The sequence below is a fragment of the Rutidosis leptorrhynchoides genome, chromosome 4, assembly GCF_046630445.1.
Source record: "Rutidosis leptorrhynchoides isolate AG116_Rl617_1_P2 chromosome 4, CSIRO_AGI_Rlap_v1, whole genome shotgun sequence".
Classification (NCBI taxonomy): Eukaryota; Viridiplantae; Streptophyta; class Magnoliopsida; order Asterales; family Asteraceae; genus Rutidosis; species Rutidosis leptorrhynchoides.
In genome coordinates, this window is record NC_092336.1 from 269727660 (window position 1) to 269799748 (window position 72089).

The following is a 72089-nucleotide window of genomic DNA, read 5'->3' on the forward strand; positions in this document are numbered from 1 at the left end:
TTGTTCATAACCTTATTCGATTCATATATATATAGCTATCTTATTTTATGGTATAAAATTTTAACAACAAGAACATAGTTTGAATGTTTTCAAACTTGTTTGCAAACTAAATAGATCCTTCTAACTTAACTTTTAAAATACTTCAAGACCTGTAATATATCATAAGGATATGCTAACTTAACAAGGTAAAACTTGGTTTTTCAAAGAACACCTTAAAAACTGAATTTACGTCGTCGGAGTACAACCGGGGGCTGTTTTGGGTTGGATAATTAAAAACTATCTTGAACCTTGAATTGGAGGTTTATTTTCTGGAAAAATGATATTTACTATGAATATGATAACACATAAAAATTTCATGATTTAACTCAAAGTATAAGTATTTTTAGAAAAATAATCATTTAAGGTTGTTTACATGATGGAAAATGATTAACTTCATAAGTTTCACCAAAGTTTGACCTATGACCTGTGATTTCGAATACAAACTAAGGTATTTACAGTTCATATTCTTAAAGAAGGACTCGATCCAAGGAAGTGGCAAGTTGAACCAACGAAAACGGAGTTGTAACGAAGAAACTATGACCAAAACAAAATCGGATATCCAAGACTAGTTTAGCCACGAAAATAATTGGAGAAAAATTAAATAAATCATATCTTTTTAAAATAACATGATATTTTATATATATGTACTCATAATTTAATTTTATATATTTCAGGACCACCCGTAAACAATACGAGAAGATTAATCATAAGATCCCATGATTGTACGCAACACGTCATTTGACAACACCGGTACTTTATGTACGAAACACGTCATTTGACAACACCGGTACCGTGGGTCAAGATTAATCCCGACCAATACAAATACGATGGGGTTTTATTTATTTCGATGGGGGTTTTATTTATTAAACACCTAAATATGAACCATTAAAATTGAATTACTAACATCGGACTGCTAACTACGGACTAAGAAATTATTAAAACTATTAAAAGTATAATAAGTATATATATGTGACGATTGTTTAAAATGGAAATATATTGATAAACTATATATGGATAGGTTCGTGATATCAACCGGAGACCAAGTCAAAATATATATATCTTCAAGGCAAAAGTGAGTATATAGTCCACTTTTAAACTCTAAATATTTCGGGATGAGAATACATGTATTTTATGTTTTACGATATGGACACAAGTAACTGAAAAATATATTCTACGTTGAGTTGTACCACTGGAATACTTCCCTGTAGCTTGGTAACTATTATTTACAGCGGTATTGTAAACACGAATCCTGTTGATAGATCTATCGGGCCTGACAACCCCAACCGGACTGGACGACCAGTATTCAACGGTTGCACAGTACTTCGTTTCGTGACTACACTTGGTACGGTGTAGTAAGATTTCATAATAAAGGGAATATGCGACGTGATTAAATGTTAAGTATGGTTACCAAGTGCTCAACCACTTAGAATATTTTTATTAAAATGTTTACATATGAAATCTTGTGGTCTATATTTATATCGCTGCCGGCATTAAACATATATCTCACCAACTTTATGTTGACGTTTTAAGCATGTTCATTCTCAGGTGATAATTAGAAGCTTCCGCTGCAACATGTTGAATTTAAGCAAGATCTTGAGTATGCATATTTGTGTCAAAAATAAAACTGCATATCCGAGGAATTGTAATGTAAAATATGCTAGAAATCGTATTGTTATCATCACATGTAAATTTTGTAAGTCTAAGATTATCGCTAAACGATAATCATCTTTATATTGTCTAAAGCTTGTATTAACATAAGAGTTATTGTTTGTAATGTAAAATAAATGCAGTTGTTCTTTTAAAAATGTCGCATATAGAGGTCAATACCTCGCAATGAAATCATACGTTATCTAACTCGTTCTTATGGTTAAGGACGGGTTATGACATGTGGTATCAGAGCAGTGGTCTTAGCGAACCAGGTTTGCATTAGTGTTTCTAACTGATAAGTCGTTAGGATACATTAGTAAGTCTGGACTTTGACCGGATCTGATTTAACAACCATTGCTTATCATTGTTGGTTAAAATTTATATGTAAATATTATGTAGTACTAATGGGTTAGTTGTTGTGTGATAGATGTCGGGCTCAAAACTTATTATCACATTCAGCGACTCCGAATCAGAATCTTTAGATGGTGTTTCAGTCATTAACCTATCCGATGACGAAAATAATATCTTTGGGGAAGACTCACAAATTCCGGATGAACCAACAATAAAGAACCCGGAAAGTGAACCCGAGGAGGAAAGTGAACCCGAGGAGGAAAGTGAAACCGAGGAAGAAATACAAGAAATTACGAAAGACAAGTTCGAACTAGGAAAGAAACGAAAGGCTAATGAATTAGAAAATTCAAATCCTGAGTTTAGTAAGGATGATGTGGCACCAACTCCACTAGACACTACCACCCCTATTCCCGCTATTCCTATTCGTTCTATCCCGGCATCTAGTTCTTCAGCCCCACAGCCAAAATATAGGCAGACAGCTAGGATAAGCGTTAGGCCATTCCTTGAACCTAAACGTCCTAGAAAATAGACCAAACGATGCGCTGCCGTATTAAACCATGGGATCATATAATGTTTTGTATAATATTATTAGTGTGGTTTGCTTAATGTTCGATGTAAGATAAGCATATGTAAAATAGTGAAGTATGAAATGCAATAATTTTCCATGGTTAAGTATTATTTAGATTGTAGTAATTGGTTCTGTACTAAGCTATTAAGTATGAACATTAACGGGTAGGTACTACCCTAGATATAATTATAAAATGCTAATAAGAAGAAAAGGCTTTTATAATAATACCTGGTTCATATTGTTAACAAGCTATAATGTACTATAAATACACACTACATCTATAATATTCCATGTGAATAATTATTTTCTTTCATTAGGAAATGGCGCGATTGAATCGAATGATGGAACAAGAAGTCGAGGAATTCATCAACCAACGAGTGAACGACAGAATGTTATGGGTGGAAGCTGCAAGAGCTGCTGCAGTTAACCCAAATCCTCGTGTAGGATGTACCTACAAGACTTTTCAAGCTTGCAAGCCCTCATCATTCAGTGGAACGGAAGGACCGATCGGTTTAACCCGGTGGATAGAAAAGATGGAGACTGTGTTTAAAATCAGTGGTTGTGTTGAAAAGGACATGACCAAGTATGCATCGTGCACTTTACAAGATAGTGCACTCACGTGGTGGAAAAATTATGTGAAGGCTGTAGGAGGAGATGTAGCTTGTGATACCCCATGGGAAGAATTCAAAATAATGTTAATCAACGAGTATTGTCCAAGGAACGAGGTTAGGAAGTTGGAAGATGAATTACGAAGCCTGAAGGTTGTTGGTACTGAAATCACCAACTACAATCAACGATTCATGGAATTAGTTTTGCTATGTCCTGAATTGGTTCCAACCGAAGAACGGAAGATTGAAATGTACAAAGATGGTTTGCCCAAAAAGGTCAAGGCAAATGTTACAGCATCGAAACCTAAGACAATTCATGAAGCTATAACCATGGCAAATGAGCTAATGGATCAGGTCATCATGGATAAGAAAGTATCCAATACTGATGTGAAGGTATCAGGTAACAAAAGAAAGTGGAATGGAAATTATGATCGAGGTAACCAACAACAATCTTTTAAGAAACAAGAAATCACGCAAGGTGCGGGTAGTGGTTTAAGCTTTGGTTACAAAGGACAAAATCCTTTATGTAACCGATGCCACAAACATCACTCTGGCTACTGTAATGTGGTATGCAACAAATGTAATCGAAAGGGTCATCTTGCTGAAGATTGTAGGGCTCTCGTTACAAATACAAATGGTACCAAGACTCCTGCCACCAATGCAAATAGAACTGCTTTGGCTACCATTACTTGTTATGGGTGTGGAAAACAAGATCACTATAAGAGCCAGTGTCCGAATCCAGAGAAGAATAATGGATCTGCACGTGGAAGAGCATTTGTTATTAATGCTAGAGAGGCGTGTGAAGACCCGGAGCTTGTTACGGGTACGTTTACCATTAATAACTTATCCGCATCTATTATATTTGATACTGGTGCCGATAGAAGTTACGTGAGTAGAGGCTTTTATGCTAAATTGAATTGTTCATCATTACCTCTAGATGCTAAGTACATGATTGAGTTAGCTAATGGTAAACTAATTAAAGCCGATAAAATTTGCCGTGATTGTAAAATAAATTTAGCCGGAGAAACATTTAAAATTGACTTAATACCCGTAGAATTAGGAAGTTTTGATGTAATAGTCGGCATGGACTGGATGTCCAAAGTAGGAGCTGAAGTTGTGTGTGCCAAGAAGGCAATTCGCATTCCTTGTAAGGATAAAATGCCGGTGATGATTTATGGAGAGAAGGGTAACTCAAAGCTAAAACTCATTAGCTGTTTGAAAGCCAAGAAGTGTTTAGAAAAGGGATGTTATGCTATTCTAGCACATGTTAATGAAGTCGAAAAGAAATAAAAAGAGAAGTGCATCAACGACGTGCCTGTGGCAAGAGATTTTCCTGAAGTTTTTCCGGAAGAGTTGCCGGGATTACCTCCATTTAGATCTGTAGAATTTCAAATAGATTTAGTACTAGGAGCTGCACCAGTTGCCCGTGCTCCATATAGACTTGCACCGTCCGAGTTAAAAGAACTTCAGAGTCAGTTAAAAGAATTACTGGATCGTGGATTCATACGACCAAGTACTTCACCGTGGGGAGCTCCGATTCTATTTGTTAAAAAGAAAGATGGATCTTTTAGGATGTGTATAGATTATCGTGAATTAAATAAGTTAACTATCAAGAATCGGTATCCACTATCGAGAATTGACGACTTATTTGATCAACTCCAAGGATCATGTGTGTACTCGAAAATTGACCTAAGATCGGGCTATCATCAATTACGCGTCAAAGAAGAAGATATACCGAAAACTGCTTTTCGGACACGTTATGGTCATTACGAATTTTTGGTCATGCCGTTTGGGTTGACAAATGCGCCAGCTGTATTCATGGACCTCATGAATCGAGTTTGTAGTCCATATTTAGATAAGTTTGTTATCGTTTTCATTGATGATATTCTTATCTATTCCAAGAGTGAGCAAGAGCAAGAGCAGCATTTAAGGTTGATATTAGAGTTGTTAAGAAAAGAACAGCTATATGCTAAATTTTCTAAATGTGCTTTCTGGTTGAAAGAAGTGCAATTTCTTGGCCACGTTGTTAGTAGCAAAGGAATTCAGGTTGATCCAGCAAAAATTGAAGCCATTGAAAAATGGGAGACTCCTAGGACACCAACGCAGATACGCCAATTTTTGGGTTTAGCCGGTTATTATAGAAGGTTTATTCAAGATTTTTCCCGAATAGCTAAGCCGTTGACAGCATTAACGCAAAAAGGGAAGAAATACGAATGGGCCTCGGAGCAGGAGAACGCATTTCAATTACTGAGGAAGAAGTTAACTACAGCGCCTATTTTATCGTTACCAGAAGGGAACGATGATTTTGAAATATATTGTGACGCTTCGCGACAAGGTTTTGGTTGCGTTCTTATGCAACGGAAGAAAGTTATTGCATACGCATCCCGACAATTGAAGATTCACGAGCGGAATTATACGACGCATGATCTAGAATTAGGAGCAGTCGTGTTTGCATTGAAGATATGGAGACACTACTTGTATGGGGTTAAATGCACTGTGTTCACTGATCATAAAAGTCTTCAACATATTTTTGATCAGAAACAGCTGAACATGAGGCAACGTAGGTGGGTCGAGCTGATAAACGACTATGATTGTGAAATTCGTTATCATCCCGGGAAGGCGAACGTGGTGGCCGATGCTCTAAGCAGAAAGGAACGAGAACCAATTCGAGTACGAGCAATGAACATAAAAATTCGCATGAATCTCAACTCACAAATCAAAGAAGTTCAACGAGAAGCACTTACTAAAGAAAACATAAGAAATGAAATAATGAAGAAGTATGAGAAGCAACTCGTTATACGGGAAGACGGAATTCGATATTTTGCAAACCGTATTTGGGTACCGAAGTTGGGTGGATTAAGGAAGTTGATATTGAATGAGGCACATAAGACAAGATACTCGATACATCCTGGAGTTGGAAAGATGTACCAAGATCTTAAGACACATTATTGGTGGCCTAATTTAAAGACAGACGTTGCAACATATGTTGGGGAGTGTTTAACTTGTTCCAAAGTCAAAGCAGAACACCAGAAGCCGTCAGGGTTACTTCAACAACCAGAAATCCCAGAATGGAAATGGGATGGTATTACCATGGATTTCATCACGAAGTTACCAAAGACTGCCTGGGGATACGACACCATTTGGGTGATTGTTGATCGTCTCACCAAATCTGCACATTTCTTGCCTATAAAGGAAACGGATAGAATGGAGAAACTATTACGATTGTATATAAAGGAAATTGTTTCAAGGCATGGAATACCTATTTCCATTATATCCGATCGTGATAGTAGATTTACATCAAAGTTCTGGCAATCGCTACAAGAGGCCCTAGGAACTCGTTTGGATATGAGCACCGCATATCATCCGCAAACCGACGGGCAGAGTGAAAGAACGATTCAAACTCTTGAAGACATGCTCAGGGCATGTGTAATCGATTTTGGAAACGGATGGGATAAATATCTACCATTAGCAGAATTCTCGTATAATAACAGTTATCATGCGAGCATTAGAGCTGCGCCATTCGAAGCACTGTATGGAAGGAAGTGTAGATCTCCTATCTGTTTTAATGAAGTAGAAGATCGACAATTAACTGGTCCCGAGATCATACATGAAACTACAGAAAATATAGTACAAATTAAGGAAAGATTGAAAACAGCCCGTAGTCGCCAAAAGAGCTACGCCGATGTTCGAAGGAAACCATTAGAGTTTCAGATCGGTGACATGGTTATGTTAAAGGTGTCACCATGGAAAGGTGTAATATGTTTCGGAAAAAGGGGTAAACTGAACCCAAGGTACGTAGGCCCGTTCAAGATTATCGAACGCATTGGACCGGTAGCTTATCGACTCGAGTTACCACAACAACTCGCTGGAGTACATAATACATTTCACGTCTCAAACCTTAAGAAGTGTCTTGCAAAGGAAGATCTCACCATTCCTCTTGAAGAAATCCATGTCGACGAGAAACTACAATTCATCGAAGAACCAATCGAAATCATGGATCGTGAAGTTAAATGGCTCAAGCAGAGCAACATACCGATCGTTAAGGTTCGTTGGAATGCTCGAAGAGGTCCTGAGTTTACTTGGGAACGAGAGGATCAGATGAAACAAAAGTATCCACACTTGTTTCTCGATGACGCAAAATAGGTACAATTTTAAAATTTCGGGACGAAATTTATTTAACGGGTAGGTACTGTAATGACCCGGACTTTTTCGATCAATCTATACTTATAAGATTAATATTTACATAAATTAAACCTTACCAACATGATAAGCAATCCAAATTGTTGAAACTTATGTTTTCGAAAAGAGTTTTACACAACGTTTGACCGTCTAGTTTGACCGATGATATCACGAACTATATAATATATGATAATTATACATTTGTGTATATATATGTATATATACATATTTAACATGATTTATGGATGTTTTAATATCTTATTTTGTATTAATAACAATAAGTTATAAGTATATTTTGAAACTACTAACTTAAGTTTTCAAAACGATAACCATACGTAACGTTATTTGACATAAATACTTATGACCTATAATGTTTATACATATATCGTATATATAATGTATTTAATCACTTTTTAAGGACTTAAATACATAAAACCATATAAGTATATTCACAAAAGATAGCTATATTTGAATCCTCGTTCCATTTTCACAAGAATTCTATACGTATATCTAGAGTATATGTACTCGTATCATACCTAGCTTCTATACGTATTTACTATTGGTATATACACATCAAATCACCACCTAATCAGCTCCTATTGTTGCCCTCACCAAGAGGTAAACTCATTTTAACCTCTAGCATCAATAATTACACAAGATTACAAGCTAGAACTTTGTTTTTGTCTACCATAGGTCACGCCATTTATAGCTATAAAGATGACCATTTTTGATTCAATTACTACTTCAATCTCCTAGGTAAAACACACACACTTAGAAGCCTTAAACTCTTTATCATCTCAGCTCACAATCATGAAGATCTAGCTTCAAAAACATCACTTAATCACCATAAGAAAACCCTTACAAAAACACTTCAAGAATCCTTCCAAGAACACAAGTTTACTTCCAATTTTTCATTCAACTCCATCACTCTTTTGGTTCTAGGTTTTTACTCCTCTTTTACAGAAATCTTGTCCAAGTAACTTGAGGTAGTAACTTTGTTCATAACCTTATTCGATTCATATATATAGCTATCTTATTTTATGGTATAAAATTTTAACAACAAGAACATAGTTTGAATGTTTTCAAACTTGTTTGCAAACTAAATAGATCCTTCTAACTTAACTTTTAAAATACTTCAAAACCTGTAATATATCATAAGGATATGCTAACTTAACAAGGTAAAACTTGGTTTTTCAAAGAACACCTTAAAAACTGAATTTACGTCGTCGGAGTACAACCGGGGGCTGTTTTGGGTTGGATAATTAAAAACTATCTTGAACCTTGAATTGGAGGTTTATTTTCTGGAAAAATTATATTTACTATGAATATGATAACACATAAAAATTTCATGATTTAACTCAAAGTATAAGTATTTTTAGAAAAACAATCATTTAAGGTTGTTTACATGATGGAAAATGATTAACTTCATAAGTTTCACCAAAGTTTGACCTATGACCTGTGATTTCGAATACAAACTAAGGTATTTACAGTTCATATTCTTAAAGAAGGACTCGATCCAAGGAAGTGGCAAGTTGAACCAACGAAAACGGAGTTGTAACGAAGAAACTATGACCAAAACAAAATCGGATATCCAAGACTAGTTTAGCCACGAAAATAATTGGAGAAAAATTAAATAAATCACATCTTTTTAAAATAACATGATATTTTATATATATGTACTCATAATTTAATTTTATATATTTCAGGACCACCCGTAAACAATACGAGAAGATTAATCATAAGATCCCATGATTGTACGCAACACGTCATTTGACAACACCGGTACTTTATGTACGCAACACGTCATTTGACAACACCGGTACCGTGGGTCAAGATTAATCCCGACCAATACAAATACGATGGGGTTTTATTTATTTCGATGGGGGTTTTATTTATTAAACACCTAAATATGAACCATTAAAATTGAATTACTAACATCGGACTGCTAACTACGGACTAAGAAATTATTAAAACTATTAAAAGTATAATAAGTATATATATGTGACGATTGTTTAAAATGGAAATATATTGATAAACTATATATGGATAGGTTCGTGATATCAACCGGAGACCAAGTCAAAATATATATATCTTCAAGGCAAAAGTGAGTATATAGTCCCACTTTTAAACTCTAAATATTTCGGGATGAGAATACATGTATTTTATGTTTTACGATATGGACACAAGTAACTGAAAAATATATTCTACGTTGAGTTGTACCACTGGCATACTTCCCTGTAGCTTGGTAACTATTATTTACAGCGGTATTGTAAACGCGAATCCTGTTGATAGATCTATCGGGCCTGACAACCCCAACCGGACTGGACGACCAGTATTCAACGGTTGCACAGTACTTCGTTTCGTGACTACACTTGGTACGGTGTAGTAAGATTTCATAATAAAGGGAATATGCGACGTGATTAAATGTTAAGTATGGTTACCAAGTGCTCAACCACTTAGAATATTTTTATTAAAATGCTTACATATGAAATCTTGTGGTCTATATTTATATCGCTGCCGGCATTAAACCTATATCTCACCAACTTTATGTTGACGTTTTAAGCATGTTCATTCTCAGGTGATAATTAGAAGCTTCCGCTGCAACATGTTGAATTTAAGCAAGATCTTGAGTATGCATATTTGTGTCAAAAATAAAACTGCATATCCGAGGAATTGTAATGTAAAATATGCTAGAAATCGTATTGTTATCATCACATGTAAAGTTTGTAAGTCTAAGATTATCGCTAAACGATAATCATCTTTATATTGTCTAAAGCTTGTATTAACATAAGAGTTATGGTTTGTAATGTAAAATAAATGCAGTTGTTCTTTTAAAAATGTCGCATATAGAGGTCAATACCTCGCAATGAAATCATACGTTATCTAACTCGTTCTTATGGTTAAGGACGGGTTATGACAATAGTGCTTGATATTCCTTAGATCTGTTGGGACTTATTTTTGGGATCTTGTGTTTAGGGGGAGTAGATACTTTCTAGGGGGAGCAACTAAGTTTCAGTGCTTTAGATAATTTTTCTTTAAGGGACTCCTTTAGATTAATGATAACTTCCTAGGTACATTTGTTCAATGGTTACGCAAGGGGGAGGTAACTCATTGATATCATATTTCAAGGGGGAGTTGATTCATTTTCTTGGGAACATAATCAAAATGTTGATTTACTTTCTTGTATATCACATTTTGAGGGGGAGAAAAAGGGAGAAAATGAGAAAATTATTCAAAAATATTATTTTTCAAAAGTGAATTCAAAATTTCTTTGTTTTTATCTGAAATAATTCACTATGGCTTGTATACATCTCAGTATGCAACCCGTGTCAACAATTGGTATCACTGGAGATTTGTACTTTGTATAAAATTTAAAGTTCTTTTAAGTACAAATCTTATTTTGAAAAAATTCATAAAAATTGGAAAAGATAAAATCCAAAAATATTTAAATTTTACTGAATAAATGCTATTTTTAGTATTTTACCGAGTCTGACAACCAACTGTACAGATTCGGTAAGTTCAAAGTTTTCAAAAAAAATTGTCTCGGAATTGTTTTTCATGAAAAGATTGAAATGGATTTCAAGAGGAAAAATCAATTTGTCAAGATTTGGAGTTAAATTGTTTATGTTTTAAAAAATTGGACTGAATTCGGTATATTAGGCCCATTCTGTAAAGCCCATTCGGTATTTTACCTTCGGTATCTATAAAAGGAGAGTCAAAGTCAAACATTACTCTTACTATTTTTAATTACCTACCGAGTATGTTGATTATACCGAATCTGCCTAATCCTACCGAGTCCGTCATTCTGTTTCTTCAAATTCTTGGTAATTGTTCATTTTAATCAATGTTTAAGATATATTATTGTAGATCTGAGATAATTATGTTTTTATCAACCAGAAAAGTTCAAAATAACTGGATTATGATCTTTAATTTTTGAAATCGTGTTGATTATACCGAGTCTGGGTCGATTTCAATTAATCTTTGATTAAACTCAATTGATTTGGAAAAACAACATGAAATCTTGTCTAATCTGAGTTAAATTGACTGATCTATCATTTGACCGAGCCTGATTACATGTTTAATTGCTTATTTGATGGATTCTATATCTACCGAATGTGTTCTTATCTTGATACCGAATTTGTTCATACAATTAACATGTTAATATGCTTGTAATTGAATGGTTGTTTGATCATGGTTGTGAAATTACATGATATGTGATAGAATATGCATGTTTGAGTGACTTTCTGTTAATTGTTGAAGATACCGAATCTGGTTTTTCTTCTTGATACCGAGTCTGAAATTTGGTACCTTGAAATTTTCTGATTTTTATCTTCAAACACTTAACATGTTTATTCTATATTTTTATGATATGAAAACTCAAGCTTATTTGGTTACAGAATCTAAAGTTTTCATAACTACCGAATCTGCTTGAATTGTGCTGAAATTTACTAAGTGTTGTTTTGATTCCTTGTGTTATATAATTGACTTTGCATGATGATTTTGTAGTAAGATGAATATCATATGAATGTCATGGTTGTCAATTATTTGTTCATATTTGAGAATAAAAGACTTTTATATTTGAAAAACCATAAAAATCTTAAAATTTAAAAATATAAAAAGGATTTCAAAGGCAAATAAGAATAGAGATATATACTTTTTGTTAAATATCTTGTGGTCTTCTATTTCTTTTTTATACAGCTAAATGGCGAAGAATCACTTTATCAACTCTGAAACCAATATTCCCTGCAAATATTGGACTGCAATTCTAGAGAGGCATACTTTATGGCCTGCTCTAAGCTCCACAGTTAGTGTGCCAGAAACAGACTTGGATATTCTTAACAGATCAATCAGATTTGTGGAGGCCACACAACCAAATGCTACTAATCCACCGGGCGAACCAGCCATATTTGAATTTAGGCTGAGAGGAGTACAAGGATTCAGGAGTATCACAAAAGCAGACTTCAGGAGGATATTCAGACTTCCTCTTGTACAGAATGCTCCTGCTTTTCCTGCTACTCAGCAAATGATGACTTCTGTCTTTGATCTTGGTTATGTGGGAGCTACCAATGTTCCACCAGCTAAGTTTCAGAAGAAATATCTGCACTCAAGGTGGTATGTGATCTTCTCAATCATCAACAGATGCTTGTTGATGACAAGAAGTGGATCTGATAGCTTAATTGTGCCGATGCTCAAACTTTTCTACTCATTCACAAGAGTAGAGAATTCTGATTATGCAGAACTTATATGGGATTTGGTTCAGGCACAGGTTGAAAAGCCAAGGGGTTCATACATCCCTTGCGAAAGGTTTTTCTGTATCTTTATCCATGATGCTATCAATGCTTGCAGAAATGCAAATATCTTTGTACCAGGTACACATGGATTACAGATGAAAAGGTTTGGAGAGCTGAAGATGAACACCCCTATGGTGTCTGATAATCAATTCACTGTGCCAATTCCAAATTGGCTAGTGAGGCTATCTGAACCCTAAGACGCTCATATGCGTTCTTATTTTCAGGCTGTAGGAATACCTCTTCCGAACCCGGTACAATAAGAACAAGTTGAACCTGCCGTGGTTCCAGCCCCAGAGGTTGTAGAGGAACCTGTAGTTCAACCACCCGGGCTAGCTAATCCTCCACTTAGGGTGAACCTCAAACGATCTAGGGTAGCACACCAAGCTCAACCCGTAAGGATCAGGGAACCTAGTCCAACTAGGATTGAACCAACCCTTTCCACAACACCCGAAGTAAGCAGTGACACTTCAGCAACAGCATCTGCATCATCTCCTGAACATTCTCCTAAGAGAACTCGATACATGCCTGATGAGATGATTTAGACTCCGCCAACCCAACGAGTAACTAGATCTAGGACTTCGACACCCATCGTCTGCTAAACAGTTACTCCAACCAGTGGTGATACGGACTAAGACCTAGAGCCAATTAGGTCACCCTCACCCATCTCCGTATCACATTCAAGAATAACAGTAAGCCCTACGCTAAATGAAGCGCAAGCTTCGGTAGGCAAGAGATCTAAATGCACGGATGGTAAAACGACCACTAAGCCCATCCAATCTAAACAGGACTTAATAATAAATCCAACAAAGCAAGGTGCTTCGGCATCTAAGGAAGTAAAGTCTTCCTCTGCAGTAAAGTCTGCGTTGACTCAATCGATTAAGGAAACTCAATCATTGAAGTCCAGAATGGCCGAAGGGGAGCCGAAAAATCTTGAAAAGGCACCCTGCGTATCGGCTGGAAATCCTCCTGTACTTCAACGTACAACAGGGTCTCGAGATCCGGCTTATCTTGATGAGGAAGATCTACCGCGTCCCATGAAAATGAGTCAACATGACAATCCTTCGAGATATTTATCAGACTTCCAGCAGACTGTTCCCTTGGTTCATGAAAGTGATCCATTGGTTCAAACCACTTCTCTTCCGGATTCTGAATCTCAGGGTCTGGAGGAAGAGTCTTTAACTGAAAGAGATGTGCCACCTCATGGTATATCAATGATTTCAGGAGTCGGGGATAGCAATATCTCTGCGAGAACTAAACATACGGGTAGTTCTACTACTCTGTCAGAGTCCCATGAGACCAAAGTCATGGAGGCGGATGCTTCGAAAGAAACTTCGCCGGTGATAACTCCGGTTGTTACCCAACCTCCATCAGAAGGGGATATCACGAATCTGACTAGTAGTATGTACAGCCCTACATATAAGAATAATACCGCACAATCCTCCTTACCTGCCCTCACGGCAACTCAAACACTTCCACCGACATCGCCTTCAACAGTTGCTGCTGATGCTGCTTTTGTTCATGGTTACACTGTTGTTTCACCAACTGGGTCACCTTATCGAAGTTCAAATAGATATGGATTACAGTATCTCTCTAACAATGAGGTGGAGGAGCTCTATCTTGCTGAGTTTGCTAAACGAACTGATCTTGATGAAGTTCGCGAAACTATGATGATTTATCTTGAGCAAGCAAGGATAGTGTATCCTTTATCTCCATGCAAGTCACCTGGACCAATTCACATGCCTGATCATGATGATTTCGATCCCGACAATCTTCATGAGGGGGAGAATAGACAAGGTGGTTATCGGTCCAGTGTTTTTCAAAGATCAACTTATGAAGCTTGTACATCTAGTCAACAGAAGGATAAAGATGTTGTTGATATATCTGATTCCAGTGATGAAATTGAAGAAATTCAGTGTGAAAGTTTTCTAGATGAATCAGAAAGTCAGAGAGAGGGTGACTCAGGAATGTTAATGATTATGGATTCAGCTGATATATCAGAGAAAAAATTAACTCAAGAGGACAATCAAAACTTTGACAACATTGAAGATATTTTGAAGGGGTCATCGAGTGTCACCAATGAATTCAATGATCATCAATTTGTTAATTTGACATCTCCAACTGACGAATTTGGAATACACTTCGAAAAGGAGATTTTCTCTAATGGCAAAGAAAATACCACGACTCCTCCCGATTTGAATGTTCCTTTTCAAATTGCAAAGATTGTTCTTGAACGTGATGCAAATTAACAACTGAGTGAGGATGAAGAGAAAAATATTCTTCGTTTACCATTCATTGAACAATAAGCATATAGAATTTATGGTGATTCTGATTTCGTCCTTTCTGCATCAATGAGTGTTCTGGGTGCATGGAAATATCATAAGAAACCAGAATTTCTCAAAGCTTATCTGAGTGTTCGTGACAAATTCAAATTGAAGAATGAAGAGAAACTTCAAATTCAGCGGAGTTCAGAGATTAAAAGCATAAATAAGATTTTGATGATTAATAAGGATGGAGTGAAGATGCCATTGTTTCAAGTTACAAGAATGGATGATGAGGATTATCAATTCTCAGAAGCGGATTTTGATAAACTGAAGATGGATGACATTATTTTCATTTACAACTATCTGATTAACTTGAATGAATCTGCAACAATTTATCATGCTACTGCAATGAAGGCAGTCTACAGGTTTATTCTTGATTCGATGAAATGGATGTCAGTTCATGATTTTCAGTTGGGATTGGAATCTGGACACAAAAGCTCAGAATCAAACCACCAAATCAAGTGATTGAAGAGCTAAGATACATGTCCTTACTTGAAGTGAGCGACTGTCCATATGGGTTTGTATTTGTCAATTCTCACTATACAAAGATCTTCATCAGAGTCTCAGATTTCAGAAGATACTCAGACGGAACGTTGATGTATGCTTTCAAGTACATGAGATGGAGATTGATCAATAACTGCTATTCAACTGAAGATATTGAGATTGAAAAATACATTCTCACAAGATTAAAAAGTCGTCTCAAAACAAGAGTGAATATACGAAGATATGAGAATCTCAAGGGATTCAAATCTAAAGTTCACTTCAGAGGAACAAAGTTCCTTTAGATGTTTCAAAATAGGATTATGTTGTAAAGTTCACACTTAACACTAAGGGGGAGATTGTTAGGACCCCGAAGTTGTATAGTGTTAATGTGAAAATAAGCTTAAATGAAGGTTCCTTAGAAGAGGGCTATATAAGGAACCTAAGTAGTCCTAATTAGATAGCCATTGCATTGTAACCGAGTTCTAGAAGCTGTGGAATATAATTGTACCGATTCTCTCTAATACCGAGTCTCATGCTTACATACCGAATCTCTCTTTATCTTATCATTTCTCTCAATCTCAACATGATCTGACCTATCAATTATTATTATTATTATTAAAAGTATCATTAATATTAAAACTATCATTTTTATTAAAATTATCATTTTAATAGAAATATCATTGTTATTATAAAATATCATTATTATTATCATTTTAGTATTATTATTATTAAAAGTTATCATTTTGAATAGAATTATTATTTTTATAAAATATTATTATTATTAAAGTTAATAATAAAAAGTATCATTATTATTAAAATTATCATGGTTATAATTATCATTTTATCATAATTAATATCATCATTAATAAATATAAATATTGTTATTATTAGTAGAATAATAATAATAATTATTATTAAAAAATAATAGAACTTTTATTTATTATTATTATTATCAATATTATTTTACCAAATAAAAATGTGATACAAAGATATTTTTACCATACGTAATATAATTACATTAATAACACAATACTACCATATTTTTATGATATTAAGTGAACTTTATAAATCTTATTATCTGAGATATATAAAAATATATTTTTATTATATATAAAGTTTAATATAAATTTTAATTATTAATAATTGACTTGTATTATTTACTCTATTAAAAATATGATAAATATATTTAAATATATATAATGACTATATTTATGTATATAATAAACATGTATAGATTTTGGAAGTCATTTTGGGTCAAATTGACTTTTTGTTGACTTTTGCATGATAATTTCGAGCATTAGAATTGTGATACACTACGAATTGACCTAAATTGTTAGACATATATTGACCAACATATAAATATATATACTTAATTTAGGTTCGTGAATCTGAGGCCAACCCTGCACTTGTTCAGTGCCGTCATATGCATAATTGCTACGAAATACAGTATTGTGAGTTTCATTTGCTCCTTTTTAAATGCTTCTGCAATATATATTTTTGGGACTGAGAATACATGCGCTGTTTTTGTAGTGACCCGAACTTTTCCATGTTTATATATATTAATTGAGATTGATATTTACATGATTAAATGTTTCCAACATGTTAAGCAATCAAACTTGTTAAGACTTGATTAATTGAAATATGTTTCATATAGACAATTGACCACCCAAGTTGATCGGTGATTCACGAACGTTAAAACTTGTAAAAACTATATGATGACATATATATGGATATATATATATATAGTTAACATGATACTATGATAAGAAAACATATCATAAAGTATATTAACAATGAACTACATATGTAAAAACAAGACTACTAACTTAATGATTTTTAAACGAGACATATATGTAACGATTATCGTTGTAAAGACATTTAATGTATATATATCATATTAAGAGATATTCATACATGATAATATCATGGTAATATAATAATTTAAAATCTCATTTGATATTATAAACATTGGGTTAACAACATTTAACAAGATCGTTAACCTAAAGGTTTCAAAACAACACTTACATGTAACGACTAACGATGACTTAACGACTCAGTTAAAATGTATATACATGTAGTGTTTTAATATGTATTTATACACTTTTGAAAGACTTCAATACACTTATCAAAATACTTCTACTTAACAAAAATGCTTACAACTACATCCTCGTTCAGTTTCATCAACAATTCTACTCGTATGCACCCGTATTCGTACTCGTACAATACACAGCTTTTAGATGTATGTACTATTGGTATATACACTCCAATGATCAGCTCTTAGCAGCCCATGTGAGTCACCTAACACATGTGGGAACCATCATTTGGCAACTAGCATGAAATATCTCATAAAATTACAAAAATATGAGTAATCATTCATGACTTATTTACATGAAAACAAAATTACATATCCTTTATATCTAATCCATACACCAACGACCAAAAACACCTACAAACACTTTCATTCTTCAATTTTCTTCATCTAATTGATCTCTCTCAAGTTCTATCTTCAAGTTCTAAGTGTTCTTCATAAATTCCAAAAGTTCTAGTTTCATAAAATCAAGAATACTTTCAAGTTTGCTAGCTCACTTCCAATCTTGTAAGGTGATCATCCAACCTCAAGAAATCTTTGTTTCTTACAGTAGGTTATCATTCTAATACAAGTTAATAATCATATTCAAACTTTGGTTCAATTTCTATAACTATAACAATCTTATTTCAAGTGATGATCTTACTTGAACTTGTTTTCGTGTCATGATTCTGCTTCAAGAACTTCGAGCCATCCAAGGATCCATTGAAGCTAGATCCATTTTTCTCTTTTCCAGTAGGTTTATCCAAGGAAATTAAGGTAGTAATGATGTTCATAACATCATTCGATTCATACATATAAAGCTATCTTATTCGAAGGTTTAAACTTGTAATCACTAGAACATAGTTTAGTTAATTCTAAACTTGTTCGCAAACAAAAGTTAATCCTTCTAACTTGACTTTTAAAATCAACTAAACACATGTTCTATATCTATATGATATGCTAACTTAATGATTTAAAACCTGGAAACACGAAAAACACCGTAAAACCGGATTTACGCCGTCGTAGTAACACCGCGGGCTGTTTTGGGTTAGTTAATTAAAAACTATGATAAACTTTGATTTAAAAGTTGTTATTCTGAGAAAATGATTTTTATTATGAACATGAAACTATATCCAAAAATTATGGTTAAACTCAAAGTGGAAGTATGTTTTCTAAAATGGTCATCTAGACGTCGTTCTTTCGACTGAAATGACTACCTTTACAAAAACGACTTGTAACTTATTTTTCCGACTATAAACCTATACTTTTTCTGTTTAGATTCATAAAATAGAGTTCAATATGAAATCATAGCAATTTGATTCACTCAAAACGGATTTAAAATGAAGAAGTTATGGGTAAAACAAGATTGGATAATTTTTCTCATTTTAGCTACGTGAAAATTGGTAACAAATCTATTCCAACCATAACTTAATCAACTTGTATTGTATATTATGTAATCTTGAGATACCATAGACACGTATACAATGTTTCGACCTATCATGTCGACACATCTATATATATTTCGGAACAACCATAGACACTCTATATGTGAATGTTGGAGTTAGCTATACAGGGTTGAGGTTGATTCCAAAATATATATAGTTTGAGTTGTGATCAATACTGAGATACGTATACACTGGGTCGTGGATTGATTCAAGATAATATTTATCGATTTATTTCTGTACATCTAACTGTGGACAACTAGTTATAGGTTACTAACGAGGACAGCTGACTTAATAAACTTAAAACATCAAAATATATTAAAAGTGTTGTAAATATATTTTGAACATACTTTAATATATATGTATATATTGTTATAGGTTCGTGAATCAACAGTGGCCAAGTCTTACTTCCCGACGAAGTAAAAATCTGTGAAAGTGAGTTATAGTCCCACTTTTAAAATCTAATATTTTTGGGATGAGAATACATGCAGGTTTTATAAATGATTTACAAAATAGACACAAGTACGTGAAACTACATTCTATGGTTGAATTATCGAAATCGAATATGCCCCTTTTTATTAAGTCTGGTAATCTAAGAATTAGGGAACAGACACCCTAATTGACGCGAATCCTAAAGATAGATCTATTGGGCCTAACAAACCCCATCCAAAGTACCGGATGCTTTAGTACTTCGAAATTTATATCATATCCGAAGGGTGTCCCGGAATGATGGGGATATTCTTATATATGCATCTTGTTATTGTCGGTTACCAGGTGTTCACCATATGAATGATTTTTATCTCTATGTATGGGATGTGTATTGAAATATGAAATCTTGTGGTCTATTGTTACGATTTGATATATATAGGTTAAACCTATAACTCACCAACATTTTTGTTGACGTTTAAAGCATGTTTATTCTCAGGTGAATATTAAGAGCTTCCGCTGTTGCATACTAAAATAAGGACAAGATTTGGAGTCCATGTTTGTATGATATTGTGTAAAAACTGCATTCAAGAAACTGATTTCGATGTAACATATTTGTATTGTAAACCATTATGTAATGGTCGTGTGTAAACAGGATATTTTAGATTATCATTATTTGATAATCTACGTAAAGCTTTTTAAACCTTTATTTATGAAATAAAGGTTATGGTTTGTTTTAAAAATGAATGCAGTCTTTGAAAAACGTCTCATATAGAGGTCAAAACCTCGCAACGAAATCAATTAATATGGAACGTTTTTAATCAATAAGAACGGGACATTTCAGTTGGTATCCGAGCGTTGGTCTTAGAGAACCAGAAAATTTGCATTAGTGTGTCTTATCGAGTTTGTTAGGATGCATTAGTGAGTCTGGACTTCGACCGTGTTTTCTTTAAAAATGATTGCTTAACATTTTTGTTGGAAACTATATATTTTTAACATATGAATATTATGTGATATATTAATCTCTTAACGTGTTTGATATTATGTGATAGATGTCTACCTCTAGAACAAGTCCCATTGACTCACCTAATAATAATGAAGAGTCAAATGTAAATTGGAATGATTTGTGGACTGATTCACAAGTTCCCGAAGAGGAACCGGAAGAAGAGTCGGAACCGGAAGAAGAATCGGAACCGGAAGAAGAATCGGAACCGGATGAAGAAATAGAACCAGTGGGGGAAATAATAAAACGGTTAAGTAAAAGAAAATCCTCAACCAACCGACCAAAGTTAATTATGGTCAATGGTGTTTCCGCCAAGGAAGCAAAATATTGGGAGGATTACCAATTCTCCGATGAATCGGATTCCGACGAGAATTCCGATGATGTTATAGAAATTACCCCAACTGAATTTAAAAAGGCAAAAGAAAATAATAAGGGAAAGGGCATAAAAATAGAGAAATCTAATTCCAACCCCGATGAACTTTATATGTATCGTCTACCCCCGAAGTCCTTAAGTTGTAACAATGACCCGGGAACCTCTAAACCACCAGGTTTTTCTAAACCAATGTGGACAACGACGGCTCGTATTAGGGGAACATCATATATCCCTAGAAACTTGGCAAAACGAACCAAAACCGAAGAAGAAGAAACGAGCGAGTCGGAATAAGATAGTTGTATTCGTGTGGTGTAATATATGTAATATAGTGTTCTTATGCTTTATGATATATGTAAAAATTGCTTGTATTAATAAGTATTTTTTTATGAAACTAACTCTTGTCTATTTTACAGTTTAAAAACACAAAATGGATAGACAACCCAATATTTTAAGAGACCTACCCGGAGACATGATTGATGAAATCTTGTCTAGAGTCGGCCAGAATTCTTCGGCACAACTATTTAAGGCGAGATCAGTTTGTAAGACATTCGAAGAACGTTCCAAGAATGTCTTGGTTTATAAGAGACTTTCGTTTGAAAGATGGGGGATATCACATTGGGAAACCCATAAGTTACGATGTGTTTACTTTGACGCATATATTGCGGGGAACCCAAATGCTATTTTACGCAACGGGTTAAGAAATTATTTTGACTCAATATATCCGAATATTGGACTTCGTGATTTAGAAAAAGCGGCTAACATGCAACATAAAGAAGCATGTTATGCTTACGGATTAGTAATGTTCGCTTCTCACCAAAGTGAGAACAAGAACATCGGGCTACAACTATTAAACAAAACGTTTCCACAAGTGACGGAGTCGGTAATTGGGGTAAGAAATGAGGTTTTTAGATTATTACGGGACTGTTGGACATTACGTAACCCTCGTCCCTTTGATGACGTTACAACACGCTGTCTTATCAACGACCATAACGGTTATGTTGCACAAGACCAAGGATGGGAAGTAGTCCTAGTAAAACCAGAATGCATGACTTGTTTCTGGACGTATGAATTACGTGTCTTTATTGCCTTTGCTGAACGACTTGTGTACTAGCTAGAATTGTCTTCACAACTATCTTGTATCAAAGTTATTGTGTGCTATATTTCATGCTTTATGTAAAATAAGCGGTATTGTAAGTTTGTAAAATATTGTATAAAAGTTTGAACGCGAAATATTATTACAATCAGTTTTTCATATAGAATTGTAGTAGTTGAATTGTATATTAGCTACTAAGTATGAACTTAACGGGTAGGTACTACCCGAATTTAAACTTATAAAACGCTAATATGAAGAAAAAGCTTTTATAAATGAGTTCATATTATGCTACAAAATACTATTAACTACTCTTAATATTCTGTATGATTAACTTGTTCCATTTAACTATTTTGAAGGAAATGGCACCGACTACTCGACACACCGTGAATATGAATGAAGAGGAATTCCGTACTTTTCTAGCTTCAAACATAGCCGCAGTACAGGCTGCGCTACATACCAACAATAACCTTGGATCTAGCAGTACAGGAAATCGTGTAGGATGCACCTACAAAGAATTCACTGCCTGCAAACCTTTGGAATTTGATGGAACCGAAGGACCGATCGGATTGAAACGGTGGACCGAGAAGGTTGAATCGGTGTTTGCCATAAGTAAGTGTACTGAAGAGGACAAAGTGAAGTACGCTACGCATACCTTCACAGGTTCTGCGTTAACATGGTGGAATACCTATCTAGAGCAAGTGGGACAAGATGATGCGTACGCACTACCGTGGTCAGCATTCAAGCACTTGATGAACGAGAAGTACCGTCCCAGAACCGAGGTCAATAAGCTCAAGACAGAACTTAGAGGGTTACGAACCCAAGGATTTGATATTACCACGTACGAAAGACGATTCACAGAATTGTGCCTATTGTGTCCGGGAGCATTCGAAGATGAGGAAGAGAAGATCGACGCGTTTGTGAAAGGATTACCGGAAAGAATCCAAGAAGATATAAGTTCACACGAGCCCGCCTCCATACAACAGGCATGTAGAATGGCTCACAAACTAGTGAACCAGATTGAAGAAAGAATTAAAGAACAGACTGCTGAAGAGGCCAATGTGAAGCAAGTCAAAAGAAAGTGGGAGGAAAACGGTGATAAGAATCACCAATACAACAACAACAGCAATTACAACAATAATCGCAACAATTATCCCAACAATCGCAACATCAATCGCAACTACAACAAACGGCCCAACAACAACAACAACAACAACAACAGCAACTACAACAATCATCCCAACAACAATAATAACCGCAACAACAACAACAATCAGAAGCAACTATTCCAAAGGTGTGAAAAGAATCACTCGGGGTTCTGCACCAAATTTTGCAACAAGTGTAAAAGAAATGGTCATAGCGCGGCGAAGTGTGAGGTCTACGGACCAGGGGTTAATAGAACGAAAGGAACAAATGGTGTCGGAACGAGTAATGGCGGAGCAAGTAGTGTCGGAGCAAGTTATGCCAATGTAGTTTGTTATAAATGTGGAAAACCAGGCCACATTATTAGAAATTGCCCGAACCAGGAGAACACGAATGGACAAGGCCGTGGAAGAGTTTTCAATATTAATGCGGTAGAGGCACAGGAAGACCCGGAGCTTGTTACGGGTACGTTTCTTATTGACAATAAATCTGCTTACGTTTTATTTGATTCGGGTGCGGATAGAAGCTATATGAGTAGAGATTTTTGTGCTAAATTAAGTTGTCCATTGACGCCTTTGGATAGTAAATTTTTACTCGAATTAGCAAATGGTAAATTAATTTCAGCAGATAATATATGTCGGAATCGAGAAATTAAACTGGTTAGCGAAACATTTAAGATTGATTTGATACCAGTAGAGTTAGGGAGTTTTGATGTGATAATCGGTATGGACTGGTTGAAAGAACAAAAATGCAATTCGCATTATACGAGAAAAAGGAAAACCCTTAATGGTGTACGGAGAAAAGGGCAACACGAAGCTACATCTTATTAGTAATTTGAAGGCACAAAAACTAATAAGAAAAGGTTGCTATGCTGTTCTAGCACACGTCGAGAAAGTACAAACTGAAGAAAAGAGCATCAATGATGTTCCCATTGCAAAAGAATTTCCCGATGTATTTCCGAAAGAATTACCGGGATTACCCCCACATCGATCCGTTGAATTTCAAATAGATCTTGTACCAGGAGCTGCACCAATAGCTCGTGCTCCTTACAGACTCGCACCCAGCGAGATGAAAGAACTGCAAAGCCAATTACAAGAACTTTTAGAGCGTGGTTTCATTCGACCAAGCACATCACCGTGGGGAGCTCCTGTTTTGTTTGTCAAGAAGAAAGATGGTACATTCAGGTTGTGTATCGACTACCGAGAGTTGAACAAACTTACCATCAAGAACCGCTACCCACTACCGAGAATCGACGACTTATTTGATCAACTACAAGGCTCGTCTGTTTATTCAAAGATTGACTTACGTTCCGGGTATCATCAAATGCGGGTGAAAGAAGATGATATTCCAAAGACTGCTTTCAGAACACGTTACGGTCATTACGAGTTTATGGTCATGCCGTTTGGTTTAACTAATGCACCAGCTGTGTTCATGGACCTTATGAACCGAGTGTGTGGACCATACCTTGACAAGTTTGTCATTGTTTTCATTGATGACATACTTATTTACTCAAAGAATGACCAAGAACACGGTGAACATTTGAGAAAGGTGTTAGAAGTATTGAGGAAGGAAGAATTGTACGCTAAGTTTTCAAAGTGTGCATTTTGGTTGGAAGAAGTTCAATTCCTCGGTCACATAGTGAACAAAGAAGGTATTAAGGTGGATCCGGCAAAGATAGAAACTGTTGAAAAGTGGGAAACCCCGAAAACTCCGAAACACATACGCCAGTTTTTAGGACTAGCTGGTTACTACAGAAGGTTCATCCAAGACTTTTCCAGAATAGCAAAACCCTTGACTGCATTAACGCATAAAGGGAAGAAATTTGAATGGAATGATGAACAAGAGAAAGCGTTTCAGTTATTGAAGAAAAAGCTAACTACGGCACCTATATTGTCATTGCCTGAAGGGAATGATGATTTTGTGATTTATTGTGATGCATCAAAGCAAGGTCTCGGTTGTGTATTAATGCAACGAACGAAGGTGATTGCTTATGCGTCTAGACAATTGAAGATTCACGAACAAAATTATACGACGCATGATTTGGAATTAGGCGCGGTTGTTTTTGCATTAAAGACTTGGAGGCACTACTTATATGGGGTCAAAAGTATTATATATACCGACCACAAAAGTCTTCAACACATATTTAATCAGAAACAACTGAATATGAGGCAGCGTAGGTGGATTGAATTATTGAATGATTACGACTTTGAGATTCGTTACCACCCGGGGAAGGCAAATGTGGTAGCCGATGCCTTGAGCAGGAAGGACAGAGAACCCATTCGAGTAAAATCTATGAATATAATGATTCATAATAACATTACTACTCAAATAAAGGAGGCGCAACAAGGAGTTTTAAAAGAGGGAAATTTAAAGGATGAAATACCCAAAGGATCGGAGAAGCATCTTAATATTCGGGAAGACGGAACCCGGTATAGGGCTGAAAGGATTTGGGTATCAAAATTTGGAGATATGAGAGAAATGGTACTTAGAGAAGCTCATAAAACCAGATACTCAATACATCCTGGAACGGGGAAGATGTACAAGGATCTCAAGAAACATTTTTGGTGGCCGGGTATGAAAGCCGATGTTGCTAAATACGTAGGAGAATGTTTGACGTGTTCTAAGGTCAAAGCTGAGCATCAGAAACCATCAGGTCTACTTCAACAACCCGAAATCCCGGAATGGAAATGGGAAAACATTACCATGGATTTCATCACTAAATTGCCAAGGACTGCAAGTGGTTTTGATACTATTTGGGTAATAGTTGATCGTCTCACCAAATCAGCACACTTCCTACCAATAAGAGAAGATGACAAGATGGAGAAGTTAGCACGACTGTATTTGAAGGAAGTCGTCTCCAGACATGGAATACCAATCTCTATTATCTCTGATAGGGATGGCAGATTTATTTCAAGATTCTGGCAGACATTACAGCAAGCATTAGGAACTCGTCTAGACATGAGTACTGCCTATCATCCACAAACTGATGGGCAGAGCGAAAGGACGATACAAACGCTTGAAGACATGCTACGAGCATGTGTTATTGATTTCGGAAACAGTTGGGATCGACATCTACCGTTAGCAGAATTTTCCTACAACAACAGCTACCATTCAAGCATTGAGATGGCGCCGTTTGAAGCACTTTATGGTAGAAAGTGCAGGTCTCTGATTTGTTGGAGTGAAGTGGGGGATAGACAGATTACGGGTCCGGAGATTATACAAGAAACTACCGAGAAGATCATCCAAATTCAACAACGGTTGAAAACCGCCCAAAGTCGACAAAAGAGCTACGCTGACATTAAAAGAAAAGATATAGAATTTGAAATTGGAGAGATGGTCATGCTTAAAGTTGCACCTTGGAAAGGCGTTGTTCGATTTGGTAAACGAGGGAAATTAAATCCAAGGTATATTGGACCATTCAAGATTATTGATCGTGTCGGACCAGTAGCTTACCGACTAGAGTTACCTCAACAACTCGCGGCTGTACATAACACTTTCCACGTCTCAAATTTAAAGAAATGTTTTGCTAAAGAAGATCTCACTATTCCGTTAGATGAAATCCAAATCAACGAAAAACTTCAATTCATCGAAGAACCCGTCGAAATAATGGATCGTGAGGTTAAAAGACTTAAGCAAAACAAGATACCAATTGTTAAGGTTCGATGGAATGCTCGTAGAGGACCCGAGTTCACCTGGGAGCGTGAAGATCAGATGAAGAAGAAATACCCGCATCTATTTCCAGAAGATTCGTCAACACCTTCAACAGCTTAAAATTTCGGGACGAAATTTATTTAACGGGTAGGTACTGTAGTGACCCGAACTTTTCCATGTTTATATATATTAATTGAGATTGATATTTACATGATTAAATGTTTCCAACATGTTAAGCAATCAAACTTGTTAAGACTTGATTAATTGAAATATGTTTCATATAGACAATTGACCACCCAAGTTGATCGGTGATTCACGAACGTTAAAACTTGTAAAAACTATATGATGACATATATATGGATATATATATATATAGTTAACATGATACTATGATAAGAAAACATATCATAAAGTATATTAACAATGAACTACATATGTAAAAACAAGACTACTAACTTAATGATTTTTAAACGAGACATATATGTAACGATTATCGTTGTAAAGACATTTAATGTATATATATCATATTAAGAGATATTCATACATGATAATATCATGGTAATATAATAATTTAAAATCTCATTTGATATTATAAACATTGGGTTAACAACATTTAACAAGATCGTTAACCTAAAGGTTTCAAAACAACACTTACATGTAACGACTAACGATGACTTAACGACTCAGTTAAAATGTATATACATGTAGTGTTTTAATATGTATTTATACACTTTTGAAAGACTTCAATACACTTATCAAAATACTTCTACTTAACAAAAATGCTTACAACTACATCCTCGTTCAGTTTCATCAACAATTCTACTCGTATGCACCCGTATTCGTACTCGTACAATACACAGCTTTTAGATGTATGTACTATTGGTATATACACTCCAATGATCAGCTCTTAGCAGCCTATGTGAGTCACCTAACACATGTGGGAACCATCATTTGGCAACTAGCATGAAATATCTCATAAAATTACAAAAATATGAGTAATCATTCATGACTTATTTACATGAAAACAAAATTACATATCCTTTATATCTAATCCATACACCAACGACCAAAAACACCTACAAACACTTTCATTCTTCAATTTTCTTCATCTAATTGATCTCTCTCAAGTTCTATCTTCAAGTTCTAAGTGTTCTTCATAAATTCCAAAAGTTCTAGTTTCATAAAATCAAGAATACTTTCAAGTTTGCTAGCTCACTTCCAATCTTGTAAGGTGATCATCCAACCTCAAGAAATCTTTGTTTCTTACAGTAGGTTATCATTCTAATACAAGGTAATAATCATATTCAAACTTTGGTTCAATTTCTATAACTATAACAATCTTATTTCAAGTGATGATCTTACTTGAACTTGTTTTCGTGTCATGATTCTGCTTCAAGAACTTCGAGCCATCCAAGGATCCATTGAAGCTAGATCCATTTTTCTCTTTTCCAGTAGGTTTATCCAAGGAAATTAAGGTAGTAATGATGTTCATAACATCATTCGATTCATACATATAAAGCTATCTTATTCGAAGGTTTAAACTTGTAATCACTAGAACATAGTTTAGTTAATTCTAAACTTGTTCGCAAACAAAAGTTAATCCTTCTAACTTGACTTTTAAAATCAACTAAACACATGTTCTATATCTATATGATATGCTAACTTAATGATTTAAAACCTGGAAACACGAAAAACACCGTAAAACCGGATTTACGCCGTCGTAGTAACACCGCGGGCTGTTTTGGGTTAGTTAATTAAAAACTATGATAAACTTTGATTTAAAAGTTGTTATTCTGAGAAAATGATTTTTATTATGAACATGAAACTATATCCAAAAATTATGGTTAAACTCAAAGTGGAAGTATGTTTTCTAAAATGGTCATCTAGACGTCGTTCTTTCGACTGAAATGACTACCTTTACAAAAACGACTTGTAACTTATTTTTCCGACTATAAACCTATACTTTTTCTGTTTAGATTCATAAAATAGAGTTCAATATGAAATCATAGCAATTTGATTCACTCAAAACGGATTTAAAATGAAGAAGTTATGGGTAAAACAAGATTGGATAATTTTTCTCATTTTAGCTACGTGAAAATTGGTAACAAATCTATTCCAACCATAACTTAATCAACTTGTATTGTATATTATGTAATCTTGAGATACCATAGACACGTATACAATGTTTCGACCTATCATGTCGACACATCTATATATATTTCGGAACAACCATAGACACTCTATATGTGAATGTTGGAGTTAGCTATACAGGGTTGAGGTTGATTCCAAAATATATATAGTTTGAGTTGTGATCAATACTGAGATACGTATACACTGGGTCGTGGATTGATTCAAGATAATATTTATCGATTTATTTCTGTACATCTAACTGTGGACAACTAGTTATAGGTTACTAACGAGGACAGCTGACTTAATAAACTTAAAACATCAAAATATATTAAAAGTGTTGTAAATATATTTTGAACATACTTTAATATATATGTATATATTGTTATAGGTTCGTGAATCAACAGTGGCCAAGTCTTACTTCCCGACGAAGTAAAAATCTGTGAAAGTGAGTTATAGTCCCACTTTTAAAATCTAATATTTTTGGGATGAGAATACATGCAGGTTTTATAAATGATTTACAAAATAGACACAAGTACGTGAAACTACATTCTATGGTTGAATTATCGAAATCGAATATGCCCCTTTTTATTAAGTCTGGTAATCTAAGAATTAGGGAACAGACACCCTAATTGACGCGAATCCTAAAGATAGATCTATTGGGCCTAACAAACCCCATCCAAAGTACCGGATGCTTTAGTACTTCGAAATTTATATCATATCCGAAGGGTGTCCCGGAATGATGGGGATATTCTTATATATGCATCTTGTTATTGTCGGTTACCAGGTGTTCACCATATGAATGATTTTTATCTCTATGTATGGGATGTGTATTGAAATATGAAATCTTGTGGTCTATTGTTACGATTTGATATATATAGGTTAAACCTATAACTCACCAACATTTTTGTTGACGTTTAAAGCATGTTTATTCTCAGGTGAATATTAAGAGCTTCCGCTGTTGCATACTAAAATAAGGACAAGATTTGGAGTCCATGTTTGTATGATATTGTGTAAAAACTGCATTCAAGAAACTGATTTCGATGTAACATATTTGTATTGTAAACCATTATGTAATGGTCGTGTGTAAACAGGATATTTTAGATTATCATTATTTGATAATCTACGTAAAGCTTTTTAAACCTTTATTTATGAAATAAAGGTTATGGTTTGTTTTAAAAATGAATGCAGTCTTTGAAAAACGTCTCATATAGAGGTCAAAACCTCGCAACGAAATCAATTAATATGGAACGTTTTTAATCAATAAGAACGGGACATTTCAGTTTTTACAACTGTTTTATGAAATAGATATAAGTACTTGAAATTACATTCTATGGTTGAATTATTATACCGGATATCACCCTTTTTAGCTTGGAAGCCTAAGAATTTGGGAACAGACCCCCAAATTGACGCGAATCCTGAAGATAGATATATGGACTTTGACACGTCCCATCCAGGTTATGGATGCTTTAGTACTTTAATTTTTATATACAGACGAGTGTACTTGTATATTTGGGGATATTCTAGATGCATTTTGTTAATGTCAGTTACCAGGTGTTTAGCATATGAATGATTTTTGCAGATGAGTGTTCCTGTAGTAAACTACGAAAATGAAATCTTGTGGTCTATTAAAACTATGGAATGATTGATTACGATAAACTAATGAACTCACCAACCTTTTGGTTGACACTTTTAAGCATGTTTATTCTCAGGTATTAAAGAAACCTTCCGCAGTGCATTTGCTCATTTTAAAGATATTACTTGAAGTCATTCATGGCATATTTCAAGAGATGTTGCATTCGAGTCGTTGAAGTCATCAAGATTATTATTAAGTCATTTATAGTTTGGATATATTGGGAAATGGTATGCATATTGTCAACTATCGTTGTAATGAAAGTTATCTTTTAAAAACGAATGCAATGTTTGTAAAATTTATCATATAGAGGTCAAATACCTCGCAATGTACCATATGTTATTGTATTCGTCCTTATGGATTAGGACGGGTTGCTTCAATCCTGACCGGTGACGCCAGCCAGCAACTGCCTTCTCTGCCGGGGTGTGCCGGCGGGGAGAGGAAGGTTAGCCTCTTGAGAACAGATACACGTTTTTCCTCCATAATGTGTGGGGTCCTCCATGATTCGGCATATTGCCTATCTCGAGTGCCTTCATTCTCGGGAAAAGGGTGTCGGGTAGATTGAACCGTTACCACGCCTTGCCGGGTTTGTAGCTTGAGTATACCATGAGAGGTAGACGCTATTGCACCGAACTTCCTGAAGAATTTTCTTCCTAGTATTATGTTTATAGCAGTCACAGATTTAATGACATAAATGTCAATGATTTCACTACGGAGGTAGGTTGAGTACCCACCGTGACCGTTGCCTTGAGCCTACCTATGGGTTCTTCAGTGAAACCCGTGAATCCAGAAATGACGGCATTAGATTGTCTCATCTTCCTTCCGACACACATTGGGAGCTGATATTGCTCCATTTAGATATGTTTATTACGCAATATCGACCTTTTGTTCAGTGTTGATGATCGTTGGGGCTTAAAAGTTATTTTCCTACACCAAAGTGTCAACTCAAGGCAAAATGCCTAACTTGGTGTAAAGTTAACCAAGAAATGCTCAAAAAGTACAAAGAAAATGACAAGTGTAGGAAACAGCTCTAAAAGCGCCACTCCAGACAAAGGAGCGTCGCTCCTCACAGCCCAACAGCACCGCACCTCAACTAAAAGCGGCACAATCACCCACGTTTTGTCTCCATTTCTTCTCAGTGAGCAGAAGCGCCGTTCTTCAAGACCAAAAGCGCCGCCCCTATCAGGCTAAAAGCGACGCACCTGCAGTTAAAGTGCCATTCCAGATTGAAGCCAAAAGCTACGCTCTTGAAGGAGAAACGGCGCTCCTGATGCTGTTTCAGCCCAATTTCTCACCACTATTAATAGAAAGTGATAGGTCATTTTTCAAGAGAGCTGCAGTTTTTACTCCGAACTTCACACACTAAACCCTAATTTCATCATCCATTAGAGTTCTAAGGTGATTTGGAGGAAGCAAGCTCAAGTTTCATCTTCATTATTGCTAGATCTTTCTATTGTTATCATTTTTTGGTTGTAATCTTTACTTTACTTTTACATATTTTGCATCAATGAGTTGTAATCTTCACTTTATCTTAATCTAGTTTGAATATTTGCTTGTAATCTTTTTTTATCTTCATTTATCTTTGAATCTTAGCTTGCAATCACTCAAGATGATGTTTATTGATGCTTTTATGATTATTGCTAGTGTAATCTTTGCTATGAGTAGCTAAATCACTTGTGTTTGCTTATCTATGAATCTTTAATGCATAAGTTGTGCCCTTAATCTATTGAATGAGGTTGTTTTGAATGAAAATACATGAGCTAGTGTTATTGAGTTAGCCATGAGGTCCATTGCTATGTTTGTTATTAGTTTTACTTTGATTACATAGGTTGAGTAGCTCTCTAAGTGATTTGATAAGTGAATCAATTTGTGCTTCAACACCTTTGGTGATCTAGACAACTAGAATAGGAATTTCAAGTGATTATGTTTCTAGGCTAAGTTGTTTTTCAATTTACCTTTGTTCATCATAGTGGTGTTTGACTATCTTAGGTGACTTTGATGGTTAAAGGGTTTTAAGTGATTTTAACCAGGGCATAATCTCAATAATCAACTCATACATTGCTTGATTTTGTGATACTAAGCTTATGTGAATTTGCAAGGTAAAATTAGATTAAGAACATTTACTAGTTCAAACAACTTAAGTGATAACAACTTGTGTAAAACAAGAGCCATCTAAGCATAAAGAGGATTAGATAAGTGAACACTCTCTATCATATTGATTGATTCTCATTTCTTAATTACTTGCTATTTGTTGCTAGTTAAGTTTTAGTTTGTTTATTGCAAAGTTTAGTTGTTAGTTGAGATCTCTCGCAAAACCCCGCCCAATCAAACAAACCCCCTAGGGTAACTATTGGTTTATAATACATAAACTTACACCGCTCTCACGGGACGAACTTGATAAGAATACTTACATTAAGTTCCATAATAACCGGGTTTTAAGTGCTCGATAGATTGTGCGTGCTTTTTGTAATATTTGCATCTTGTATAAATTTAGAGAGTTATGTTTGGTATATCCACGCCTCATCACACTTTCTTGGCACCGCTGCCGGGGAGCGTTTTGCTAAGTTAAGTTGTGTATTTGGTTCAAGCTTTTAGTTATTCGATCCTTTTGTAAGGATTCATCCTTACAAAAGTTACTTTTATTGTCTTTTATTTATTTTTTGTATTGGATAATCACTTGTGTTTGTGTTGTCTTTGAAGGTTAGGTCTTTTGGTGTATGAGAAGAAGATCCCAAAAGGATCAAGATTTCACACAACCATTTTCTGATCCTGAAAAACACGTACACGGGGTTTATAAGCGTAGAGAAGAACGGGATTTAAGGAAGAATTTTGAGGTTTTGCCATTTTGTTTGATAGAAATGGCGGAGAAGAAGAGGGTAATCCTCCAACGGTGGTTAATGAAGTAGTTGCAAACGATACAAATGACACTTTGATGTGGAATGTTAGAATGGTGGCACAAACGGTTGTGCCTCCGGCTATCACAAAACCAGCAATTGAAGCGGATAATTGGAAGATCGAGGGTAACTTTTTCACAATGTTCAAGGATAGACTCTTTCGCGGGTTAATAGATGAAAACCCTTTCGATCACATTCAATACTTTAATGATATTTGTGACATCTACAAGAACAAAGATGTCACCGAAGACGCTTTTAAGCTAAGGGCATTCCCCTTCGCTCTTGATGGAGAAGCTAAAGCTTGGTTAAGGAACTTGCCATCGGATTCTATTAGGTCTTTTCAAGATTTAAATGAGGCATTTATCAATCACTTTTTCCCACCTTCAAAGGTGGAACGTTTGAGAATGGAAATTAACGGGTTCACGCAAAGGGGAGATGAGTCTTTGTATGATGTGTGGGTGCGTTTCAAGAAGTTATTAAGAGCTTGCCCACCGCATGGTCTAAATAAGAAGGAGTACATCAATACGTTCTACCGGGGTACAAATTTTCCAATTAAGCAATATCTTGATTCATCTTCGGGTGGAGTGTTTATGTACAACTCACCCAATGTGGCCAAAAAGTTACTAGAAGACATCTCGATTAATACATATGAATGGACACCTTCACCAAGAGAATTGACGAGGAAGAATGTAGCTCAAGTGGAGAGTAAAAATGGGCAAGTTACCTTGGCAAGCTTGAATAATCAATTTCAATTATATGGAAAAGAGTTGAAGAAGCTACAACAAACGATCGTGGCGATGTAAGTCGGTTGTCAAAGGTGTGAAGGACCGCACCTCACCAAAAATTGTCCCCAAGTTAATCAATGTAATCACATTGACTTGGATGACATTCCTATTAATTCGGATGCTCACGTGAACTTTGTGAGTAACCAAAACTTTTAAAGAGGAGGAATTTCAACCCAAGACAACAATTCTTTCCAATCGAACAATAGCTACTACAACTCTAACCAAAAACAAGTGTCATTTAACACTCAAACCAACACACCTCCCGGATTCTCCGACCAAAACCGAAACCAAGGCTATAACTCCAACTATAACAAAAACCGACAAAACAACTTCTAATCCCACAATCAACAAAGTTACAACAATCAATCTTACAACAACCATTCCAACCCAAATTACCAAGGAAATCAAAGTTACCAAAACCAAGGTTATAGTCAACTACAAAATAACCAAGGTTACATTCAACAAAACCAACAAAGTCAACAAAATAACCAACCTTCCCAACCTTCTAAAAGCCTAGAGGAGATGATGCACACTTATATCAAGAAGGTGGAATCGACCGAAGCGTTATTGTTAAAGGAAAACGAGTTCTTGAAGCAACAAATTCGACACAACCAAGCCTCATTCCAAAACCTTGAGAGCAATGTTGGGAGACTTTCAAGTCAAGTTGCCGAAAGACCTCAAGGAACTTTTCCATCTAACACTCAAGTTAACCCATGCACCAACTACAATAATAACCGTAACAACCAACAAAACCAAAAAAACAACACCACTAGAGTTATTCTAATAGAGAGCAACAATACCAATCAAAACACCAACCAAGCAAGTTCATCAAATCCTAACAACAACTATGCTCAAGTGAATTCAATTTCTTTAATGGAAGAGGAGGATCGAACCGAGTCCCCTTAAGTTTTTGCATTTGATCTTGATGAGGGAGAGTTTGATTTAGACGAAGCTTTGGATATGGATATAATGAACTTCGAAGTGTTTAAGTTCTCGTATGATTCGGAAGAAGCAGAGTTTATTCCATATCAAATAAAAAGTGTTATGACGATGGAAGGTACCGAGTTGACATGCAAGGATCTAGAGGTTGAGTTGAAGAAGGTTGAATTGGGTGACTTGGAGAAGGAAGTAAAGGTAGAAAGCATCTTGGATACAAAAGAACGAAGCAAGGAAGTTAAGGAATCTACTATATCAATCGAAGGAAACAAGGAGACACCGGTCTCACAACCTCAACCATTGCCTCCTACACATCCAAAGGATGTGGATTGTAAGTTGACCCAAGTTGAAAATAACAATGTTTATGTTAAACTCCCCTTGGTGAAAGTGCTTGAAAACATGCCCAATTATGGGAAATTCTTGAAAGCACTTATGGCCAAGAAGGGAGAGGTTGAACAAGCATCCACCACTTTCTTACTTAAGGAGTGTGATGGAATTTTGAGAAAACGAAACTTATCAACTAAAATGGGCGATCCTGGACCTTTCCTAATACCATCCAAAGTAAACGGGTCGGAACCATTTACGTCTTTAGCCTAATCGGTGGCTAGCATAAATTTCATGCCCTTATCCATTTATAAAAAAACTCAGCCTAGGAGACCTTTCACCTACGAAAATGGGAGTGAAATTAATTGACCAATCAATTAACCCTAGCGTGGGGATCGTCGAGGACCTAATTGTCAAGGTAGGGGACATGGAATTTCCAACCAATTTTGTAATTGTTGATATAAAGGAAGACTCGGTTGTACCCCTAGTGTTGGGAAGGCCATTTTTGGCAACCACGGGTTCTTTCTTTGACTTTAGAACAGGGAAGTTGACCCTTAGAAACAAAGGAAAATGCGTAAGCATTAAGAGCAAAAGTGTTAAATTACCACCAAAACCTTCAACTACACCACAAGTTGTTGCTAGTGTGTAATGCACTACAAGCCCAAAACGAGTTGGTTCACCAACTAGATGTGGTGGTGGTTTGACCCGAAAAGTCCCAAGTAAGCTTAATCATAAAAATGATGTTCTTGATAAGTCAATGAGAAAGTTATATGGCCAAATTCATCATGTCTCATCCCAAAAGGATGAGAAGGTGAGAAAATGTTTAATGTCAAACTTGTCAAAACATGAAAAATACAAACTTAGGGAGTTAATCAAGGAGACCAAGGCGATTAATGATTGGGTAATGTAGGTAATGAATGAAAGTGGTCAAGGAAATGGTTCCCTTAGTTCAAGGGGAGGGGAGGTCTACCACCCTGGTGTTAGCTAAGACCCAAGTGGAAATTGAGTCGGGTGATAGACTCGTTAAACAATTTTCACAATACTGTTTATGCTTTTCTTTAATTGCATTGCATGTAGGATTGTATGATATTCTCTTTATTTAGTTGTTTTTGCATCTAGTTAACTTTTTTGCACTTTGTTAAATTGAAAAATCCAAAAATAGTTTGTTAATTGGTTAAACTGCACTTAAAAATGAGAAAAACTGCAATCAGGTGCAAAAGCGGCGCTTTTACTTGACAAGAGCGACGCTCTTGTTTCAAGAGCGACACTTTAACGTGTGTTTTGGAACCAATTTTGATCAGTAACCAAGAACGACGCTTTTGTATCTAGGAGCAACGCTTTTGGGTGTCTAAGAGCGACGCTTTTTCCTTAAAAGTGGCGCTTTTGCTCTCGCCAGGAGCGGCTCGCCTGGGTTAAAAGTGGCGCTTTTGTATCAGTTACTTAAACAATTCTGCACGAACCAAACCTCACTTTTTCACACCCAACTCCACTTTTCTCTCTAATAGCGGCGCATCCATAACCCTAATCTTCATAAATCGACCCATAACTTCAAATTACATCAATTTTCTTGCAAATCTTCATCATTTAATATGGGAAAAGTAAGAATCTATCATTTTAATTCGTTCTTTAACATGATTTGGGTGATTTTTACAATTTTTCTCTTTATGCTAAATTAGTAGATTGTGCTTGAATTATGATGTTAATGTTCAATTTGTTAATGAATCTAGACTACATTATTGTTGATTAACATGTTTTACATGCTTAGTTACACAGATTTCAACTTTGAAATTCTAGGGTTCATCCAATTTGGGGGTTTTTGATTTCGAGCCAAATTAGAGTGTTAAGTGTTGTTGTTGATGCTTAATTGTTAGTCTACCGTGATTATCTTGCTTTGAATCCATCATTCGTGCTTGTATGATTTGAAACTAAAAATTAGGGTTTATAAGCTAGGGTTTTGACTTGGTTTGACTAATTTGAGTATGTGATTAGTGATAATGTGCTTGTTTGCGGTATATTAATGTCATAACATGTAAAGTTGATATGATTTGATGAATACTCTTGTCATAGTCGAATTTTGAACTAATTAGGCTTTGACTAGGGTTGACTTTTTGCAACTTATTCATGTTGACCATGTTTGACCAAGAGAAGCTTGATAGTTGAATATATTACATGTTTAGCTTATGATACTACATGTTGTTAGACAATTTATTGCATGAGCTAAATGTGCAACTTTTTGTAAGAGTTTGAAATTTCACTAAGTTATTGGTCTTGTTTGATTTCACTTATTGCCATGTCTAAATGCAATTGTTTCATTCATGTTTGATATACACGTACATGCTTTACATGATGAATCCAATTGTGATTTTTTTTTTAAATTAACTTGGAAATTATGATTGGAATTTGAAAGTAAATTGTTGTGTGCTAACTTTTATCTCTCCACAATGTTTTTCTTTATTATCTTGCTGTGCAGACTAATGATCCACCAAGGTCACATAGTTCACAGGGTGGCTCAGGTAGTGGGAAACGTCAGAAAAGTATCGGTGTTAATTGAAGGGGTAAATGCCCAGTTCAGGAGACTGAGGATGAGGAAATGCCACAAGTCCCAGAGGATATCCAAAGGCTTTCCACAGACCATTGGCTACAACAAATTTTGCTTTACCTACATTTTTGGGATGGCTTGGAGATTAGGCTCAAGGAGACTTTCTATCCTGGGAAAACCATTGATTGGTCCTTTTTGGACGAGGGCGGTTTTACAAATGAGACTGAGCGTCTTTTCGATGCTCCATATGCGAATTTATCAATCAACCCCTGGGTCCCATTCTTCAGGTATAATGAGCCCATTTATGCCATCCTAACCCTAGAGTTCACCTCCACCTTGATAGTAAACTTTAAGGTAGCAACCATCACTGACTCAGATTACATGACCTTTCAATTGGTCGGGAAAGAAAGAAAGATGCTTCAATTTATCAGAGCCCTAAGAATCTATACTGAATTTAGAGACACCGATGCCCTTAGGGATTACCTTTTGAATTGCCACATTCCGGTCATCCACCCCCAAAATTTTAATTACCCTGCGTCTTGGCATGAAATTAGTGATGGAGTTTTTAGCCCGGGTAAAACTGTAACCAACACCCTTAAAACCCATGACCTTCGGACAATAGCTCGTTTCATTGCAAATACGGTTAACTACCGTTACCACAACAATGAGAGAATGTCTTATCTAGACATTTGGCTTACTCACCAAATTACCAATAGGACACATATCCATGTTCCCCATGTGATTGCTGACTATCTTTTCAATTAGATTGGAACAAAAGGTAAAAAGGGTACTGTGGGTGGTGTGTTTGTTACAAGGATTGCAAAGTATCTGAGGGTCAATCTCTCGAGGTTCACGACTGGTGAAATGGCTACATTTGGGTATGTGGATTTTAAAGGAGGTAGAATTCTAAAGAGGGACATGACAAAAACATGCAAAAGTGGTTTGATTATGGGAGAGCTGAGGAAGAAGCAGAGGAAAGGGCGAGACGTGAAAGTAGTAGAGCTCGAGGTCAAGGGAGTAGTGTTCCAAGCGAGTATGACCCAACTTGGATAGCAAACCAATTCAACCAAATCAACATTAACCAAGAAAACCAAGCATACGAGGCGAGTTATAACTTCTCGGGGCTTCGCGCGGTCTCACAATGGCAAGTCCAATGTAATCAACTAAGCCATGCGGACCCGAATGCTCCACAACCTTTTGCTCCTACATACGACCCATATGATTAACAATACCCTAGGACCCAATCTTTCATTGATTATGAACCGAATGAAGGGTATAGGAGAGCTGAGGAGTTTGCTTACTTTGAAAGTTTAAGGATTCAACAACCACAAGATCCAAACCAGCAGACTATGCCACCGAACTATTACGACTACCCGAATCCAGACCAATCCGTAAGCTCTTACTCCAGAGGGTACAATTGGTGGTAACTTTTATGGTTGTGCTCTCGCTATCTTTACTCTTGCTTTGGTTAAAACATTTGATGTTTGTTTGTGAAACTTTTTAATTTGAATCATTGGCATGTAATAATTATGGGTGGATGGTTTGGGAAGTTGTTTGAACAATTGCTTGGTGATCGTGATGTGTTTGAAAACAATTTAATTTGTGTCTTGGATGTTGGTATTTGTATCCGGAGGGCATGTGCGCGGATAAAACAATTTGAATTCGATCATGGCCTGTAATAACTCAATACTTTGTAGGATTATGATGTTTTTATCTATGGTTGTTTGTGTGTTTGATGTCGATTTGTTATGATGTTTGATTCTTTGAATTATGCATGTGTGATATTGGTTATCATTATTGTTATATCGTGCTTGTTTGTTGAAGCGTTGAGATTATCGTTTGCATGTGATATTGATGAAGTAGGTTGTTTGGTTGAGTGTATCATTATGATGATAGATGTTGATATAACTTGGTTGATATCTTTGAATCGTTGTGGCTTTATTGTGGGCGCTCATACTCACCCGAGTATGGCCCCGCACATTCTTGGCTCCTCCTTTTGGCTCAACAAGTGGTGCAACAACATGCAAGCAATTATTTGGTAATTAAGTTTCTCGAATGGTGACAACAAAGATGAATTGATCTACTCCGGTTTTTATTTTCTCTTCTCTTCTCTATTCTAATTAAAAATGTCCCTCAATTTTTTGAAAATTTTTCGTTTAATACAATGAGGGCATTGCATCAAACTAAATGTAGGGTGAGAGTAAATCTCGGGTCATTTTGAACTTTTTCGGGTTAAACTTATCACATATTCTCTATAAAGGTTAAAACTTGCATTGTTGATCAATTTTTGGAACAAGTTTTTAACCATTGCATTAACTTACATCATAAACACTTAAAATGGTTAAAACTTGTGAAATTTTCAAAATTTTTGGGAAGTAAATCTTTTCTTGTGTTGGCAATTGTAATACCAAGTGAAAGTAAAGTCTTTCACTTTTCATATGATTTTGTGCTCCAAATGATAAACTCAAAGAGACATCAAAACTTGTGCTTGAAAGTTAAAGTCTTTCATGCACATTAGTGTTTAAAGCTTCATGCTTTAGCACTTCCGGATGACTCAAATCCATCCATTGAAGGGAGTCAAGTCTCCTGAATTTTGTACTACTTGGTGTGGGACACTTCCTAATCCACACCATTTCATATTGACATTGGTTGTCTCATCATTTCAAGATGGTTCAACCGGTGTATTATACCATGGGAAGAGGAGCCACCGAGCTTCAACGTGTGCTATCTTCTTGATGAAGAGCAATGACTTCGTGCTAGTGTTGATAGACAACAGAACCCATTGACAAAAACTATGGCACCCCGTTGATCTTTCAACTAACGGAAAGGTAGTAACTACTTCCTACCTTTTCTTAAAATAAGCATAAAAGCTTGTTATGTGGGAAGTAGAACAACAAACACTTGGAAGTAGAGTCTTCCAAGTATTCTCGGGTACCAAACTTGAAACTAAAGTCTTTCAAGTCAAGTTTTTGTTCCAAGCTTGTGAGTAAAGTCTCCCAAGTTAAGTTTGTCTCACTTAGGGAGTAAAATCTCCCTAGCCGGGTGTTAAAGTTTTCATCTTTATCACTCCTGAGTGGTTCACACCCGCTCGCCAAGGAATTCAAATTTCGCCCAAAAATTTGGAATTGATGGATCTCTTATCTTAGCCACGTGGGGCCCTAATTCCACGAACTTCCGTCAATGATTTCGCCCTACTTTGAGAGACATCATAGAGTTGTGATAGAAAGCTTGAAGAGTGCCGGTTGACCTTAGCCCGGGTTGACCAATAAAGATAGGGGTACCTAGTCCCCTAGCTTTGGCGCACCCACCTTTACTCTAAACTTGGAATTGATGATATTATACTTGGAATTAACGATATCATATTTGGAATTGACGAAAAATAGGTGTTTTGGGGGCATGGAGGTGGAAGAGTGATAGCCATCGCGGGGTTGACTAATGGATCATACTTTTTAGGGCATATGCTTACTACATGAAGGAATTCTTGGTGAACAATAATTTTGACGATTTTCATGACCCATTCTCAATTTGGGTACATTTTGTGAGCTTTATGGTGATTTGATCTTCTTGCCTATATTTTGTGTTACCTTGTTTGTATTGTGGTGAATTTGATTATATTGTGAATAGCGTTGGTATTTGATTTGATTGATGGCTCCCGCGAATCCTACATAATTGGTCAAGGTCGAGGAGGTCAAGGTTTTGATTGTGAAAAGTCTTAGGCTTAATGATTTGGTGTTTGATGCCCTCTTAGGTGATGTAGTTGACTTTGACCGAGGAATGATCGTTTCGGGTAGACCTAGGTTTGAATTGTAGTTGATTTGGTGGTGATTGAATATTATGAAAGCGTTGATTTATGTTCATGCCACTAGTAGAAGAAGGAGAGTAGAAGAATGCTTGGTCCTCGGCAATTTTAAAAGGGTTATGGAGTCATTATAGCCAACAAAGTGCTCAATCTCAAAAGGTATAAATTGTTGCCTAATCATTGCACTTTGGCTTTAATCATTAAACGTTAATCTTCTCCAAGCCTTGTTCTATTGATTTTCTTGCTTGAGGACAAGCAAGGTTCAAATGTAGGGGATTTGATATTACTCCATTTAGATATGTTTATTATGCAATATCGACCTCATTTTATTTGGTTTTGATGAACGTTGGGCCTTAAAAGTTGTTTTCCTGCACCAAAGTGTCGACTCAAGGCAAATTTCCTAACGTGGTGTAAAATTGACCAAGAAATGCTCAAAAAGTGCAAAGAAAATGACAAGTGTAGGAAACAGCTCCAAAAGCGCCTCTCCAGACAAAGGAGCGTCGCTCCTCACAGCCCAACAGTGCCGCACCTCAACTAAAAGTGGCGCAATCACCCACGTTTTGTCTCCATTTATTCTCAATGAGCAGAAGCGCCGTTCTTCAAGACCAAAAGTGTCGCTCCTATCAGGCCAACAGCGACGCACCTGCAGTTAAAGCACCGTTCCAGATTGAAGCTAAAAGCGCCGCTCCTGAAGGAGAAGCGGCGCTCCTGACGCTGTTTCAGCCCAATTTCTCAGCACTATTAATAGAAAGTGATAGGTCATTTTTCAAGAGAGCTGCAGTTTTTACTCCGAATTTCACACACTAAACCCTAATTTCATCATCCATTAGAGTTCTAAGGTGATTTGGAGGAAGCAAGCTCAAGTTTCATCTTCATTATTGCTAGATCTTTCTATTGTTATCATTTTTGGGTTGTAATCTTTACTTTACTTTTACATATTTTGCATCAATTAGTTGTAATCCTACTTTATCTTCATCTAGTTTGAATCTTTGCTTATAATTTTTGTTTATCTTCATTTATCTTTGAATCTTAGCTTGTAATCACTTAAGATGATGTTTATTGATGCTTTTATGATTATTTCTAGTGTAATCTTTGCTATGAGTAGCTAAATCACTTATGTTTGCTTATCTATGAATCTTTAATGCATAAGATGTGCCCTTAATCTATTGAATGAGATTGTTTTGAATGAAAATACATGAGCTAGTGTTATTGAGTTAGCCATGAGGTCCATTGCTATGTTTGTTATTGGTTTTACTTTGATTACATAGGTTGAGTAGCTCTCTAAGTGATTTGAGAAGTGAATCAATTTGTGCTTCAACACCTTTGGTGATCTAGACAACTAGAATAGGAATTTCAAGTGATTGTGTTTCTATACTAAGTTGGTTTTCAATTGACCTTTCATAGTGGTGTTTGACTATCTTAGGCGACTTTGATGGTTAAAGGGTTTTAAGTGATTTTAACCCGGGCATAATCTCAATAATCAACTCATACATTGCTTGATCTTGTGATACTAAGCATATGTAAATTTGCAAGGTAAAATTGGATTAAGAACATTTACTAGTTCAAACAACTTAAGTGATAACAATTTGTGTAAAACAAGGGCCATCTAAGCATAAAGAGGATTAGATAAGTGAACACTCTCTATCATATTGATTTATTCTCATTTCTTAATTACTTTCTATTTGTTGCTAGTTAAGTTTTAGTTTGTTTATTGTAAAGTTTAGTTGTTAGTTGGGATCTCTTGCAACCCCCCCCCCCTTCCCCCCCTCCCAATTCAAACAAACCCCCAAGGATAACTATTAGTTTCAAATACATAAACTTACACCGCTATCACGGGACGAACTTGATAAGAATACTTACATTAAGTGCTATAATAACCGGGTTTTAAGTGCTCGATAGATTGTGCGTGCTTTTTGTAATATTTGCATTTTGTATAAATTTAGAGAGTTATGTTTGGTATATCCACGCCTCATCAGGAGCTGGGATAGGCAATGAGCATATAAGACCTCAGCTTCACTTCCCGTGTCGGTGCACATTTCGCTGACTGGGAACCCATCTATCAGGCCGGTAATGAGTACCGGTTCATCCCAAGAGTATTGTGGCGGTAGTCCCAGGAATGTGATGGCAGCATCTTTCCAGGAGCTCTGCAGGACAAACTTGTCCTTCTCGATATTGATCATGTTAATGACAACTTTATCTTTCGCCTTCTCACGTTTCTTACCGTCTTCCTTTTGCCAACTGAATGTTTTGTTGGGATCAGCGTTTTTGAACTTTCGTCATGACAACAAGTGATTAAGTTCGTCTGCCTTGATTTTAGCGATGATTTCACGTATTAATGCTTTGCATTCATCGGTGTGATGACCATTGTCTTTACGGAACTCACAATACTTGTCTGACTTTTGACCGTCCCGTTTTTCTAGTGGTGCCGGAGGGGTAAACTTTGCCTTCACGGGTTCCGTTAACAGTATATCCCTTGGGGTTTTAGAAAGGCTGTCGATTAGGGACACTTTATCATATGGTTTCCGACTGCTCTTTTCATGCATGTAGCTGTCATGGCTTTTGTCGTGACTGTTATGGTTTTTGTGATGGCTTTCACTGCGTCTGCTACTGTCATGGAGGTGCCTGCTGTCGCTTCTCCTCTCCTCTTCTCTTTTCTTCTCTTCCCGATGACACCCAGTCTATATCTCCCTCCCCGAGTGTTGGTATTGCCTTGCTACCATTACGGCATCTGCAAATGTACCCGGGATGTTCCATCGGAGTTCAGAGACAAGCGAGGGGTGTGCATCCTTATCCAGGCATGTTATAAATCCGGAAATCTGCTGTGTTTCTGGGAGTCCTGAGATTTTCCAATATTTCAGCATATACCTCGTGATGAAGCTTTCAATTTTCTCCCCCCGGTACATTGGGATTTCGTGAGCATACAGGTGTATACGTGTGTCAGCTGAGTTTCTGATATTGCATAAGAAAATTTTCCCGCAAGTCTGCGAAGCATGTGATTTCATTAGGTGGTAATTTTGCAAACTACTCCCTGACAGTCGGAAAGAGATGACATGCTACCTCATCACTCCAATGTTGGGTTTTCATGGCGCCCTCAAAGATTTGCAGGAAATCATCCGGGTCAGTGGTGCCATTATACACCCCCAAAGTGACAGGTATGACGATGTTAGCAGGGAGTATATAGCTAGCGATGAGTTCGCATAGTTGTTGGCTACTAGACGACATCTCAACCGGTCGTTTTGCTTTGTTACCGGTGATTTGGGAGAACAGCTTTTCAAGTGCAGTCCCCTGGACGGCGGGTTGCGACAAAGAGTGTTTGTACGCCGGTGGCGCAGCCTTCACGAGGAGCTCAGTCAGCCATGCATTTGCGGCAGCCTTGGTGACACCTTCGCTTCCCGCACTGATGTTCAACAGTGGGCTGGTCTTCAGAATGTCTAGAGTTTGTGATTGCTGCTTCTCTGCTAGACTTTTATCATTCAGCATGGCTTTTAGCTTTTCAATTACTTGTTTCTCGATGTCGGCAGAGATCATTTTGGTGATCAGGTCGGTGTCGTTGTGAGACGATCCGATGTCTCTTGAACCACCAGTTTTGAGGCCAAGGGTGCCGAGCTTCAACCTATCTCCATCGAGTGGTGATCCCTTGTGTGTGTCCTTGTCATCATCATAGACATTCATCTCGTCTCCCGATGCGTCACCAGAGTGGATATGAGCGATTGATTGTTTTTGAGGTTGAGGTGGCTCCACCGGTGGTGGGCTTCCTTTGTTCAAAGGTGGTTGTACGTCATCGCTCGTTCCTTTCTTGCTTGTTGTTTTGCTACTTGGTTTCACTGTGTTGTTCGTACCTTTATGTGGCGCCATTTGATCAAACCAAAATCGTTTAGTGTGAATAGTTTTCGGGTTTGAGTGATTGATTTGGGAAAAAGAGTAAGTCGAATGTTTTAACTCCAATAATTGTGCAAACCCCGATTTGGAATCTGGATTCCAAGGACGTAAAACAATTGATTGAATTAACCTTATTCGATCAGAATCGAATAAGTTAATATCTTAGGGTAGAGATTAGCTCCGACGATGATCGGAGTACTGATTGGAATTGAGTTAATGACTAGAGTAATGCTATCGTAATTAACTTGAGTAGAGTAACATTAATGCATCCAGCGTTGTCTGAATGAGTGATCTTCTTTGCGTATTTATAGATGTTAGGAGGGAATGATGACGTGGCACATGTCCCTTTCATGGTTGTAACGAACTTTGCCAATCTGTAAGACCCGAATAATTATTGTACAGAGTGTAAATAGGGTGTTTAAAGTGTGGATAACAGTGGGTAAATAAACAGAGACCAGAACCTGTTCAGACCATAGGTGCGCGCCGCGCACTGTTAAGTGTGCGCGTGGCGCACTTCTCCAGCTGGCAGATTCTGTTTCTTTTAATTAGATATTTTAGAAGGGCTTTTTGGTAAATTTCACTTGGGGACGAGTTAAAGGCCACAAGATCAGTTAGTGGAGTGTCATAACTCCATTGTCACCTACCTTTATCCATTCCACTAGAATTCTAGAGAAAGAAGAGAGTTCTTGAGTGAGAAAGCTCAAATCAAAGAAGAAGAAGTTGATTTCGGGCCAAAGCGCGTGTATTAAAGTTGTTCATCTATTCACTAGCTACGTTTTGGTTGTAGTGGTATGTCCTAACTTTGATCTCCTTACTTTAATTTATATAAGGGTTAGGGTTTGGGTTAGTGATGAACACAAAACCCATATTTAGTGATTTTGGATGTTCTTGGGTAAGGTTGGGTCATGAGGACTCAAAGATGACTAACCTAGGGTTTTGGTATGATAAATGGGCTTATGAGTCATAATTGGTTAGGTAATTAATAGCACACCTAGTTATTAAGCAAATGGGTGTTAATTGGGTTAGTGGGTGACCCGAAATGGGTGTGTGACTTTAACATGGTCAAATGAGTAATAATTGACCTAGTTGGGAAAGATGGGTATGAAATACCCTAATTGTGTATTAGTTAGTGTTGTTGGACCTTAATCACTAGCTTTTAGTGATTTATTATGGTCTTGACCTTAAATGGGCGGTGTTTGGTGTAAATGGGGCATTTAATGCATTTAAGTCATTAAATGCATATGAGTGAATTGTTGGTGTTTAGTCCAATAAGTTTGTGTGTTGATTGAGTACTTATTGTATTAGGTACTTTGCTTTGAAGCTTTCGAAAGTTAAAACCATCACCGATTTGTTAATGGGAGTGGAATTGTCGCGGTGTTTAAGACACCACTCATTGGGATTGACATGTGGAATTGTCGCGGTGTTTAAGACATCACATTGTCATGTGAGTGGAATAATTATATATGTATGTATATCATTTATTTACTTGTAGGGTATGGGTTGAAGTTCAATGTTGACGATACCATATCCTAGAGTATATTGTTTGTTCGTTTTGATGAGGGTTTAAGTTCGATGTTGACGATACCTCATGTATGGATTTAAAGTTCGATGTTGACAAAGCCATACCACTATTGTAGTGATGTTTGTTTGATGAAGGTTTAAGTTCGATGTTGACGATACCTCATATGTGGGTTTAAGTTCGATGTTGACGATACCACATTTATTAGGACGAATGGGGATTAAGTTCGATGTTGACGATACCATTCGTAGGGCAAGCCTTGAGATTTGAATAACTAATAGATGTTGTGAACATCGATGTTTGTGTATTGTGTTGTAGCATATTGTATTGTTTACGTTATATGCTATTGTTATACTAGCTTATGATATCGAGGACTTAGCGTTATGCATTATGAAGGTATGCTAATTACATTGCTAGTATGTATGCGGATTTTGTATAAGCGTTTGCAGGTAAGTAAGTTATATATGTATATGTATAATTATTGCATTCACTAAGCGTTTTGCTTACCCTCTCATTTTTTACCTTTTTATATAGGCTCTGGCGTGGACAAGGGTAAGGGCGTTCGTTTGGATTAGTGATCCCGCTTTGTTTGTTAGGGGACGCTTTTTGGATGTGTTAGCTTTTGAAGTTTGACCGAGATTTGGGTAGTTTAACCCCCAAACATCATGCTCTAGTGTCGTTTGGAATTTAAACTAGTGTGGTCGAAACTTACATTTTGTATGAAACTCGTATTTCGGCCATATGTGGGCCCGGTTCGTAAAACCTGTTTTATTATTGAAACGCGTTAGTTTTACATATTAGAACATGTTGTGAAAAGCGTTTCGTCTAAATATGTTGGGAAGTGGGAGATTTTATTTGAAAAACTGCAAAACCGGACAGAAGCTGATGAAGCCTGTGCGCGCCGCGCACAAGGGGTGTTGCGCGCCGCGCACCCCTTTGTAAAAAAAATAATTTTTTTTGTTTACTGTTTCGGATGGATATTGGGTTGGGTTGTTACACAATCCCGAGGGGTGACGTGCCACCTGTCCTTTTCATGGGAATAATCAAGCAGATCCTAACAAACTTTCCTAGATTCGTGGGCTGACGTGGCATGCAACTTGCTTGCATGCTTGTTCCTCGATGAGGTGTCTGTTCCGGGACGTCGTGCTTGTCCCGGGACGTCGTGCTTGTCCCGGGATGAGGTGTCTGTTCCGGGACGTCGTGCTTGTCCCGGGAGGGTATCATTATGCCGAGTTGAAATGACGAACCGAGAAATGGTGACGGTACCAGCAGCATGTCGGTTCCGGCTAAGGTGTCAGAGCTCTTAGCCTAATCCGGGAAGGTTTTGCTCTCCACTTGTCATCATGACTGGCTACATGATGCCGGTTATATGTGTGTTATCCGGGCTCTCAATCTAGCCATTCTTCTGACATGGTAAAGTTGTTGAGATGACGTCAGATGGATGTTGGGAAAGGGTCCGTGTTCCGGGACAGACGCTGTCGGGTAAGATCCTTGTCGGGACGCTTGCTTGTTTTGAGATGGATCATTATGCGTATCATTAACTGACAAATTATATAAGCTATTAAACATCAAGCAGATCAACTCAAGTTACTAGATGAAAGTCAATTATTACTCGATTCTTATGCAATCATTAATTAAACACATTTAAACAGAGGATCTTCGAGTAAGCTTAACAATATCAAACTTTATTATATAAGTGAAACTCAAATTCAACAGATTTATCACTATTATGTTGTTTAACTTAGTTGCATGCAATTCAATTTAACAAGTTTGATTGACTAGATCTAAATAAGTAGCATGAATTGAATAATAGATCATTCGATTAAGTACTAATCAATCCTAAAATCATGTTATCTAATCATTAAGCATGGTAAACAAGAAAATTAAAGCATAACAGATTCAAAATAGTTAAAATATCATCACAGAAACTCAGTTTATACAGATCTAGAAAAGACCACAAACTGTACAGATTGGAGCACGAAGCTGGCGGCTTTGTCTCAGTCAAGCCGACGGCTTAAACTGAGGAAGCCAGCGGCTTCATCTGATTTCCAGACAAAGTTTAGTTTTCGTCCACGTAACCACAATGAACGTTTAGTTCATAATGGTAGACGAACAGATACAGAAAAAGTAAATAAAATAAGATAAACAAGAGTGTAAAGATAAAGTCATGTACCTCCAAAAAGGTAGATGAAAAGAAACTTTATTGAAAACTTTAATAATCTTGATTACAACTTTAAAATAAACCCTAAACTGAGAGTTTTCGAGGTTTAGAGAAAACCCTAAAAGAAAAATGAAACTAGTACATTGAAAACTGATACAGAAGGCCTCCATTTATAGTTTCAGAATCGGAGGCCCAAGCTGGCGGCTTCAGTGGGAAGCCGGCGGCTTCGCATTGGGGTGACTCCTTTTGCAAGTTTAACGTAGTCCACAAGTAGATTAACGTGTAACTGTCCTAGGTCAGGCCGGCAGCTTTAGTGACAAGCCGGCGGCTTCAGAGATCGGGAAATCTTTTTGATTTCGTTTCCATTTTTAGCTTTTTCTTGGGCTATAAATAAACGGAACTGGACTCAAGCTGGCAGAGTTGTAACCTGGAAACTTCACTGCTATCTCTCAAATCCTGGCATTTTCTGCAGAGTTCTAAAACTTTTTGGAATATTCTACCCAAGCTGGTGGCTTCAGGTGCCAGGCCGGCAGCTTTAACCTTATTTCTGTAGTTTTTACCTGTTTTTGATTCTGTTTGATACATAACTTCAATAAAATCATTAGAATTACCTTTTTCCCCATTTTACCCATTTTAGTGTGTTTTGAGATTAAAATGACTTTAAAATGATAAGATAACTCCGTTAAATGTTATCAAAATTCTTTATAATTTAGGAGTTATCAAATTCCCCACACTTAAACCTTTACTTGTCCTCAAGTAAACTATTAATTTATATAAATTTAAATGGGTATAGAGTTGAAGTAAAATACGAAGTCAAAAAGATTTCTAATTATTTTGAAAGTAAGCTTTTATTATTATAAGAACTACTCCGAACCAGACCAAGGAACACAAGTGGTCCTAATGTTTATTAATCCAGAGTAATGCAAGTTGGTCATCATTGGACTCTTTTGTTTTCTAGAGAATTTTATAAATGTGTGGTTCTCATTGGAACTCTTTTCTCTTGCTCTCATTACTTTCATTAGCCTTCATTGGACTCTTTTACTTTCATTTCTTTTGCTTTCATGCATAGCATTTAGCTTTACATTTTGGCAATTATTTCTAAGTTGGCCCTTATTGGGACTCTTTTGCTGCCTCAGTGGTCCATGCTTATTATGCCATATGGTAGTAGCTGTAAGTTTGTAGTCGTTTCACCATATTTGGCGTTTTACTTCATATTTTGAACAAGTAGTCCGATCTCGAAGTTGAGAGTAGTTCTATTATTATTTTTAAGATTAAGTTAATAAAAAGACATAAGTTTGACTAAGAATTTATACTTCCTAAAAAAAAATTTAATTTGTACCCATTTTCAAGTCCTCATTTGCATTTATAATTCAAAGTAATACTAAATGAAAGACATAATTAAAATAAGGGAAAGAGTGATGTTACTTGATTGTAGTATCGAAGAATAATTGCGGAATACTTTCGGATTTCTTTGGATTCAATATAAACAACTTGACAAGAATTGTTAAACAGTACAAATATAACACAAACATAACATTTTATTAATAACTGTATCACTTTATCACTTAGAAGCTATATTGCTCTTAGATTCATAAAAAATAATAATAAACGAATAACGAAACATAACATTCTTAAAACATAATTGTAATAAACATATAGGCATAGGTAGTTTTGATTATAGAGTCGGTTGCGTGACTCATTCTTCCTTCGGGATCACTCCTTAGGCTTATTCTCCCCACACTTTTTTTTCTCAATCTCATTTAACATTTTAATTTGTTCGAAAAACTCAATGTGGTGTTAAGACTTCTACAGAATGACATTTCGAGTTGAACATTTAAATCATGAATTTTCCTCCTCATTTCTCCACTAATCTTATATTGCTCTTTCAAAAATTCCGTTACTATTGTATCAACAGTGACATCATCATCATCCTCCTCTTTATCAACTTTAACCATTTTAACATTTGTTCGTGGAACTCTAGATCGAGGGACTAATGGAAGGGATTCAATAAGAGCACCATAACGAATTATCAAAGTATTATTTACATAGTTAATGGTGGCACGAGCGGTAGCTAGAAACGATGATCCTAAAATTAAAGGAGTTATAGGATCTTCTTCCATGTCCATAACCACAAAATCAACTTTGTAAAAAGCATAACCAACGATGATTTCAACTTCTTTAATAATTCCTAACGGCTTTTGCGAACGGCTATCGGCAAAATAAACAATCCCTTTGATAGGTTCCAAAGATGGCAATCCTAAGCGATTGTAGACATAAAACGGCATAACATTAATGCTAGAACTAGTATCGGCTAATCCAATGATAGGAATGGGGCCACGAATTAAACAGGGAACTTGGAATTCTCCTGGATCAGCATGCATAACAGGAAACTCGAGTGTTTCAGATGGTTCTAATGGATCAATTGTGAATGAGTAAAGAGGGCGGAAACCTTCCTTTTTTCTTTCTTCTAATTGCTTCATAGTTTCAACTAACCAATCTTCATTATTATCACACTCAGATTTTTCACTAGCAACTTCACTAGCTTTTTCATTAACCTCTTCTCTTTCATCAAACAACTCATTCATGAAAATAACATCATCACAATTAAGACCTTGAACTTTAGCATCTTTTGATTTATCTTCTTCATCAGTAGTTAACTTCTTAATTTCTTGATCATATTCCTTTTCTCCCATTTCATATTTCCATAAATACCTCGAACCAGGTTCATAAACATCAACCCTATTCACCTCTCTAACCATATTAACCTTCTTAAAACGAACCTCCTTAGAACTTTCAGATTTAGCTGGAACTTTTCCTTCGACAAGTTTGAATAACTTAGTAACATTGCGTTCTAAGTTTTGAATGGACGCTTGATGATTATTTTGCACTTGGAAAAGTTGAGCTTTTATGTTATCATTAGCTTCATTTTGATTCTTAATGAAAGTTAGGATGCTTTCTTCACGATTAGATTTCTTCTCGGATGGAGCATTAGGAGACGAATTTGGAATGAAGGGCGCTCTAACAGGAAAGAATCTAGGTGGATTTTTATTATTAGTAGGATAAGGTGCATTATAATTATTACGATAGTTTGGATTTCATCCTTGATATTGATTCACATAGGAGACATTTTCAACTTGCTCCATAGGGAGACTAGCAACACAATCTTTTGTAGCATGAGGACCTTGGCATTTTTCACAACCTACCTTAATTATATGCATTTCCTTGGTAAGCTTTTCTATTTGCCTTCCTAGATTACCCAAGTGAGCATTCATAGATTTGATCATATCTTCAGAATCATAAATAACATATTTGATAGAACGGGAAATGTCTAAGTCTTGGTGAAATTCATGGGAGTGAGCAGCTAACTTATTAATCAATGATTCAGCTTCTTCTGCAGTCTTACTCATGATATTTCCTCCAACAGATGTATCAATCTCTCTTCTTGTAGCTAATCACAAACTTTGTAGAAAGTAGTTACCTTTTTAAACGTATCTAAATCATGTTGTGGACAACCCCTAAGCAATTGACCAAATCTAACCCAAGCAGAATAAAGTGTCTCATTAGTTTTCTGATGAAAATTAGCAATTTCAGTTTGAAGGGTGACCGTTTTGGATGCGAGAAAGAAACGAGTTAAAATTTTTTTAACCATAGTATCCCAACTAGTGATATCTCCTTTAGGCAACGAATTCAACCACTCCTTAGCTTCATCTTTTAATGACCATGGAAACAAACGAAGATAAATTGTATTGCTTTCAACATTAGTGATATTAAACAAATTGCAGATATCCTTAAAATTTCGAATGTGTGCATTAGCATCTTACTTTCAAGTACCCCTAAATTGGTTATCCTTAAGCAAGTGAAAGATAGGACCCGTAATATCAAAATTTTCTTTTATAACCAGTTGAGTAATAGCTTGACCTAATCCTTCTCGACCCGCTTTCATTAATGCTTCCATTGAATTTTTAGTAGTCATTTCAATGTCTGAATCAAAAAGAGATCCCAAATAATTAGAATCAGGACTAGACGATGTACTATACAATGGACTATCGTTAGTTTGAGAAATAGTTCCTTCATCAAAGTTTAATTTCCTAACAATGTTCGGCTCTTTATAATGTTAAAATAGTATATCGGGATTGGGTAACATGTCTTCTAAGACGGGATTCTTGGATCGGGTATTCATATGATCTAAAATCATAAAAAGATATATTTTAGGAGAAAATGTTTTAGACTTAAAGGGATGTAGACAATTTAATTTTAATATAATTCTTTTTCTTATTATAGATATGTTTATGAGGATATTTCGGAGATATATTAATATATTAATAAAATTTAAATTGATGAATATAGTAATAATAAATATTAATGACATAATTATAGATATAAATTTTAAATACCAACTTTTATCACATAACAACGAATAATCAAACATAAACGGCCTATTGAATCTTACAATACTTAAGTGACCGTCAGCATCTAGGTTCGAGCAGGAGCCTTTAAATCGGAACCCCAGCAACCCTCCCCTAAAGGAAGACCGTCATCACTTTGTTTTCAAAAATATCAATAACCAAAATATATCCAATTTCCGTATTTACCGCGCTCCTCGGCAGCGGCGCTAAAAAGTTGATGTGTCAAAAGTGTGTGCAGTAGTGATTAATTTGAATTTTAACTTTTAAATTTATAAAACCTTTATTTTATACACTTTAACACCCTAACGAGTAACAAAACCCGATCATATGTAGTATTTTAGGTTATCGTCCCAAGAGAGCATAGATGCGTTTTAGGTTTGTTTATTAAATAGCTTAGTTCTTATTAAAGAACTAAAGATATATTATTATGTGTTTTAAGATTATAGATTCTTATCTCTTAGGAAAGAGATGATTGAAGATAGATTCTTAATAAACAAAAGAACAAAGTATAAAACGAGTAAAGAATTAAAATAAACAATTATAAATAAAGTAGCTACATGAACGAATAACTCATACGGTAATCATATTAGTCAAGTTCCATAACTTATATTAACACAAATCAAGATAACAATCATAGACCAGTCATTATCCCTAAGCAGGTTAAGACAAGTGTTGCATATCATTTAATAGGCAGGACTTAAAGCATAAGCTAGACATATGATGTGCATGAATAACATCTCAATTTATAGTATTCAATTCAATTACATGATACATATCAACCTTATAATGCGGATCAACATGCAAATAGACTGACAAATTTTATAAGCTTTTAAACATCAAGTAGATCAACTCAAGTTACTAGCTGAAAGTCAATTATTACTTAGTTCTCATGCAATCATTAATTAAAACACATTTAAACAGAGGATCTTCGACTAAGCATAACAATATCAAACTTTATTATATAAGTGTAACTCAAATTCAACAGATTTATCACTATTATGTTGTTTAACTTAGTTGCATTCAATTCAATTTAACTTGTTTGATTGACTAGATCTAAACTAGTAGCATGAATCAAATAATAGATCATTGTATTAAGTACTAATCAATCCTGAAATCATGTTATCTAATCATTAAGCATGGCAAAAAAGTATATTAAAGCATAACAGATTCAAAACAGTTTAAATATCATCACAGAAACTCATTTTTTACAGATCTGGAAAAGACCAAAAACTGTATGGATTGGAGCACGAAGCCTGCGACTTTGTCTCAGTCAAGCCAGCGGCTTGAACTGAGAAAGCCGATGGCTTCATCTGATTCTCAGATAAAGTTTAGTTTTCGTCTACGTAACCACTATGAAAGATTAGTTCATAATGGTAGACGAACAGATACAGAATAAGTAAATAAAATAAGATAAACAAGAGTGTAAAGATAAAGTCATGTACCTCCAAAAAGGTAGATGAAAAGAAACTTCATTGAAAACTTTAATAATCTTGATTACAACTTTAAAATAAACCCTAAACTAAGAGTTTTTGTGGTTTAGAGAAAACCCTAAAAGAAAAACGAAACTAGTACATTGAAAACTGATACAGAAGGCCTCTATTTATAGTTTCAGAATCGGAGGCCCAAGCCGGCGGCTTCAGTGGGAAGCCGGCGGCTTCACATGGCGGTGACTCCTTTTGCAAGTTTAATGTAGTTCGCAAGTAGATTAACGCGTAACCGTCCTAGGTCAGGCCGGTGGCTTCAGAGATCTGGCAATCTTTTTGATTTTGTTTCCATTTTTCGCTTTTTCTTGAGCTTTAAGTACACGGAACTGGACTCAAGCTGGCGGCTTCAGTTGTAGCCCGACGGCTTCACTACTATCTCTCGAATCCTTTCATTTTTTGCAGAATTCTGGAACTTTCTGGAATATTCTACCCAAGCCGGCGGCTTCAGGTTCCAGGCCAGCGGCTTTAACATGATTTCTGCAGTTTTTACCTGTTTTTGATCATGTTTGATACATAACTTCAATAAAATCATTAAAATTATCTTTTTCCCCATTTCACCCATTTTAGTGAGTTTTGGGATTAAAATGACTTTAAAATGCTAAGATAACTCGGTAAGATGTTATTAAAATTCCGTATAATTTAAGAGTTATCATTACCGTTTTCCTTTATTTCTCTATCTTAGAAAATAGAAAAACCCAAAATACACCCAACACTACTCCTTAGAAATTATAGGTCTAAAAGTGTTTACTACTATGATAGGTTCGATTCTTGTCTTTTTAAATAAACGACCCTAGGTCATACTTCCCTTACTCATCCTTAGGTAGGAGTAGTAGATTTAGGCTCCGAATACTATAAATTTAAAACCCAGTCCTTCTATGAAGAACCTTGATAGACGTGTGGCGACCTAACCACATTACCGCAAATTAAACTGTCCGTTTTGGCCACATCATAAAGAGGGAGAAGGTTTTGGTACCGCTGCCAGGGACTGATATTAGACGATACGGTTTCATATCAAACTTATTCAATGAGCTTTTAGTGGTGTTTAAGGAAAACAATTATACACGGACTTGGTTGTTGGATTTTCCGAACAGTCTCCAATTTTATTGGAACCAAAAGGATCCTGCCTCTTTGTAGTCGATCTGGCCACTTGGTTTGTTGAATAGTTCATGCAAGACTTTGTTGTCGAAATATCAAGGAAACAGAAGTAAGAACCAAAACTTCGTTTTAGTAGACCTTTTAGATTAATAGAATCCCTTAGGATTCCTTAAAATAACTAGGCATACCTAGTGTATGACCCAAAATAGATCTAGATAAGGACTGCTGATATTCGTACCTAATTCGGAACCGATAATATCTAAAGCACGCAAGGTGAAAAGACTTAGAGCTCACATGGCGCTACATGTTACCCTTGCCGAAAACACCAAACCCTCGATTGAAGGTCGAAGAGGATCAATCATATATCCGGAAAAACAAGGACAATTGTGTGAGTTAAAACATCATATCGTGCTGCTCTTCCAAAATAGATGTCAATTTCATGGATTACCGGATGATGACCCCAACTCTCACCTTGACAGGTTCATATCTCTATCGAACTCCTATAAATAACAAGGAGTAGGCAAAGATATAGTTTGGCTATACTTGTCCCCCTACTCTCTCACTCATCATGCGCAGACGTGGTTTGAAGGATTAGAAAATGATTCCATTACTTCATGGAGGGTGATGGCTAGGAAGTTTCTAACTAATTACTTTTCCTCTTCTCAGCAAACCAAGCTCAAAGACTACATCATTAACTTTAAATAAAGTTATGATGAATCTCTTTACACCGCTTGGGAGCGAATTAAAACCTTACCGAAGAAATGTCCAAATCACCAACTAGAATGGTCGGCCCAAATCTGTACCTTTGTAACACCCCGTTAGAACACACTAACAGCGTATTAACACCTGGTCCTACAGTTAACGATCACGCCCTCTATATGAGATGTTTTCCGAAAAGCAATCGCATTTATTTTAAAAGACATTGTCATTAAATGTAAGATAAATCAAAATAGTTTAACATTATGACAAAGTAAATAATCCTCAAACATTATTTAAAAGAAATAGTTTTAAATGCAACTGTAATTATCTTGACATAAATCATGCTGGGCCCCAATCCAGTGTATGCACCAAGCAAGCACATAGTCATAAAAGTTGCGGAAGCAAAAATACCTTTAAAAACCTGAGATAAAACATGAAAAAGGTCAACAAAATTGTTAAGTGAATCTACATGTTTAATAAATCAGTAATATATTGTTAGACCACGAGATTTCATTCAAAGCAGTAAATTTTATACATCTGTTATGAGCACTTGAATATAAAGCTTTAAACTGCTGATAGCTATTGCGCTACACAACTTCCTTTAGCCTATATAGCATACACTTATCAAGTATACGGTTACGAAGTAATAAGAACTCGTTCGTTGAGCGAGGTTTGTCAAACCTACGGATCCGTTCTTATAGTTCGAGTCTTACATATGTAATAAATATATTTAAGCTAAGGGCTTTTGGATCAAACTCATATGTATATTCAGTTTTTTACTCGTGTCTAATGCGTAAAATAGTTTAGAAATAGCATGTTATTTCATCCCAAAAGGTAAAAGTGTATGGGACTGTAGACTCACCTTGAGTGCACTTGACAATTCACAAGTAAAGAGTATTCGGATACTACGACTGAGTAATGTAACCTAAATATACCAATATATAGTTACATAAGTCTATTTTAATAGAGTGACTCATAGTAAAGTTGTCCTATTGCTCAGACTGACACACTTGTAATGTAAAAGTCAACAAAAGTTAACTAGTTCATGCAAGTTAAACAAAAGTCAAACTTGGTCAATTTGCTCAACCTAAATCAACTACATCAGTAGGTCATGTCAATGATAAAGTCAAACCAAGGTCAACTCATAAGTTACAGACATTCGTTTAGCAAATTAACGTTTACTAGTTTAATTATCGTACGTGTTCACAAAGGTCATGCAATCGGACAAGCATTGTTCACAAATGACACATCAAGAAATTTTGATAAACTCCAGATCACAAGTACATGTCATAAGCATTCTAAATAGACCAAGCACTCTATCATACAATTCCTAATAACTTACGTAGCATGCAAAACTTTCTAGTTCGGTTTCTGTCCGCGCATCAGTTTCATAAGAATTCCCATTTAATCTAGAAAATGGTAAATCACAAAAGGACAATTGGAGATGGTCACTAACATCCTAAATTATCAGTGGTAAAAAGGTCTAAGAAAACCATGTAGCCAATTTGAACAGTTTTGACCAACAAGTCGGACTTTCTGATTTAGACAGAATCCAGACCTATGGTTTCAGCACGCATACAACACATAGAAATTAGAGTTTTTAGAACTATACATACAAATTAGATATGCTACATAACATACATCTAATAACATATAAGAAGCTCAAGCTCCAAAACAATTTCTACTTCATGCTAGACTATTAGATGTACAAATGAGACAGATTCGACTCCATTTAGGTAGTCATTTTTGGGGTCGATTATACGAGCATCTAGAGACAATTAGCACATGAGGTCTACTTGAAAGATTAAGTACTAATCATGTAATTTTCAAAATACAAAATCCTATTTTCCAGAAATCATATTAAGTGGTCGTTTAACTTAAAAGAAAATTGTTTTTAACAAGTTTTACCGTAAACGTTTGAGTAAGCATAAAATAAGTTTTACAAACTCAATAGACATGATATCCTAGTCCATTTTGTGTGTTTTTCAATTATATATCCAATAAGAATCAGTTCATGAATTAATTCCAAACACTTAAATTTTAGTTTTCAGAATAAAGCATAATTACACGTCAAAAATTCGATTAAACATAACTAGAGCTATACATAACGAAATCGCGCGATTCTTGCGAGTAAAGTTATTAATTTTTTGATGGCTTTCTATCTAAATACTTTATATTTACAGAAAAAAACTCATCATATCAGTATCATAGCAAACATATTCTTGATTAAACCTTAGCATGCAATCCGAGCATTATAACGACTAATAACGCATACAATTGCAATCAATCGAGTAATAGAACATCTAGAATATGTAATTAATAATAAAAATCAGATTTAAATAATTAGGGCTTGCAAATATACCTCAAACAGGCAATTAATTGATATTACTAGAGAGAGAACGAGCGGGGACTCACTTTGAGGTTCAAGGGTTGATCTAATTTGCAAGTTTTGATGGTGTTAGGGTTGAAGGTGGTCGACGATGGGGATGAAGAAGGAGAGGGAAAAAGTCGATTGGTATAGGGCTAATGGGAGTGTCCAGTGTTTTTCCTTTGCTAGTTATATTTAGGTTTAGGGCTTAATTAAAAATCTAACAAGTAAACTAGTGGTCCAAAAAGTCCAATAAAGGTGTGGGTTCGGCCGAATGGGGTCCATGGGGTAGTCCATGCGCTCGTTTTGCTATTGGCGTATGTTCGGGTGATCCGTTTCAAGTGCCATTAACCGTACTGAGTTCCCGGAACGTTAACCGATCGTTAAAATGCAATCCACCATGCTTAATTCATTAGTTAAATAATAAATTAAATAAGTTTTTATTAAAGTGAATAATTATTTTATCAAAAATCGATCGTATCGCAGTCTCGTGATATCTCTATCGCAGTTTTTAAAACCGTATTGTTTTCTTAGTATTTCAAAACACCAAAATGAGTTTTCCCGCTAATATAACTATATATTAAAAATAGTAGTTCATCCTGAAATCAAGTATGCATTTAATTGGATTAAATACACAAAACGAAAGTAAGTACCGTTAAATAACTTAACGGACAGTTAACAATGCTTAACGAAAATAGCGGGGTTATTATAACCTTCTACAATGGTCTTACGGTGAATCATAGGACGAAGATTGATGCTGCAGCTCAAGGGAATCAAATGAATCAAACCGTAGATGAAGCATGAGACTTTCTCAAGAACATGACAATGCATCATCATGACTGGAACAGTGGTGAATAGAACTCATCATCCGCTCCACTCTCCGCACTTAACATTTAAACGGAGGCCATCAAAACCCTCACGGACAAAATGGAGTATCTTGCAAAACAACTTGGAGACATGAAGACGCAACCGCAGCAGGTTAATCAGGTGCAAGACTGTAATAATTGTACCAACCCACAACCATTAGAAGAATATCAAGTTGAGTACGAAAACTCTCACAAGCCAGTCTGTTACGTTCAATACCCTGCTCGTCAGCAGAACCCTAGATTTAATCAGCAATCTAGAGGTACGCGGTTTCAAAGAAATAACCAACCTTTTCACCCTCGTTATCGTTACCCACCTCAACCACCTCAATAAATTTTGACCAACCACTCACACTCACTTGACCTACTTAAGATAACCCTCCTATTAACCAGATTACAAAAGAAACTACCTCATGTCTCGGGATTGAAGAACAATTAAACTAGTTCATTCAGGGACAACAACAGCTAAATCAGAGAACTGCATCTAAATAAGATCAAACAGAGGGACTCATGAACAATTAGAACTACTCAAAAGTCTCTAGACGTAGCACGGACAGTTATCACAATGCCATGAAACCCAAACACAAGGGAGATTTCCTAGTAACACCATTCAAAATCCCCATATAGAAGAAGCTAAACAAATGGATTCGATTATCCCTAAGGAAGAACTCACTCCTCGGAGAAGATTAGCTAGACTAAAGAAGAAGTTAGTTGTTGTACCGCTTCAACAGAATCCAGTTCGTGTACCCTATCCTGGAACACTCAAGAATAATATGAAGAAATTTGGAGCTTTCAAGCTCGATGGAATGTTCTTGGACAATGTGTCCATATCTTCTAGCCAGAATAGATATATACGAAGACTTCTCTCTATAAAGGAAAGGATATCACACTCCAAAAAAATTCCATTAGGTGCAGAATGCTCACCACTACTCGGAAACTCTCTGCCTAAGAAAGTAGGAGATACGAGACGATTTACATTCCCATGTTTGATCTACCAATCTGGAACCATACAAGCTTTAGCTGATTTAGGAGCAAGCATCAACCGTATACCCTATTCTCTTTTTAAGAGATTAGAGCTGAGCGACTTAACACCAACCAAAATAAACAATCCAACTTGTTGATCACACAATTTGATATCCTAAAGGCATAGTTGAGAACATCTTGGTGAAAGTCAATTGATTCTTGTATCCTACGGATATCGTAGTAATGGACATTAAGGAAGACTTAGACACACCTATTGTCTTAGGAAGACCATTCATGAACATAACAAGGACCATCATCGATGTTTATAATCAAACATTGGTCTTATGATCGCATGGGGAGAGCGTAACATTTAGAATTGACCGACCTACTTGTTTCTCTGAACAGGGAGAGATGTTTGCTATTTCCACTTGACAGATCACTTCCGATGATGAATCTTCGCCATTAGTCGAAGATCAAAAAATGGAAAAAGAGGATCTTAAAGAAGAAATAGAGGAAGTGGAGGAATCTGAAGAGGAGCTGGAAGTGGAAGAAGAAATAGAAAAGAAAGAAGATATGGAGGAAGAAGAAGAATTGGTAAGAGAAACTGAATTTTCTCCACTTAGCTCAGAACCTCAGTAACATCATGAACAAATCATGTAGTTAGAAGTGGAAGATCAAAGTAATAGTATGGTTATTCGTCTTCGCATGAAGTCTAAAGAACCATCCGATTTACGAGATATCGTAATTGATCCTGCAGTAGAGTTGCCATTGATCCCATCAGTAGAGTTGCCAAACCTCAGGATACTATAGAATCCCGTTCGCATACTGAAGTAGTAGAAATTCCCGACTATTCAGATACTGAAGATCAAGTTAAGGACGAAAGCGGCGAGGAGGAAGATCTCTATAAAAACATTCCTGTTGATACTCGCTCTCTTCCGCGGTTATCAATCCAAAAGGATCTGAACTCTTCTACAGAACATGTCACGGTTCCCATCATATCGAACCATGCCAATATCATCTTATTCATCAACGATAACATTGAAATCGAGGAAATATTAGAAGCCATCCACAGTTTGACTATCGAGTTCACACATCGATTAAAAGATCGAATGTATGCTATTGATGAAGAGTATGATCATTACCTACAAAGAGGAAATGATGATATAAAGCTTTTGGAAGAATGCGTTCCAGACTTCATCATATCACTTCACAATCACATCTACAGAGAAGAGAGAGAACAAGAGCACAACTCAGTAGTTTGCACTATTTAAGAACAAAGGTTCTATAGAGACTAGAAGATTATCTACACTAAGGTGTACAACGCCTTAGCAGGATCCTCGCTTCCCTTCTCAGCAAGCCAAAGAATTCTACTAACTTGCATTCGCGGACATATGGACTACTCCACCAGGCGTCCATCATATTACACTGATTAAAAGATGATTGACAATCTTCATAGCTTATTATTTCTCTTGGCAAGAGATGATTTCGAAAGCAGGCCAGCCAGGCTAGTGATCTACGTAACACTCGATCACCAAATTGATCTGATTATAAAAGAATTAAGATCAGTATTATTGGAAGAGGAAAAAAGAAACAACCCTTTCTCTCATTTGGATCCTACCTGAGTCAACTTAGCCACATTCGTGACTGAGCAACTCAGGTGTATCTTTAATGAATCCATAGATCTAAACTTCACATTCAAATTCGGATGCTGAGAAATCTACGAAAAAGCAGCCACTTTGCTGCTCGATTCAGGAATCATATTCACCTCTCAGCAACTACGACTCTTATGCAATATGTGCAAACCAACAAACTCTTTCTATGAATTTCCAGAATCTTAAGGATTAGAGATTCTGAAGGTCCAATTTTTGACATTCTTTGAAGATATCGGAAATTGAAAAATTAATATTTTTTAAAGAAATTTTGACCGATTTTTTTTAAACCGAAATAATTTTTTTATTTTATCTTACTTATCCTCCAAGAAATTCCACCTCCTTATTTCACTATAAATACAAACACATTCTTCACAAATTTTTTCATAAAAACTTGGAAGAAGCTCTCAAAAATTTGGAAAAGCTTTTATAAGCTATTTTTCTTTTATTTTTATTTTTATTTTTATTTTTATTCGGTACTTTATATTTTTTTTCCTTTCAAAACTGTTTTTATTATTTTTTAACCGAAACACATACAAATTAATATCATTATTATGATATAATAATATTTATAATTATATTATATGTATATCGAATATGTATATATAATCGGCTCATAATATATATATGTAGCCTCGGTAGTGTAAATTTTAACGATCGGCTGATAGTGTAGTCCTTTGACCAACAGTTTAAATTTTAACGATCGGCCGATAGTGTAGTCGATCGACCGATGGTGTAGTGACGATCGACCGATAGTCTCTGACAATCGACAGATGGTCTATACAGTGAAATATTTTACTAAGTGTTGAGTTTTAGCCGTTATATTGCCCGTTTGTATTTTGATGATTATGATGTAAATTTTGAAAGTGCATAAAGTGTTTAGCAAAAATTTTTAGTGGATACTTTTTCTGACAAAAATTTATATATTGTGTTATTCGGTGTTAATGGACAGTAACTAACTTAATATGCCTTATGTTCAGGTGAAAAAGATAAGGAAGCCCCTCAGTAGTAGATTATCTGAGCTGGTTGCTGGTATTTAGTGAGTGGGACTAACTGGAGAATATAGTATATAGAAGCATGTTATATTATGATTGCCATGCTTGTTATATATACTTAGTATTGTGTTTAGTTAATTGTTGTGATGACTACATGTTAGTTGATGCTTGTCTGCTGGAGCCTAGTGCGTCCCTATTGTGTGGTAGCCTCGGTAGGAGAGATCAACCTGCGGGTTGGGTTCCTCTATGGTAGCCTAGACAACCGTGGTGTATATATATGTGAATGACGCGTCCATCGCGTGTGGATTATGTATATACATACGGTGGTGGAGGAAATTCTGGTAAGCCCCAGTCCGATCAGCTGGTGGTTAATGGTTTGGCCGAGCCGCCAGAGTCTCTGTAGACTGCACTTGGGTGATGTTTGTGTGTTAGAATATGTGACATGATTAGTATAACACTTATGTATGCTATGGTCTGTAGTTAGTCGTACTCACTTATCTTCATGCTAATTCCCCTCCATCTCCTCCCTGCAGGTTGTTAGCTTTTGTAAGTGTCGCTATTGGGGAAAAGATGGGCATGGTGATGTTATGTTTGACAGGAGTCAACTCTGATGTTGTCTTGTTTTGTTTAAACAGTGATATCTTGTAAATGTATTGTAAATACGTCTTCTCCATATAAACAAGTATTTTGTAATGACACGTGACACTGGTTGTATTAACAATAGTTAATGTTTATTATGTAATTAATAAATAAATGCTTCCGCCACGTATTTATAAAAAAAAAATTTAGCGGTGTCACAAGTTGGTATCAGAGCTTAGTTTGGCAGCATGTGCATTGTGATCTAAATGTCATGTTCCCAAACTTAGTAGAGTCATGTAAAACATATCATGCTGGGGATGGGTTAAGTGAGTATTAGGACATGTTATGTGTTAGTTCTTAGTACTAATAGAGTTTATACTAAGCTTTGGTGTGAGTGTTGTGGTAGTGTAGTAATGGCAGATAACGAAGCAAATGCTACTGGCCTCACTGTCCCTGGAACTGGTACATTTAGAGCTCCCTATGAAGATGGACATGTGTCATCGGAATAGGAAACCTCTCAAGAAGTAATAACCCTTCAAAGCCGATTACTAGAAGCTCAGGAGAAAATTAGGGAATTAGAACAGGAACGGGCGCAATGGAACCCTAATACCACTGCGTTAAACACAACCTTTCCTCCTAACTTTTTTACTCAAGCCGGTGGAAGTTCTCAGTCACAGTTTCCTTAAAACACCTACCAAAACCTCCAAATGCCATTCCCATTTAACCAGTCATTTCCAAACCAAATGATATACCCATTTCAAGTTCCCGAGATGAAAAAGAAGTGTACCTATAAACAGTTTCTTGATTGTAAACCTTCAGAATATCATGGTCACACAAACCCTACAATGACCCTTAATTGGCTGAAGGAAGTGGAGAGAGCATTAGAAGCGTGTTTCTGTGAGCCTTAATACATGGTGTTATTTGTTAGTAGACTTCTCAAGGGTGAAGCAATGGAATGGTGGGATTCTATTACTGCATATTTACCCAAGGAACAGATCAGCCAGATTACCTGGGAATAATTTGCTGCTAACATTCGTGAGCAGTATTGTTCTGAGTATGAAATGGAAAGATTGAAAACTGAGTTTCTGAGTATGAGGATGACGGAAAATATGACGATTGATGAAATTTTTAGAGACTTCACATCTAAGCTTAGGTTTGTTCAGCAATGGGTACCAACTGAGAAGGATAAAATTCAGCATTTCATGCGGGTGATTAAGCCAGAGTACAGAACCGTTGCTAGATTTGCAACAACCTTGGCGCAAGCTCATGAGATGGCTAAGGTTACTGAAGGTGATGTAATGGCAGCGAAAAGAGAAAGTTCGAGAGGTGGATCGTTTGGAGGAAAATCAGAAAGTCAATCAGGTGGACAGTCGACTCAGCAGTCGAGTAAGCAATCTGGTTTTTGTGGTAAGAAGTCAGGCGAGTTTAAACAGAAAAGTAAGTCTGGTATAACTGGATCGGGTTCAAGTCAGTCTGGGTGGTGTAATGTTTGTAAGTCAACCCATACCGATCCATGTTCTCCAATGACCAGAAGGTGTTTGAAATGTGGAGTGCTAGGTTATGAATCAATAGCTTGTTCTTTTAAGTCTAATGTTTGTTGGAGTTACCATCAAGAGGGGCATAGATCTGCAAATTGTCCATCTGCGTCAAGAGTCGGTTCCAGGGCAAGGTCAGGGGCGAGGTCAGTAACTTCTGGGGGATCTTCTACTTCTACTGCCAGGCAGAAGAGAAATAATCCTCCAACAGCAGAGGCAAGGGCTTTTCAGATGACGGTAGACGCTGCAACCGCTACCGATGACGTCATTACCGGTATGTTCTTGGTTAATTCCTTGCCAGCTCGTGTGTTGTTTGATTCTGGAGCGAATCATTCTTTTATGTCCTTAGGCTTCTGTGATAAGTTGAAGCTGCCTGTTAGAATGTTAGATGTGCCTTTGGGAATAGAAGTAGCTGATGGTAAAATGGTTCCATGCACATCATCTGTGTCTGGAATTACCATCGAAATCGATGGCCTTTCCTTCCCTTTAACCTGTTTGTTGATGCCTATACCTAGGTTTGGTGTAGTCATAGGCATGAATTGGTTGAGATCCAATAGGGCTAATATTAAGTGTGATAAGAAGATGATTTCTTTCCGTTTAGCCGACGGATCCCGAGTGATAGCTAGGGGAGAGCGCAATGGATTTAACTTCCCTATGGTTTCCCTAATGAAAGCTCAGAAGGCGATATTGAAAGGGTGTGATTCATTCTTAGCTTATGTAATTGATGTAAAGAAAGAAAAGAAGCAGGTGACCGATATCCCCATTGTATCAGAATTTCCCAAAGTGTTTCCAGATGATCTAAAAGGGTTACCTCCAGTACGTGAAGTAGAGTATCAAATTGATTTGGTTCCAGGTGCTACGCCAGTGGCAAAAGCTCCTTACAGATTAGCTCCGTCAGAAATTCGAGAGATGATGTCTCAGATTTAGGAACTTTTAGATAAGGGGTTTATCTGACCAAGTTCTTCACCGTGGGGTGCTCCTGTATTGTTTGTGAAAAAGAAAGATGGGTCGCTTCGTATGTGTATAGATTATCGTGATTTAAACAAGAGAACAATAAAGAATAAGTATCCGATACCGAGAATAGATGATATATTCGATCAGTTACAGGGTGCTTCCTACTTTTCAAAGATTGATTTACGTTCAGGGTATCATCAGGTACGTGTTGCTGAGAACGATATACCGAAAACAGCGTTTAGAACTAGATATGGTCATTATGAATTTTTAGTTATGCCATTAGGGTTAACAAATGCGCCAGCAGTGTTTATGGATTTAATGAACAGGGTTTGTTGTCAGTATCTTGACAAGTTTGTGATTATTTTCATAGATGATATCTTGATATTTTCGAAAACCGAGAAGGATCATGCTACATATCTGAGGTTAGTGTTAGAACTTCTGAAGCAGGAACAGTTGTACGCTAAATTCTCCAAATGTGAATTTTGGCTGTGGGAAGTATAGTTTCTGGGTCATGTGATTTGTGAACAGGGTATTAAAGTGGATCAGTAAAAGATAGAGGCCGTAATGAATTGGAATTCACCGAAAACGCCGACAGAAATCAAGAGTTTCCTGGGTTTAGCAGGTTATTACCGCTGGTTTATCAAAGACTTTTCCAAAATAGCAGGCCCATTAAATAAGTTAACCAGAAAAGATGTAGCCTTTCGATGGACTGATGAACAAGAAAAGGCTTTTCAGACTCTCAAACAGTTGTTATGTCAAGCGCCGATTTTAGCTTTACCAGAGGGAACAGAAGACTTTGTAGTTTACTGTGATGCGTCACGAGCAGGTTTGGGTTGCGTTTTGATGCAGAGAAATAAAGTCATAGCGTATGCTTCACGACAGTTGAAGAATTATGAACGAAATTACCCTACTCATGATTTAGAGTTAACTGCAGTGGTGTTTGCCTTGAAGCTTAGGAGACACTATTTGTATGGTACGCATTGTGAAATCTATACAGATCATCAGAGTCTTCAATATATCTTTTCGCAGAAAGAATTAAATATGCGTCAACTTCGATGTTTAGAATTGATTAAAGACTATGATTGTAAGATTAAGTACCATCCGGGTAAAGCAAATGTGGTCACAGATGCTCTGAGTCGAAAGAAAACCGTTGAAAATGTCAGATTTATGAGAATTGAGATAGTTTTAGACTTGATCGATCGTTTGAAAATTGTTCAGTTAGCAGCTCTGAATGATGAAAACCTAAAGACTGAGCAAATGACTAAAAGAAAATTTGACCTATGCAATGATTCTAGAGGATTAAAGACCTATAAAGACCGAATTTGGGTGCCTAAGCTTGGAGAATTGAGGGAATTAATCCTTAATGAAGCGCATAAATCGAGAATGACAGTGCATCCGGGTAGTACTAAGATGTATAGAGATTTAAAAACATTGTATTGGTGGCCGACAATGAAGACAGATGTTACAGGTTTCGTTGAAAAATGTCATACTTTTGCGCAAGTTAAAGCAGAACATCAGAAACCATATGAGTCTCTACGACAGTTAGAAATTCCTCAGTGGAAATGGGATCATATAACGATGGATTTTGTAACCAAATTACCCCGAACCCAGAAAGGACATGACATGATCTGGGTGATAGTGGATCATCTAACGAAGAGTGCTCACTTCTTAGCTACTCGTGAAATTGCTTCGTTGAGTGATTTAGCAGAATTGTACTTAAAAGAGATCATTAGTCGACATGGTGTACCGATGTCAATAGTTTCTGACAGAGATACTAGGTTTGTATCAAACTTCTGGAATAGCTTACAACAGAATCTGGGTACACGTGTGAATCTAATTACAGCTTATCATCCACAAACAGGCGGTCAGAGTGAACGAACGATTCAGACGTTAGAAGACATGTTGAGAGCGTGTGTCTTAGAATATTGTGGTTCTTGGGATTCACATCTTCCATTGATAGAGTTTGCTTACAACAATTCATATCATTCGAGTATCGGAATGCCGCCGTATGAAATGTTGTATGGTCGCAAATGCAGAACTCCTACGTGTTGGTTAGAAGCGGGTGAGAAACAATTTGAAGGTCCCGAAATTGTTCAGATAACCGCAGAAAAGGTCAAAATTGCACGTGAAAAGTTAAAAGCAGCTAGAGATAGACAAAAGATGTATGCTGATCCGCGCAGACGTCCGATGATATTTAATGTAGGTGATCGTGTATATTTGAAAGTTTCGCCGTAGAAAGGGGTGATCAGATTTGGTAAGCGTGGTAAACTAGCACCGAGGTTTATAGGACCATTTTTGATCAAAGAAATTTTGAATGATCAAACGGTAGTTTTAGATCTTCCTTCAGAGTTAGTAGGAATTCACATCACGTTCAATGTATGTTAATTAAGGAAGTGTAAAGTAGACGATGAAAGTTTGATTCTCCCGCTGAAGGATTTGAAAGTGGATTTAAGTAAGAAGCTAGTAGAAGAGCCAATTCAAATAGTAGACAGGAAATTCACCAGATTAAGAAAGAAGCAGATTCCAATGGTATTAATAGAGTGGCAACACAGTTTAGGTACTAGCATGACGTGGGAAACCGAGGAGTTAATGAGGATACGCTATCCCCAGTTGTTTGACCTTGACCAGATTCCAAGGACGGAATCTTCTTAAGGGGGTAGATTTGTAACATCCTCAATCGGGCCTAGATGTAAGATTACTAATTTGCCCTTGAGTTAGTGTAGTGTTATTATATGCTTTTATTTTTATTTAATATTTATTATTAAATAATGATGTGGTTAGGACCAGTTTGTGACAAGGGACACAGAACAGGTTTGTTTATTTAATTTGGACTTCGTTTGGGTTGCCAAATGATGTATGAAAGATATCAGATAACTGATAAATACACGTGTGTTGCACAGTGTGGGATTTTAACCCACTTTAGATGACTAGTGAGCTGTGTTCTTCTCATTTTCCAGACTCTTCCACACACTCCCGTACTTTCATCTTCTTCACTTAGCAAACCCAAATTTCTAATCCTTGGTTTAGAGCTCGAATCGTTTACATTTTTGTGTTCCTTGTGATTCATCGATTCTTTTGAGGTAAGAATCATTACATTTCGTGATTTAATCTTTGCGAAATTTAAGATTTTGTGTTAGTTTTCATAAAAGTATAAATTGGGTCAAAATGAGTTGATTTAGTGTTCTCAGTGTCAAAACCTTGTGGGTTTATGTTTCTAAATGATCAGTGCATCCGATTTGGTAAGTTTTAAGGTTAAAAACGAGCTCTAGATCGAGAATTGATGAGTTTGGTGAGAAACTCGTCACTTTGGCAGCTGCTGTTACAGATGAACTACCCTCGGCTGATGGTCGTTGACGATCGACCGATGGTGTTTGACGATCGGTCGATGGACTAGACCCTGGACCGATGGTGTGAGTCCTTTGACCAACAGTTTAAATTTTAACGTTCGACCGATGGTGTAGTCGATCGACCGATGGTGTAGTGACGATCGACCGATAGTCTCTGACAATCGACCGATCGTCTATGCAGTGAAATATTTTACTAAGTGTTGAGTTTTAGCCGTTATGCTGCCCGTTTGTATTTTGATGATTATGATGTAAATTTTGAAAGTGCATAAAGTGTTAAGCAAAAAATTTTAGCGGATACTTTTTCTGACAAAAATTTATATATTGTGTTATTTGGTGTTAATGGACAGTAACTAACTTGATATGCCTTATGTTCAGGAGAAAAACATAAGGAAGCCGCTCAGTAGTAGATTATCTGAGCTGGTTGCTGGTATTTGGTGAGTGGGACTAACTGGAGAATATAGTATATAGAAGCATGTTATATTATGATTGCCATGCTTGTTAGATATACTTAGTGTTGTGGTTAGTTAATTGTTGTGATGACTACATGTTAGTTGATGCTTGTCTGCTGGAGCCTAGTGCGTCCCTATTGTGCGGTAGCCTCGGTAGGAGAGATCAACCTGCGGGTTGGGTTCCTCTGTGGTAGCCTAGACAACCGTGGTGTATATATATGTGAATGACGTGTCCGTCGCGTGTAGATTATGTATATACATACGGTGGTGGAGAAAATTCTGGTAAGCCCCAGTCCGATCAGCTGGTGGTTAATGGTTTGGCCGAGCCGCCAGAGTCTCTGTAGACGGCACTTGGGTGATGTTTGTGTGTTAGACTATGTGACATGATTAGTATAACACTTATGTATGCTATGGCCTGTAGTTAGTCGTACTCACTTAGCTTCGTACTAATTCCCCTCCATCTCCTCCCTGCAGGTTGTTAGCTTTTGTAAGTGTTGTTTTGTTTAAACAGTGATATCTTGTAAATGTATTGTAAATACGTCTTCTCCATATAAACAAGTATTTTGTAATGACACGTGACACTGGTTGTATTAACAATAGTTAATGTTTATTATGTAATTAATAAATAAATGCTTCCGCCACGTATTTATAAAAAAAATTTTTTAGCAATGTCACAATATATATATATATATATATATATATATATATATATATATATATATATATATATAATTAAATAATTAAATTAAGTAAACAAGTTAAAAGATGTATTTATTTATTTATTTATAAAAAGAATACGAAAATAGTATATCATCACTACTTTTTATAAAGCATGTGGATTAGTGCTGACGAGACAGCCTCCTAATCAACCTGCTTAACTTAATCCACGTGTTAATCATATAGTTAATCGTGATTTATTTCCGCTAATAATAACAATTATATTAAATAAATGAAAATCAATTCGCTCTTTCTCCTCCACATCAATTCGATCAGATGTCTTTTTAGGGTTTCAAATTGCTTTCCACAAAATAAAAATAGCTCCTTCTTCTCTGCATCAATTCCGATCATCTTCTTCATCGGTAACAATTTTCTTCCTCATTTTGAGTTATACCAATATCGCAGCAGTTACTAATGAATATGTTAAAAATGTTAATTCTAGAAACGAAGCAAAAAGGCTCGATTTAAATTGACCTGAAAATGATTGTTTGAAGGTATATCAATATGAAACACGAGTTCGTTTTATGAGGTATGGCAATATGAAACTGACGATTGTTTCAGAATTTAAGAACAAAACTAATTTCTGAGATTAAAAGTTCCAGGGGATTCTATAAACAAATTTAATTTCAGAGATTAAAAGTTTTTTAATTTCGACTTACTAATAAATCCAGGAATCAGAGTATGAATTTTGATTTTTCTAAAAATGA